The 68,982-nt window shown below is 64.1% G+C and overlaps 1 protein-coding gene across 1 annotated transcript; it reads right to left on the reverse strand.

Moving 5' to 3' along the window:
* Positions 1-3,171: 3,171 nt before the first annotated feature.
* Positions 3,172-32,331, reverse strand: ADGRA1 (adhesion G protein-coupled receptor A1). Its single transcript, XM_032882051.1, has 6 exons — positions 32,143-32,331; positions 24,975-25,102; positions 24,385-24,508; positions 20,005-20,150; positions 4,939-5,037; positions 3,172-4,393 (listed from the first exon to the last, which is right to left on the reverse strand). The coding sequence occupies exons 1-6, from the start codon at positions 32,143-32,145 to the stop codon at positions 3,172-3,174; spliced, it is 1,722 nt and encodes a 573-aa protein (XP_032737942.1). The 5' UTR covers positions 32,146-32,331.
* Between the last annotated feature and the right edge of the window lie 36,651 nt (positions 32,332-68,982).

Raw genomic sequence — 68,982 nt, forward strand, 5'->3', positions numbered from 1 at the left:
CATGTGGGGGAGGAGGTGGTGGGCCAGCAGGTCCACATGGGCAACAAGTGGGGACGGATGTGGCCTGGCTGCAGCCCCGTGTGTCCCTAACCCTAGCCCCATTCCTGCCGGCTCCATACCTGTGTAGGGCCCTGAGTGCTGTGGGCAGAGCTGGGCACCATGTGGGGCCTCCAGGACAGCTGCCTTTGCAGACGGGATCTGTGCCATGAGCCCGCCCCCAGCAGCTGCTCCTGGGTGCTAGCCCCCGACAGCTGGCACTCACACCCTCTGAGCTGACCATTGTCCCAAGGCGGGGCTCCTGGGGGCTCAGGGCTACCCCCGACCACCGTGTAGAGCCCAGGCAGGCAGGCAGGACAAGGGGTGAGGGGCAAGACTGTTCACCCTGAGCCCCGATCCAGTGCGTTCCCCACAGACCCAGCCGTGCCCGTGTCGGCAGGGCCCACAGGGGCCCCCCTGTAGTCCCTCATTCAGAGGGGGCCCTGGGGGATTTTGGAGGGGTCCGGGGGCAGTGGGGTGCCCTTCAGCTAATTGGCGAGTGCCAGCACTCTCCAGCGGTCGGAGGAGGGCAGAGCCCCAAGGTGAACTCTGGGGGCGGGTTGGTGGCCGGCTGGGCAGGCGTGAGTGGCTGCAGCAGACCGCGCCATGAGCAGTGGTGGCCGCTGTGGCAGCTGTGTGCTTGCACCGCTCGAGGGATGCTGCTCAGACCAGTCGGGCATCCGGAGGCCTCGGGCTGCCTGGGGTCAGCATGGTGACCCTCTGCCCCGGGGAGCTAGACAGGCCCACGCGGCATCGCCCATGCTCTCTGCAGAGGGCGGGCACATGCCACACACGCAGACACCACACGTATGCACACATGAAGACCACACACCACACCAGTGTGCGTACACCACACACGCACGTACCACACACATGCACATGCGCACGCAGATAACATACCACACACGCGCACAACAGCACGCACAGAAACACACGTGTACACAGGCACACAGATAACACGCCACACATGCGTACACACACACACCGCAGTGCACACACATGAAAACCACGCACACGCACACAACAGACGTGTACACACGCACACAGATACACACCATTCACGTGCGCACACAAGACAACACACGTATACATACAAGATAACACACACCGTACATGTGTACACACACACGCACCACACAAACACGTGCACACAGAAGACAACACACGTGTGCACACACAGACAGCACACACGTGCACATGCACACACTTGTGCCGGGGAGGGGCTGACACACTGCAAGGCCAGAGATACTGGGATGGCTCCGACCTCCAGCCACATCCTTCTGGAAGTCTGTCTGAGTGGCCCTGTGCTGCTGCTGAATGGGGGACCCCATGCTCTGAAACATGACACGACAGCAATGGGATCACCACACTGTCCTGAGTGGACTCCGGAGGCCGAATCAATATTGAAACACGCGAGGTTTAACACTGAACTTCTTTGGTTTGATAATGAGGCGGCTCTGCCGGGCCTGCCGGGGTGGAAGGGCCACGGGGGACACCTGCCTGGGGTCGGGGTGTCCGGGGCAGCGGCCTCTCTGGGCTCCTTGGCCCCAGCCTGGGCCTTGTGGGCAGAAGCAGGAGCCACATGCCGAGGTAGGTCCGCCCCATCGAGGACGAGAGACGCCATTAACCAGCCTCACAAGCAGCAAACAGTGCAAAATACTGTATTTTGTCTGACGGCTCTGCAGGTGCACATGGCACGGCATCGGGTCTCTGGCTCCTACTGGCTGTGGAAGCCGGCGGACAGGCTGCACAGAGACGGATACTGCCTGGCAGTCGTCTGGTTGACCTGTGAGGACACGCAGGGCTGGTGGGGGCTTGGGACATCGTCAGGTTTACAAGAATCCCGGGAAGTGAGGCTCCTTGTGCTCAGATACTGAGCGTTGGCCCTGGGACACCAGACACCCGACTCCCCCCGAGGCATGTCCTGGTGGGGCCTCCCCCAGACAGCAGAGCGCGCCGAGGTCTCACAGCGACGACAGCGGTGCAGAGCAGTGAGACGGGCACTCGAGTGTCTGGAAAACACCGACTGTGTGTGTGCACGGTGCATCGGGTGTGTGCACGTGTGGCGCACGTGCGGTGGGCATGGAGTGCGTGCGACGCACGCACACGTACAAGCATGGAGACGTATGCACACGTATATACGTGTGGCGCACATGTGTTGTGTGTGCGTGTGTGTGCGTGTGTGCCACGGGTCTGGGAGGAGGGAGGGAGGAATGGCTGGGCCGTCCTACACACGTGTTCTCAGGGGTCCGGGCTTTGCCTCTGTGGGGACCCCGGGCCCTGCCTCTGCAAAGGGCCCCTAGCTCCATACACAGCTACTCTGATGGACAACTGTCGTCTGAGTTGGGCCTTCAAGCCCAGATGCTCCTGGAAATGCCAGCCCCCCTCTTCTCAGGGCTGGGAATGTTAGAGCCCCAAATGACCTTGTTGGGGCAGGGTACGGTCCTGACAGTGGCTGGCTTTGACACTCGAGTCTGCTGACGGACATTTGGGCGTTTCTGAAGGCTCAGAGCCCCTCAAAGACGCCGGCTGGTCCCCTGGAGGACTGTCACAGGCTGCCCCTTCTTCTCACATGCACCTGGGTTGGGTCACAAGCCCAAGCGTCCATGAGGCTCTCAGGCCTGTGGGGGCTGCACCCAGGGCGGCCGTTGAAGGTGACGGTAGTGACATGGACCGGCAGAGGGGCCTGGGGTGACGGTCCCGGTCCAGACAGGCAGGCTGCCTGTGCCTTGGAGTAAAACTTAATGAGACACACACTAGACACTAGAAAAACTGGGGGTACCTCCTGCTGTGGCCAGGCTGGTGGGGCAGGTGGGACTCACCCCAGAGTTCCCTATGGCCCACGCCGGGCACGGAGGGTATTTTCCTGATAGAACACCTGCTCCGTTCCTGGGCTGCCCTGGGGACTGTGTACTATGGGATCAGAAAGCTGGAGCCTGGGACATGGACGGCCCGTCTGACCTTAGGATTAGCAGAAGCAGATGTGGCCCAGAGCATCTTCCCACTTGGGTCCTCCGCAACGAAGGGTCTGTGGGGGTGCCGGCCACGTCTTAGAAGCGAGCCCCCGCTGGCCTCCCGTGCAGGACCCTGCCCTGCGCTGCGTTTGTCCGCCAGGGTTCGGTGGCGTCAGGCCGGCTACACGGTGGTCTCGTTCTTCCACGGCCCTGTCCTGATATTGCCGATGCCATTGGCACTGAAGGAAAGGACTTCACACAGGTCTCCCTTGAGCTGCCCGTTCTGTCCGGGGCCAGCGAAGGGCAGGGACTGCGTCCTCCGGAGCATCTCGAAGTGCACGGGCCCGGAGGCCGACTCCCTGCCTGGCCTCAGGGGGCAGCCGTAGAGCACTGGGCTGCTGTCGCTGCCCTCGGGCTGGCTGACCAGGGGGAAAGGGTCGCCCTGGGTGCAGCAGGCCAACGTGTGTACCCCCAGCGGGCCCTCGAGCGAGCTGGGGGGGCTGTCTGTGCGTGAGCTACGGGGGCTGCAGTCCAGGCTGGACGGGATGTGGTAGGCGTACTCTGGCTCCTCCATGGCCGCCCGGTGCCGGCTGAAGTAGGGGGGCTTAGTTCGGGCCTGGAGGCCCCTGTGCAGGTGTGGCTCGTGTCCAAAGGCGTCCTCCTCGTGCACGTGGACGTGGGCCGCGTCCTCCATCGGCTGCTCGCAGTGTGTCTTGGCACAGCACGGCGTGGCTGGTGACAGGCAGTTGACGTGGCTCTGGGCGGCCTGCAGGTTGGTCAACTTGCAGTGGCTGGTGGGTGGGCGGCCGAAGCCCCGTGGCTGGCCTGGACACGGCGAGTCCGGCAGGCAGGCCACGTGGCCCATCGCGTCCCCGTTGGTGTCGAGTGCGGGGCGGGCGGCGAGCTGCGTGGCATGTGCGTCCCCGCGGTGGGGGCAGCAAGACCACCAGCAGTGCCACACGTCGTCCCGCTTGGCACAGTGGTGGATGAGGACGAAGAGCCCCAGGGTCACACAGAAGGCGCCGTACAGGCAGCTGAAGACCATGTCCAGGAAGTGGCCCTGAGACACGGCCAGTGCCCCGAACGCCCAGGTGGCCGCGAACAGGAAGAGCGTGAAGGCCGCGGCCCGCAGCTGGGCCTTGAGCGAGTGCTCATTCTGCAGCAGGGAGGCGGCCAGGCCGTCGCAGGCGCGTAGCGGGCCGGGCCGGGCCCCGGGGTGGTGGCCGGCCTCGGGCCCTGCCAGCCGCTGCTGCTCCTCCGTCCGCAGCCTGAGCTCGTACCTGCGCTCCGGGTGCCGCCGCAGCTGGACGTAGGTGCCCAGGAAGTAGACACAGGTGACCAGGGTGATGAAGGCCGCCGGCCCATAGAACGCACCCAGGCTGGGCTCCCAGGCCATCCAGCAGCTGCGGGAAGACAGGGGTCAGTGAGGGGTCGCCCGAGGGGGCGAGTGCCTGGCCGTCCTCGGGCCGTGGGAGGACTTCCTCTGCGGTGCGTGAGCTTGACCGTGGTGAGGAGACGCGGACCGTCCCACCTGGCCGGCCCCTGCCGGGACAGTGTGGCCCGGAGTCTGGGCGGGGGGGGCCGGCCTCTCGGCCTTCCGTCCCCGCCTCAGTGTCCCTAGTGCTGGAGCCCCCGAGGGAGCAGAGCCAGTGTGTCCTGCAGGCTTGGCCTTTTGGGGACCACCAAGGAGGAGGAGCGTGATCGGGGGTGCGGGGCGCGGTGGGGCCGCGTGCAGTCTGACCTGGTCCCAAGTGCAGCCCACAGCGCCCAGGGAGGGGGACTCGGTGAGAAGGGGGACTGCTGGGGGGGAACACATACGGGGGTGCTGGGGGGGAACACATATGGGAACACATACGCAGTCCCAGGGGCGCCCCCACAGGTGGTCCGGGCATGGGGAGATACAGGGGGCCGGGAAGGAGCCTCCACCCACTCGGTGCCCGGGACTCACTAGGGCACGTCCTCGTTGTCCACGCCGTAATTCCTGATGTTCGTGGTGGCTGTGACCCCGCAGATGATGAAGGGAACCCCTCCGCCGATGAGGTAGGACCTGTGAGGAGAGAAGGTCCCCCAGGGGCAGCCTCCAGCGCTTGGGCAGAGGTGGAACCCCATGTCCTGACAGCACCAACCCCCCAGTTGGGCTCCTGCCAGAGCCAGGCCGCCCCCCTCCACCTACCACCCTCCATTCCTCTCCTTCCCGGCTCCCATCTCCTCCCCCACCCTTCCCTCCTTTCCTGTCCTTAACCCATTCTCCTCCCTCTCCTCATCTATCCCCCTCCCTTATCCCTTCCCACCTCCCCCATCTCCTTTCTGAGTCCCACCCCTCCTTACCCTCCCCTCCCCGTCCATCCCCGCCCCCATCCCCTCCCCCACCCTCCTCTCCTGTCCTCCAACCCATCCCCCTCCCTCCCTCACACCCTCACACCTTTGAGCCGCCAGCAGCCTGGCTTCTCAGCTGCTTGGGACGCATCTGGCCTCTGACACCACCCCCAGGACAGGCCAGTCTGGATGGAGTTGGCCCCCACCCCGGGCCGGGCCTGGCCTGACCTTCTTGCCAGCAGGGTCTCGGCCGGCAGCTCCATCTGAGGGCCCTCTACCGTCTAACGTCCGACCCGCTGAGGCTGGATCTCGAGCATGTGAGGATCTCGCCGGTCTGACCGCGTGAGGGTCACGGTGACCAAGGGGCCGTCTTGCAGATGATCACAGGGAGGAGGTGCCCCCTCCTGGATGCCACAAACACCCCAATGGGCCGATGGCTCTTTGTCCCTGACAAGGGGAATGCCACTGGCCCCAGGTCCATGGGTGGGAGCAGGGTGACCCTGGGGCTCTGTGCCTCCCAGAATTCTATATACAGAGAGCATGTCCTTCAGAACAGGACAAATACAGACATTTTTCTGACAAAAATAAAACTGAGCGAATTTGTCACCAGCCAACCTTCCAGAAATGCTCAGTTTTGTCCTTTAGGCTGAAGGGCTACTGCACCAGATAGAAACCCCAAGGAAGGGAGGATGCCAGAAATGCTATTACGGCAAACATAGAAATTTTGTTTTCTCTTAATTTAAAAAAAAATATGATTGTTTGAAGGAAGAGTTGTAACACTGCCTAGGGAGTTACTGACACATGCGGACTGACGGACGCTGCAACTGTGCCACCGAGACGGTGGGGGGACGGCCCCACAGGGGCGGCTGCTGCGCACACTCTCCGTGAACTAGCGTGGCTGTCACGCCCAAGATACGGGGAAGAGTTCGTGGGCTGCTCTCCCTAAGGCAACACAAGACATCAATAGGCAAAGGGCGAATGGATAGTAAAATGAAATGTGGAAAAATGCTAACATAATCCCAAAGGACAAAATAGGACAGGAAAGGAGGAGCGGAAGGAGAAGAAGTAACACCGGAAGACAGGCGGACGGTGGTTAAAACAAAGACCTAGACCGTCTGACGCCCTGGGCCGGCAGAACAGGCGGGGCAGGGGGCACCGTCCACCGGGGAGACGCAGGGAGGCTGTGGCGGCCACACCGAGGCCAGAGGACGGACTTCAGGAGGAGGAAAGACGTCAGTGTCAGCACCGCCCACGGCGGGACACGGCGGCCAGGCCCTGCGCAGACGAGGCCAGAGTCGTGGCCTGCGATCCAGTCACCTGCGCTCAGCCTTTGTTAGGACAACCAGGCAAGAGATTAGTAAAGAAACCGAAGATTTGGGGGCATCTGGGGGCTCCGTCGTTATCTGCCTTCGGCTCAGGTCATGATCTCAGGGTCCTGGGATCGAGCCCCGCATCGGGCTCCCTGCTCAGCGGGGGGCCTGCTTCCCCCCCCCCCGTGTGTTCCCTCTTGCTGTGTCTCTCTCTGTCAGATAGACAAATAAAATCTTAAAAAAAAAAAAAAAAAGAGAGACCAAAGACCCGAGCGACGACATGACTCACTTTGCCCCGTGCCCTTCCTGGAGCGTCAGGCTCAGTAACAGACGCACTCACTCCGCCCCCGCTCGGGCTCCGCTCGCCGCGCCAGACGACGTGAGAGCCGCGGAGCGGGCCCGGCTCGCCTCCCCGGGGCTGCGATCACACCGAGTGTCAGGTCTGACTGCCACGGTGTCCGGCCGATGAGTGACAACACAGTGACTCGGAGAACCACATACACTCGGAAGCGAGATGACGCACTTCTGAATCATTCGTGGGTCGAAGACGTGGTACGGGGGTCTAGAGAACACTTCAAAGAAGATGAGAAAGGAAAACAGCACGTTTCTGGGAGGCAGCGGAAGCAGCCCTTGGGGGGACATTCATGGCCCTGATGTCTGTGGGAAGAGGGGGAGGCTGGATGGTCACGGCCGGGGCTCCACGCGCCGAGGCAGAGAGAGCCAAGTAAACATGGAGTCCGCAGACGGAAGGAGCCGGAGAGCCAGCGGGCAGGGCTGAGGATGACCAGCCCAGAGTGAAGTCCACGGCAAACGGATGGCCCTGCCCTCACGCCCCGCGGGGCTGGCGAGAAGAGGGAGACGACCGAGGGCGAGCCCGTGTAAACAACCGTGGCCAGCGCTGGAGCGGCTCAGAGGACGTGGGCAAATTCCCCGAGAAAATACAAATTAGCAACAGCGAGACGAGCATCGGAAAGCTGAAAACTCTCTCGATGTTGGTTCCAAGATCCACAAACACCCAACAGAGAAACTCCCAGGCCCCCCGAGTGCAACCGGGGAAACCGGACCCCGTCTGAGGGAGAGATGACGCAAATCCCTGCCCAGCACGCTCTTCCAGACAGCGAAGGAGGCGCCCTGGTCAGAAAACCCGTGGAGGAAACACCAGGGCCGGTGAGAGTTAGCGCAGACACGCAGTGTCTTTCATGAAATCAAAGTTGCTCATCGTGGAAGCACAAGGAGATTCTGTGAGATCATTTCACAGACGTAGTAAAGCACTTGACAGAATTTAACACACGTCTGTCATGAGAGATCTCAGCAAACCAGGACAGACAGGCCGTCCTCCATCAGCTGGGCGGCATCGAGGGCAAGGGCTCGTGGTCCGTCCCGGGGCGCTGGCTCCGAGCAGGGCTCGCGTCCACGCAGTGGGCGCACAGCGGGTGTAAGAGGGACAGGGTCTGCTGGCGGGGGGGCGAGCCTGGCCCCACGACCTGAACCAGAGCATTGTTCCCACGGATGCGCACGGGGGGAGAGGGAAGGAGCCCTTTGGGTCCAGCCTTGCACGCAAAGCGGGGTGGTGAGCCAAGCCAGAAAAGGCTGTAGGGAAAACATCCCTGATTGCTTGTAATGGCCGCAGGAGAAGACCACAGGTGAGCGTGTGCTGGCGGACCCGGCCCGGCGGGGGCCCGGCCCGGCGGGGGCCCGGCCCACGACCATCTGTGGCCCTGTTCCCAGCGCTGACTGGGCTCGAAAGCCCCTCAGAACCGGCAGAAAGCCACTTTCCCCGAGCCATGCCTCCACCCTCCAGGGAGAAGAGGACCCTGGGGTTCCCGTCACTCCTCCTGTAATGCAGGGGAGGCACAGAAGGGGGAGCGGGGGAGCCTGTGACAGGAATAGCGTGAGGCTGGCTCTGCTCCAGCAGGTCGTGCTGCTGGAGCTGGTCCCTCCGGTGTCCCCAGGGGGACAAAGAGGCCACATTGCTAAGCTGTCAACACCTGGGGGCAGCTGGCCCTGGAGACACCCTGTTGGTGCCCCCAGGCGACATAGCCCCCTCGACTCCTGGCCAGTCCAGGAGCGGGACACCATTCCCAGCAGACTGACCGGCAGCCAGGGCCCTAGCCCCTGGCTCCTGGGGACCGTGCCCTGCAAACCTTCGCGGCCATGCTTCCTGGAGGGTGAGGGGGCCACAGCCGCATTGCCTCCGGCCAGGCCTCTCAAGCCAGGGGGTGCCTCTTCCTTGGCTGGGGCTCCCCTGCCTCTGCCTGAGTTGTGTCAGCCCCAAGTAGCCAAGCCCGCTGGACGGCGGCCGAGCTCAGCTCCCGGTGCCCCCGGGCTCTGTCTGCAGAGGGCGCTGCAGGCCGCGGCAGGGCCCCACCCCGGACGCTGTCTTGTGGCTGCTGGGCATTCGGCGTGGTGGACAAGCAGGACATCCGTGGGCCTGGCCCGGCCCCGATGCAGACCACTCTGCACTAGCCTCAGCGTGCACAGTGCCTGGGGCCACCGGTCGACGCCAGCCACACCCTCTCCCCTGGGGGCTCCTGTCCTTCCCTCCTGGGCACCCTGCCCTGCTGTGCTCACTGACCCGCCATCTCTCGTGACACTGAAGTCCTGTCCGCTGGATCGGCGGGCCTGCACGGCCCCAGAGGACATTGGCCCATTTAGGACCACGCACATGTCTGCGTTCCCGGGTCCCCACACAGACTGCCCAGGGCAGGTCTGCCGGATGTCTGGGAGCTCACCTGGCTCCTGGGGGCAGACCAGCCTCTTCCTTTAGGGCAGGGTTCCTAGATAGAAGGAGGAGCCAGGACCCCAAGGCAACCCCAGCTGCTGCCCTGTGACGCCACACAGGACCCTAAGATGTGCACAGGGCAGGACCACAGGCCCCTGGGGAGGAGAGTGTGGGTGGGGGACAGGCCTAGGCTCCCGAGAGCATGGGGACAGTGGCAGGGGGGAGATGGGACAGCCAGTGATGGGCGGAGCATGGAGCAGAGCCACATCCAGGTTTGGGTGGTCTGATGAGTCAACGGAGCGTGTACAGGATGTGCACGTTCGGGAACATGAGGTCCACCCCTGGCGCGGGCTGGTGACGGCCCCAGAGCTGGGGTGTGCTGACCCCGTGCTGCGGATGTGGCTGAGCGGCGGAGGAGGGATGGGGGTGGTCCAGGCGACCTGCTGTCATCGCAGGTCCTTGCAAGGGGACGCGGAGGTCAGATGGGAGGGAGGTCGCTGCATGGCTGGCTGGGAGCCAGAGGGGGGCCGTGAGGAGCGTAGACGCCTCCAGAAGAGGCAAGAAACCGTCTCTCCCCGGCCACACCTGGAAGCAGCCCAAGAGACGGACTCTGGGTTTCTGCCTGCCAGGGCTGTAAGGAAGCAAATGCGCTGTTTTAAGTCAGTACGTCTGTGTTTGTTTGTTTGTTACGTCAGGAGCAGGAAAGAACATGGTCCCGAGCCGCACACTGCTCCTGACGTCCCCCACGGTGGCATGTGGGTCTGAGCTGGATGTGGGTGTGGGCTGGAGAGGGTCACCCTCAAAGAAGTGCAAACACGCCTCTAGCTGCCGTGAGTAGGAAAACTATCTGTGACCCACGTGACCACATGCTCCCGTGAGGTGCTCACGAGGGCCTTTAACAAATCAGCAAGACAGACAGAAGGACGGTGGGGAAGAGGCTTGAGCGGGTGCGCCACCGAGAGAAAGCCCGACGCCCTCAGCGTGGCCCAGCCAGGGAGCACGGCGGCCGTGGGGCGCTGCTGGCAGCCGGGGAGCCTGTGCGGGTGAGCACTCGGGAGGAGCTGGGCGTCCGGGCCGCAGCGTCCCGTCCACAGGAGCAGGTGAACTGGGCCCCCGGCCTGCGTCAGCTGAGCTGCCCAGATGCAACCCATGCGTGTGTCTGAGAAAAGCCACGGGCAGTGAAGGAACCAGATGTAAACGGTAAGGCCCGTGGGCCCATGTGTACTCAGAGCTTGTGACCGGTGCCAACAGAACCAGTGTCTGGGGACACATACTTGGGTGGACAAACTGTGAAAAGAGGCAGAGAAAGTCCCAAGAGAGAGGGCTGTGGGCTGGGTGTGAGCATGACCCCGGTGTTTCTGGCCAGGGAGGCTCCGTTTCTCCCCCGAAGGGCACAGGACAAGTTCTGGAAGCATGCAGTGATGTTTCAGGCTTTTTTTTTTTTTTTTTTCGTGTAAGTGTTCTATTTAAAAAACAAAAAAACAAAAAAACAAAAACCCCAAACAATCCAGAAGGAAAACGGAGCAGACCCCCTGAAACCCTGGTGCAGGTTGGTCAAGGCCACACCTGACCGGCGGCGGCGCCGGCCTTGGGGCAGTGTCACACCCGGGCCCGGCGCGGCACACATGCCCGTGGCCGACTGGAACCAGGGGTGCAGCAGGGACAGGCCAGCTCCTGGGACCCGGTGGAGCTCCAGGCAATGGGCACCGGGCCCTCCAGCAGGTCCTGACACCGGGAGCCCAGGCCACGCTTCAGCTGCCACACACTTGCCAAATCCCCGCACACGGGGCACGGCTCCGCCTTAGCCCCCGGAAGGTCGGTGCCGTCTATACCACATGCCCTGTTCCCACGCGCTCAGCTGGAGGAGCATGTGGTGTGGGCCTGTGCATGCGCACACACACCCAGAGGGCCCGCCCAGGCCGGGAGCTGACTGTGACAGGTCAGTGCCAGCTGCTGCACCGGGGACGGGCGAGGGTGGGCCCTGTGTCCAAGTGGGAGGCCTCCTGGTAGCCTGCCCCTTAGCTCCGGAGGTGGAGACCAGAGAACCATTGGAAGCCCATGTCAGGGCTGGCCCAGTCAGCAGCGCATGGCGGCGGTGCCCTCCACGCCCTGTCGAGATCTCTGCCTGGTTATTCCCACGCGGCCACTTGCTTCCTCTCCGCCACCAGCCAAGCAGGTGTCAGCCGCGGGGGAGTGGGGGGTTGGCGCCGGTGCTGGCTGCTGTGGGCCTGTGTCTCAGAGGACGGGCCGTCACGGATGCTGCCCGTCAGAAAGAGGAATGGGCCCAGGACACGGCCGTTCACGCCCCAGCACTGCGTGGCAGCGATGGTTTCCCTGATGTGAACTTTCCAGCCACTGGGCTCTTCTGAGCCGGCTTTGACAGCACGAACGGGCCATGCTCTGCCCGCGGGCAGCTGGCAACTGGCCAGGCCTCCAGGGCCACTGGAAACCCCGAGCTTAAAGTCCCAGCGCCAGCCTCCCACCATGTGTTGGCCACGCCTCTCCTCGCATGTGGTCACTGGGAGCCATGCTGGGCGTGCGTCTGAGGGGCCTCAGTGTTAGGGGTTCATTGGACACAGAGGAGGTCAGGGCCAGGGTCCCAGCAGGAGAATGGGGACCCGGGAGAGCTGAGACGACACTGCACTGGCAACCCGTTCTCCTGCCCAGACAAGACCACGGCAGCGTCCTGTCTACCTGCCTCTGCGGGGGGACGGCTGCGACAGGAGCTGAAAGAAAGCCTCTAACCGTGAGACGTCGGTCCCTGTCACGAGCTGAGCCGGTCAGTCTCCAGACGCCTGCCCACGAGCCCCACAGACACGCGGACGGGGCCAGATCCCAGCCCTGACAGACAACCCAAGCAGCGAACCCACAGCAGGCCGCGCTCGAGGTCCTGGAAAGAGCTTGTAAGTCCCCTATGCTGCGAACACGGCAGCCCCCGGTGGGCCTTGCGCTCTGCTGCCCGGTGGGCCTTGCGCTCTGCTGCCCGGTGGGCTTGTGCTCTGCTGCCCGGCCCTCTGTCTGGTCTGCTTCTTCCTTCCTCGAAGCAGCGCGACCAAGAACCCGGGCTCTAAGGGAACAAAACTCCTGCAACAGAGAGAAGGGAGGCGGGCACAGCAGACTGGTCCCCCCGCGGTTGGCCCCAGGTTTCAGAGCCAGCAGGGGGACCCGTGATGGGGTCTGGCCACCAGCTGGGGCAGTGAGCCCACCTCGCCTTCCTGGAGGGCTCCGTCCTCTGGCCGGCCGCACCTGAGACACGCCCCGTTCCCCCCAACACAGACGCAGGAGCTGCGGTCAGGTGAGACGGTCACAGAGCGAGTGTCTGCAGGAGAGATGCAGGGACGGGGACAAGCCAGGGTGTGGGGTTCTCAGCAGGGTCCCGCCCCATGTCCCTAGGGAGGAGACGGACGGTGGCGCTGGGGGAGGGGCGGCCAGCGGCAGGGAGATGGGCTGGGGGTGGTCATAGCCTTTGGGAGCGGCCCTGGCAGCGTAGCCCCAGAGGCCCTGAGACAGCTCTCTCCTCCCCGTCCATCTGCCGGCACCGCCCCCGTTGACGCACGAGGAGCCTCTTGTGCTCGGCGTGGCAGCTGCTGTGCCTCCGTGGCCTGTCTCCGGGGCGTCCGCAAAGCACACGCCCTGTGCCTTTGTAGGGGCTTGTAGTGCTTCTCCCCCGGACCTGGTGTCCGTGGAGGTGTCCATGGAGGAGGCCGCCCGCCACGTGCAGCCTCAGGCCGGTGGGCCACCACGACTGGGCTCCGATTGTCCCCCAGGGGCCCAGGGGCCCCGCTGAGTCCGGCTTTGGGCCCGGCTTCCGCAGACTGCGTCTCTCTCCTCTGGAGCCTGTGCCCTCGCCTGCTGCTGACCATCCAGGTGGACCCCGGCCCGGGAGGCGAGGGGGTGGGGGGGACTCGGGAACTCAGGCCGGTGCTAGCAAGAGGCGGAGGAGCCCCTCCAGAGACTGACCTCTTGGGCCTTCTGGACCCCGACTGGCCCTCCCGGCAGAAGACACTTCCTGTCTTGAAGATCGTCCCCTAGGACTGCTCTGCTTGGGGCTGTCCTGCTGGCGCCCCCACTCACGGAGTCAGTGCCCGCCCCGTCGGTCGCCGGGGAGCCGTCCAGGCTGGGTGTGCATGAGGCAATGCAGCCCAGGTGAACTCGAGCAGCACAAATGTCCCGGGGGCCGCTGTGGGGCCGTGGGAACCCACCCCAGGCACTGCCCCCACACGGGGTCCGTCTCCGGGTCCAGTGAGCACCCTCTGCGCCGGTCGAGACTTCGGAGCTCCAAGCGATCGGACTGACGGTTTTCGCTGAGACCAGGAGGCCCTTCCGCACGGTCTGAGTGTCCGGGCCGCCCACCCGCAGTTGCCACATGGGTTTGGAGAAGCTGCTTTTGGAGAAGGGGCCTGGGGTCATGCAGACAACGTGAGCCACACCTGTGCTGAGCCCCGGGCACGAGACGGGTGCCCAGACCGCGAGACGCGCTGACACACGGCAGTAGCGGGACTCACGCCAGCAGGGGACAGCCTGTGGCGCAGCAGAGCCCTTCTGCCTGAAAAGAGCTTCAGCGTTCCGAAACCAGGGCCAGGACCTCTGCCCCCAGGGGTGGGCTCACGGGGTCACAGGAGGTCATGGACATCGGCCTGGGTGGCTCATGCTCTGCTCAGCGATGGCCCTGGAACGCCCACCCCTGTGCGGGGCAGCCTCCCGCTGGGTGCTGCACAGGCTCCTGGGGGCTCCTGCGGCCGCGTTGGCCGGGGGCACCGTATGAAGAAGCCGAGGGCGGGGGCCACCCTGTGCTTCCCAGCACATGCCCGGCTGTCCCAGAGGGGCTCCTACAGATGGAGCCCGGGGCACTGTCCCTCCGTGGCAGGGCCCAGCCTGGCACCAGCTGTGCATTGGGGAGTGGGTGGGCAAGTGCCCTCCACCACGGAGCTCACAGTGTGCACATGAAGCACTGGGTCTCGGGGCAGCTGCGTGTTCCAGGAGGGAGCGCCAGACCCTGACGAACCAGGAAGGACTTAGGAGCCCGTTATCAGGAAGGCGGGAGGAGCTGGTGACGTTGAGGTCAGGCATGATGGCAGGCGGCTGACTCGGGGACTGGCCCTGAGCATCCAGAGAGCCACAGCAGGGAGGCCCGTTTGTGGGAGGCGGCGTCCCTCGGCCAGCGGCTCCAGTCTGAGTGTGTGTCCCCAGACTCAACGGCAACCCCACCCCAAGGGGAGTGTGCAGGAGGCGGAGGCCGTACGCATTTGTGAACAGGGACTGTGCTCTTGTGACAGGGACCCCGGAGAGCCCCCTGCCTCCTCCACCCGTGAGGACACGGCAAGAAGTTTGCTCGGGCCGGAACCGAGCCGCTGGCCCTCCGCAGGTGTCTGGCCTCCAGACTCTGCGCCTCCGCGGTCATAAGCCCCAGCTGGCGGCAGTCGCGGCACGGACGGAGACACTCGCGGAGAGACGGGAAGCCTGGGAAGGCGCCTTTACCGAAGGGGGCTGGGCAGCGGCGCTGGGGGTGCCAGCACCGTGCTGCTCTCCCTGGCGCTCAGGGCCAGAGCGCGCGGAGCTGCCGTGCCGGAAGTCCCTGCGGCGTGCTGCGGGCTGTGGTCCTTAAATTGCCCAAAACGTGGCCCACGGAGGTGAGAGGGGAAGACGTGTGAGTAGCCATTAGAGCGAGCCAAGGAAACCCCCGATCAGGCGCCCGCCGCAGAATGTGACCTCTCGGAGACGGGGGCCGGCGATGCCCCTTGTTCTGTGCACACGGCGGATGCAGAGGCCACACAAGCAGCCTCGTTCTTTCTCCTCCCGCGTCTCCAAGCCGACCGACCCCTCAACTCGCCTTTCTTCTCCAGCCGCGTGCTTGGAACCAGCGGGGAGGCGGCGGCTTGCAGGGGGACACGGGCTGCCCTGGGAGGCCTGGCCCGCTCTCCGTGGGTTTCCTCCGCGCCTGCTGCGTAGGCCGCCCTCGGTGCTGAGCACAGCCACGGGCCTGTGCTCCACCCAGGAGCGTCCACCTCCTCCAGGACCTGCAGGGTCAGCATCCGGGGCGGCTGAGCGGCCCGTCCCGAGCAAACCCGGACGGAGTGGCAAGCCGGCTTCCGGGGCAGAGACCCCGTGTGTGTTCTGCTGCTGGGGAGGATCTGTGTGGATCCCCCACCCGGAGCTCACCTCCGCTGCTTCATTGACATCCTCACCGTCCTGAGGACACATCACACCCAAAGGAGCTGAGACCCTGGGTGGCAAACTCAGACCTCGGACCTGAGCCTCGTCCATGCCGGTGTGGCCGGCCTGCTTTCTGGCCATGCCATGAAAGTGCCAGGGCTGATGCTGGACCCCAGCTGGGCCCGCAAGAGGGCATCTGTCCCCGCCTCGCCCCGCCGGGGAGAGCCGCCCGGTTGTGCCATCGTGGGCCTGCAGAGCACACAGCCGCCCCCTCTCTGTGAGTAAAGTGAACTTGCCCCTGGAAGCCTCGTTCTCGGCTCCCCCCACGGAACGCAGCTTCCGACCAACCCCAAAGCTGTGCTCCTGGGACCTGCCCTCCGGCCGGAAGGGAGAGCTTACCCACCCGAGGCTGGGTTCTTCCAGACTCAGTCCTGTGACTAAAATGGAGTATTTAAGGCCAATTTAAAAAATATTTATTGAATCCCTGCAGGTGCTGTGTTTTGGAATCTGAGGACACAGCCCTTCCTTTGGGCCCGGGGAAGAGGGCAGGGGGGTCTGGGCATCTGGCCGTGGGCCCTCCGGCTGGCATGCTGGGGAAACCAGCTGAAGGCCGGGGCCAGGCCGGGCAGCAGTGGGCAGCCCTGCGTGCTTTGGGAAGGGGAACACACAGCCGGGCTTCCCCCTCTGGAGAAACGGAAATTCTGCAGGGTGGTGGCAGGACCCACGGCCACCAAGAACGAGGCCTGTGGAGGATGGGGAGGTGCAGGGTTGGGGGCAGAGTCGGGGCCTGTGGGCTCCCTGATTCAGTCTAGGGGACGAGAATAATCTGGAGCCGTGCTGGCTTTCCGACACGGGTGATGGGATGCTGAAATGGGGACGTGGGTTTGGGGTTTGTTCCTGGTGGACACGTGGGGAATGCGGAGTTGGGATTCCTTCCATGTGGACGCACTGGTGGGCACTGTCAGGACCCCCAGGGGGAGGCATCAGCCACCACGGGATGTGAAAGTCTGGATCCGGGAGCACAAGGACATTGTGGGATACGGCGGCTTCTGGCAGCAGAGACCCTTGGGGTGTCTTTAAAGAGAGCCCGCGTGATGGGCAAGGTGCAGTGTCCTTGCATCAGAGAGGCCCTGGTGGCGGGGGAGCTGGGGCTGGCAGTCCTCCTGTGTCTGTCACCCGGTCCTGCCCCCACAGAGCAGCTCCTCTCTTGGGCTGACCCCTCTCATGCCCTCCACCCGAGGTCATCGCCTTCCAAAATGCATCCTGCACTTCCCAGCACTGGCCTTGCCTGAGGACCACGCCCTCCTGCTTGAGAAAGGCAGAGCACCCGGGCCGATATCCGCACCCCAGCTGAGTCTGTCCCCGAGCCCCACCCCCCAAGGCCGTGGATCGTGCTACACGTCCCTAGAACAGGGACGTCCCCTCCAAGCCACGGGCCTCTTTGGTGGAGCTGGAGTTTCCTCTCCTCAGCTTGACACTGAAGCTGGCACAGGTCTCGAGAGCCCCCCCCCACGCCGCCCTGAAACCTAATTGTCCAGGGAAATTGAAGAGCCAGTGGGCCAAAGACAACAATCACAGGAAAATCAGAAAATATTAAAATGAATGATAAAACATGGCTGAATCACGCCCCGAGAGAAATGGTAGCTGTGACTGTGTACAATGAAGACGGAAAGACCCCGAACTAGTCTAGCTTCACACCGGGGGGAACTAGAGAGAAGACGCGCAGAACGGACTCCAGCTACAGGCGGACGGGAGCGGCAGGGACTGCGGCAGGAGTCGTGGACACGGAAGAGCAAAGCCACACAGGGAATGGACGAACCCCACGCGGGCTCTCTAAAACTGCGCACAAAACTGGTTGCCACTGCCAGCCAGACTGACTTAGAGAGAGAAGGGGAGAGAGAGGGAGAGACAGGGAAAGGGGGGAGGGAGGGAGAGCGGGAGGGAGAGCGGGAGGGAGAGAGAGGGTCCTGTTGTGCTGGAGGTCCCAGCCAGAGTGATTAGGCAGGAAGAGTTAAACCTAAAAGCTGTCTGGACAGGACATGTGTCCCGTGTGCTGATGACGGGGCCACATGCGCGCGCACACACGATCCTAAGGCACCCACAGGAAAGCTCCCAGCTCTGGGAACAAATCCCGCCAGTCTTCGGGACACAAGACCAACACACAAAGTTCAGCGGTGCCTCTGCACGTAAGCGATGACCGACCCGAAGACGGAGAAGACGTGCCGGTAGCGATCCTGAGGAAAGAGGTCTAACCCAGGCGGTGTGGGACGTGCGTGCTGACAGCTGTCAGTGTCCCCAGCAGAGGTCACGTGGACCCGAGGACACAGACAGCCGTGCCGTGTTTAAGGATCAGAAGCTGTAAAGTCCTCATGTCAACCTCTCCGCTCCCAGGGCTCTGTCGGGTCCGGGTGGGTTCCACCGACACCGCAGTGACCAGTTTTACAAAAATGGAGAAACGGATCCTAATGTCCAAACGGAATCGCCAGGGACCCTGGATAGAGGAAACAGTCCTGAAGCTGAAAGCCTCTGCCCCTCTGCTCCCTGAGCCAGCCTGACTCGAAGGCAACACGTCTGACCCCAGACCAGGGGTCCCGGCCTGGCAGCGCCCACCCCCACCCCACGCTGCCGCCGCCGCTGAGCCAAGATTGCCCCCAGGGCTCAGGCCGGGGGTGGGGGCCAGTCAGGCCCGAAATGCTCTTCCAATCCAGAATCTCGCAAAGTGTTACGTGAATGGGAACGGGCATCTCTGAATGGGCTTGGCTTCCCCCAAAGCAGCACAGAGGGGGCCTGTGTAGTGAGCACGCTGACCCTGGTGCGGGAGCCCCTCCCGCGGCAGCCCCCAGCATATCTCTGCCCAGCATATCGAGAGGCCGGGACAGCACGAGTCCTGGGGTCACTGCCCTCCCCGGGGGACTCAGGAGCTACAGGCCTGCAGAGGTTGCGCTCAGGCTGCCTGCCACGGTGGGAATGGGATCAGGGACGCAGATAAAAGGATGGTCCTTGGGGGCCAGTCGGAAGAGCCATCACAGGTAAGGGTGCCTCTGGCTGGGGAGGTGTCTGGGAAGAAAGACTCTGGCCCCCAACCTTTGGGGTCCCCATGACCACCCCCAGGCCAGGCCTGACCACAGAAGGCCGTGGAGGAGTACAGGCCTTCTGCAGAGCCCAGAGCCAGCGTCCAGCCCTTCCGAGTCTCATCCTGCAAGAGGGGTCATCACCTAGGGAGCTGCCGGAATCCCATCACATGCCCCCCGCACCCCTGCCCCCACCGTCGAGCATTTGTACCAAAGAAGGGGACATGGAGGGAGAGGTGACAGTGGTTTCCAGATAGCACAGCAGGAACAGCAAGTGTCCCAGAGTGACCCGCAGGTGTGACACGCCAGCTTAGAGCACAGCCACCGAGCCCATGCCCCTCTTGTCCTAGGCCCCCTGAACCCACAGCCCACGGGGCACATGCCCACGGAGCCCGCAGCCCACGGGGCACATGCCCACTGATGCCCCGGGCCCACTGCTCCTGGAAGCACCTGGGAGTCTGGTTCACTATGTGCACCATCAGAGAGAAAGGCTCCAGAATATTCCGAGGCTGCCATGTTTTTCTTCAAAAAGCCAGGCAGCTTTTCAATCGATGACAGACCAGGACGTTCATTCTGAGAGTGATTCTTAGACCCCAAGGATCAGGGGCCTCCCTGGAAGGAGGAACAAGGTACGGAAACCCTGTCTCCCCGGCCGGTGTTGGCGGCAGAGTGCCACGGGCCCCGCTAGCTGTGTGGCAACGGGTGTGCGAGCTCCGGAAACTCCGTGTCAGAAAACCTAACGAGGTCACCGTATTTATTAAACAGCATAGGGTGTTGTTTTATCTGCCTCAAGATGAGTCCCTTGGATGCGTTTTGGGCACTGAGGTATTTCCTGGAGGCCCTCCCAGTTTAGACCCGGACAGAGTTCAGTCCAAGGGGCTGAGTGTCCGTGCCCCTGGGCGCAGGCCACAGCCTAGCAGCAGAGGCATCAACTGTCCCCTCACGGGGACCACCTGCCCGTCCCGAACCCTCCCGGCCCAACCGAGTCTAGGCTTCCGAGCCACCTGCCACCCAGCCTTGACAGGCCCAGGCCACTGGCCACCTCGGGATTGGTAACCAAGCCTCAGTTTCTCCCAGCTAAGGAGCCAGTGCCTCAGCCCATGGAAGCCCGGGACGGGCTGGAGCTAAGACCGGAGCACGGACCCACCCCCCAGAGCTCTCCACCACAGCCCCTCGTGGCGTGGAGCTCAGTAGCACAGAGACACACTCGCGGTCCCCAGACCCACCGACTCTGGCTCCAGCCCCCAGCACCCCGACATCCCCTCCCAGACACCCCACCCAGCCCCCAGTGCCCCGCCCCTGGCCACCTGTGCAGACTGGCTTGTCCTTGGAACCCAAGCTTCCCTGTGAGCCCGTCTGCTGGGACCCCCGGGAGGGAGCCCAGAGCTGGGGCCCTTGGTGGCCGGTGGTGGAGGCGGCAGGGCACGCGTGCGCTCGGGTACCTGAGCAGGGGCTGCTTGGGGTACGGCGGCTGGTCTGCGGCCGGGCACGGGGGCGCTTTCCTGGTCACCTGCTCGTAGATGCTCCCAGCGGCCACCCCGATCCACAGCATGCTGGCCAGCGTGGCGTAGTGCAGCAGGACGCCCGCCTGCCGGGAGGGGCTGCTCAGCTGCGCCGCCCGGGCCGCAAGCCCGGCGCGCTGCCCTAGGGGACCGTGTGCTCCCCAAGCTCTGGGTCTGCGCCCTCCCGCTCCCTGGGCTTTCTCAGGGGCCAACTCAGTAGTGACAGGGGGTGACCAGCAGGAGGGCACGTGGGGTCCCCAGTGAAGGCAGATGTCCCTCTTCACGGGGAGGTACGTGGGCTGCTGAGGCTCTGGCACGGGTTGGCTCTGCTGTCCTGAGGAGGGACGGGGCTGGGAGCACACGGGCCTGTGTACACGCATCCAGGGTCAACGTGGCCAGGATGTGGGACCCTGGGGGCTCCAGGAGGGCAGGTGCCCCCAAGTGGAGGGCGGGGTGGTCCTGCAGCAAGGGTCTCCCCAGCAGGATGGCCTTGTGGGGTGAGTATGACAATTCAGGGTCAGATGCTGAAATCCACTCCCCACAAGGCCAAGTTGCTCGTGGCTCTCAGCAGCTGCTCCGGCTGGTCCCCTGGCCACACGTACTGCCCTAGTGGATTATGCATTCCCCTGCTCAGTCTCTGCCTGCTTACCTGGGAAGCAGTAAGCTGACATTTCACAATGACAAGTAAATTATGGCTGTCATTGGAAAGGGCACAGATGTGTAAGGAATACGGAGACTCTGACTAAAGCTAACACTGTTTCGCAATGATTTATCAAATCCAGATTCCATTTTCACTTCGTGGAAAGCTCTAGAAGGGTCGATGAGAATGGGATGGGTGGGGTGGGACCCCAGAGTTGTCTGTGGTTTTGGGTGGGCTCCCTGCATGCACGTGGCAAGTCCAACCTTCTCCTCAGCCTGGCCGGGGTCCTGGGGGGTGAGCGCTCTCTGCCCGCGAACCAGAGGGAGAAAGGGGCCACGTCTGCCTGGCCCTTGACTGAAGTACAGTGAGTGTCTCTGTTCAGGGGACAACAGCGTGGCTGTCGTCACAGATGAACCTCAATGAGTCCCCGGAAGAGGCTGGGGGTCAGGAGGAGAGCAGGAGGGGCTGGCTGCCAGCCTCGCCAGGACCCAGACTGCGCGTGCCCACGTGGGGGCTGCGGGAAGGAGGAAGCTGCAGGATCCCGCCTCCCAGCGCCTGCTTCAGGCTGGACACAAGGGGAGGTCCTAGGGACCCCGCCCTGGCTTCCGGACAGGGCTGCCGCCACTCTGGGAAGGAGGCAGCCACGGGCCATCACACCGCCAAGCCCGGGCCTGCGTGGACGCTGACGCATGTTGTCGTGTGGGACCACCGGAGGCCAGCTGTCTGTGCTCGTGATGTCACTTAGGACTGCAATCAGACTCCCGGTCATCTTGTTGCCATAGCAACCGGCTGTCCTCCCGCCGACCAGCGCTTCCGGCCGCGTGCCGGGCGTCCTCTTAGCCTGGGTCTGAGCCACACCGGGACAGGGGAGGTGGTCCAGGGTGCCCCGTGTTCAGGCGCAAAGGCGGAGGCGAGCTGTCCCTTGTCAGGGTGGGGCAGGCCTGGCTGCGCACGGGGGGAAAAGCACGTTTGCTCGGGTGAATTGGCTCCGGACACGTGGAGGCTGAGACGTCCTACACCCGAGGGGGGCAAGTTGGAGCCAGGATTGCTGAGTCCAGGGGCTGGGCACCGATGTCGCAGCCTGGGTAGGCGCACAGAGAATCCCTCCCTCCTCTGCCCTTGTCCCTAGGCCCCCAGGGGAATGGATGAGCCCCAGAATGGGGAGGGCACCTGCACGCATGCCCGAGAGTGACGTCTGACCCAATGTGGGCCCTGCAGAGTCCTGTCGACACATTGAAGCAAACTATCCCATCTTCGGACACCCCGTGTCTCAGCTGTGTCTCCTTGGGCCTGCCCCAGGCCAGCACGTAGTGGGCATATCCGGGCCTGCTGGGTGAGCCAGGCGTGGCTTCCGTAATAGTGACTGACACTCCACTGGCGTCTGCTGATCACACGCCTGTGCTACAGAATCGTCGGGGGAGAGCAGGGAGAGAGTCACCCTGAGGGCTGGCCGGCCCCCCATTCCCTCACCTGGGCCCCAGCTCTGTTCTCTAGAATGCACAAGGCGCTCTGTCCCTCCTCACCTGCCAGAGAGCTGGGCAGCCCAGCCAGGCCTCACGTGGCTTCATTCCCAAACGTGGGCCGGGTCCCGATGCATGTTTGCAAATGAATCAGCGAACGACTCACGGTCCTGCTCAGGGGTGGGAACGTGGTCAGGAGGTCTGGGGGCATCCACTGCAGAGCTCATCGGCGGGCTCCCTCCGACGGGGGGGGCCTGAGGCCTGTCACCACAAGGCAATCAACAGTTTCTCACACACGTCCTCTCTGCAGACAGTGGTTCTCCGGACCAGACCAGGCCTGTGCCGTCCCGAGGCTGTCCGCACGGCTAACCGGCCAGGCCTCAGATGCTGCGGGGACACCAGCATCCGGGAATCCTCATTGGGGCTGGTGCATAGACACAGGTCCCAGGTTTTTGGGAGGGAATGGGCTGCCCAGTGGGGCCGAGGAGCCTGGGGGGCTGGCTGCGGGGCCCGGGAGCGGCGGGCTGCTCATCGCCAGGGTCTCGGCACAGGGCGTGCTTGAGTGGCCCAGTGAGGCACGAAGACGGAGTCCATTTCATGGCTCGCCGCCGGCATCGCTCCTCCACAGGCGCTCAGAGGTGGAATGTGGTTGGATTTTCCTGAGCCCCCACTGTCTCCATGCCTCTCCACAGGCTTAAGGAAGCGGCTCTGCCCCTTGGCGTGGTCTCCACGCGTGTGTCAGCAGCTTTTCTGCAGGGGCCCCTGTGCAGGTGTCTGAATCCGACCTCTGATGGGGTGGACAGCCTGGGTGGGGGTTCCCAGACCAGCGTGCCGACCTGCAGGTGCCAGGGCTCCAGAGCGGGAGCTCAGCACCCCATCCTTCCCCAGGGCCCCCCTGCGGGAGCAGACGCTCACCGCCTCTGTGCAGGGGACAGACCACCTCGTGTGCACAGACCACCATCATGGTTGGCACTGTGGCCCCTGGGTGTCAGGTAAGCAGGCCCCAGCGGCTCCCACGACCATCAGGAAGTGCTGAATTCACAGAAAAAGGCTGTAAGGGCAGCAGCATGACAGCCTGTGGACGCCAGGCCGAGAACTTCCCTCCATGTGGCCTAGGCGGATGACAGAAACCCACGAGGGGAGTCCTTGGTAAGACTCTCTTCAGTCCATGGGTCAGCCCCCATCTGACTCCTGCCTGGGCACTGGAGGGGACCATCCATCTGGAGGTCACTGTCTACCTGGAGGTCACTCTCCATCTGGAGGGGACTGTCCACATGGAGGTCACTGTCCACTTGGAAGTCACTGTCCATCTGGAGGGAACTGTCTACCTAGAGGTCACTGTCCATCTGCAGGAGACGGCCCACCATGGAGGCCACTGTCTGCATCGGAGGAAACTCTACCTGGAGTTCACCGTCCACACAGAGGTCACTGTTCAGCTGGGCTGAGCTGGGGCTATGAGCAGGGGGTTTGGGCAAGGAGCTGGAGAGAGGAGTGCATGGAGAAACTTGGGTTTGGGGCCGCCTCTCCTGGGCCTGGGGAACCAGGCTGACTGCTGGGGGAAAGGTCTCTTCTGAGCTCTGACCAACGGGTATTTCCCCCCTTTCTAAAGATAAGCCAGGTGAGGCCACAGGGAGGGAAGAAGACCGTTGGGTGACTTGTTCTCAAGGCTGTGACGCTCTGAAGCCCTTTCACCTGAGAGGGGAGCAGAACTTTCCAGAGTGAGGTTGGGGGGTCTGCCACAGGTCCACGTGGGGCCTGTGCCTCTGTGGCCTGCACTCCCTGGCCAGTGGCTGGTGCCAGAGTTCCTCCTCCCTGACCAGAGCTGTGGCATCGGCATCTGTGGACTCTCATCTGGCCGGGGGCAGGAGAGCGGGGGACCCCTTCCCCGTGCTCCTGCCCCACCAGGCTGTGGGAGGGCAGCTCCCGTCTCTAACCCTGCGACCAGCATCCGGGGCTGGACCGTGAACGTCCAGTTCGCTGATCACGTGGAAAACAAATTCTCTGACGTGATCTGATGCTGAGCGAAACAACGGGCCTCGCTGGGGGAGAGGCCGTGATACGGGCCCACAGGGCGTCCGACGGTTCCCTCCGGGACACGCATCTGGGCAAACCCTCAAGCGCTCGTTCATAAACAAGACCACGGTCACAGCTTTCCCCATTGGTAGCAGGGTGGACACACACTTTCCATCCCGTCACACACGAGGACGAGGAAACACTCACCGCCTGGCACAGGACTGGGTACTTGCTGCGGTTGATGCCGCCTGCAAACACCGTGAAGGTCAGAGCCGCGTGGAAGCAGAAGTTCAGGAGCGTGTGCCGGCCTTTCCGGCTGATCCGGATGGCGCTACGGGCAACGGAGAGGTCCCGTCAGGACCCAGCATGAGGGCGAAGCGTGCAGGCCAGCCTCCCCCCGCCCCCCACCCCGCAAACACGTAGCTGCCCCTCCCCCACCAGATTGAAGGGCACAAGGCAAAGGTGTGCGAGGGTCCTGGCGGCCGCTGTAACTTCCCCAGGACGTGGGCTCTGGGGCATGTGACCTGACCCCGGGCCATTGGAGGAAGAACCTATTTATCTGATTGATAAGAACACAGAGGCCCCGGGGGGAAGACCTTGATGGAGGCCTAGAGTGGGAGGGCATGGCGGTCCCTGAGCCCTTGGCCACCCTCGGCTGCTGTCAGGGCCACCCCCGGTGCTAGGCCGGTGATCTAGGAGGTGCCTTCCAGGGACGTCTTGCTCCGTGAGGAGGGGATCACTGCAGGGTTTGCATGTGATGGTGACAGCATGCGACCTGGAGGCAGGGCGGGCCTTACTTCTGGTGCACGACATAGGTGATGATGCAGGCTAGGAGGCAGAGCAGCATGACGGCGGTGCAGGCGTACACCACGGGGTGCAGGAACTCCCCTGGGTACTGGGGCAGGGAGAGGACAGTCTTCAGATCCTGGGAAGAACACAGAGCAGACCGTGTGAGCAGGAACCAGGCAGCTGGTGGAGCGGCCTGGACCCCCCAGCCGGCCTGTCCCCTGCAAACCATCAAGGATGTCTGCGTTGGGGACAGGGGCCGTGCTTCCTGGGAGTGGGCCTGTCTGAGGGCCCCAGACCCGCAGGCCACGAGCATCCGGACGGAGCCCCCAGAGAGGCAGCGACTCAGGGCAGGTGGCCGAGCCCCACTTCCCAGCCTCAGGCACCCGGACATCCTGCTCTATAGAGTGTCCCAGGAGAATTCCAGGTCACGTCCCGGGAGTCGACTCCAGTCCCGGAGAAAGAGCAGTTGCTGGGACGGGATGGTGTGACGGGATGGAGCGGCCCTGAGGCCCTCTGGACAGCATCGCAGCCCCGGGTCGAAGGCTGGAGGGCAAGGGGCACATGAGGCTGAGGGGCGAGGGCCCTGGCCAGACATGGAGGCTGAGGGGCTCCGCCTTTTTGTCCATCAGACTGGTGTGGTGAGCTCTCGCGATGTCGGCATAGGCAGCCCCGAGATTTACCGGCCCCGGGACCAGGTTCCCAAGCCACCAAGAGAAAACGTGGCAGCCAAGCAGAGCGTCATGTGGGCAGGCCTCGCACACCCCGCAGGGCACGCAGCAACCAAGCCCTGTGATCGTGCGAGGGAGGAGAGGGCCCCGGGGCACAGACCCTCCTCTGTAGTGCAGGCCCTAGAGGTGCCGGTGGGGACCCTGGCCTTGTGCGCCTCTGACCTCTGACATGCACTGAGCAATGTTCCAGACCCTTCATGTGCTGTAACTCGCCAAGTCACGAGGACACCTGGCTGTGGACAGAAACCTATCCCTACAACTCAGGGGTTGGAGTCCTCGTGCCCCATGTGCCTGCAGAGGAGGTGGTGAGCCTTTATGGGGGTGACCAAGGTCACGAGAGGTCACAGGATGAGGCCTGGTTCAATAGGACCCGTGTCCTTATGAGACGGAGACGAGGACACAACCTGCCCAGAAGGAAGACCGTTGGAGGCCACAGTGAGAAGGTGGTGGTCTAAGTGTCTAGGAGGGCGGCCTCCGGAGAAACCGCCCCGTGACACCTTGACTGTGGGCTTCCAGGCTCCAGGACTGAGGGACAGTGTACACATTAACTGGCTCTGCCTGGGGTGCTGGTTAGGCCTGCCCCCCGCCCCGGGCTGCTGGTCGCGGCCCCCAGAGTAGACGGACACAGCCCCCGGGTGCTTGCTCCTGTGCCCACTGTTGGGGCCAGAGGGTGAGATGCTTTCTTCACCTCTCAGCTTGTGCTCTGAGCCGCATGCTTCCACAGCCCCGGGACCGGATCAGCGTGGGGGGGCGGGGGGGCTGGTGCCCACGGGGGCTGCCTGGGGGTCGTCTGTGAGACCACATGGAGCTGCCCAGGCGTGACAGCAGGCTGGTGGTCGGGGGTGGGGGTGGCGGTGGCTGCGTGCGGCTTTGCTAGCAGTGCCCGTGGCAGACGCGCCCCCAGGCTGACACAGGCTCTGGGTGGGCGCTGGGCCCCTCCCTGCTCGGTCAGGTGGCGGGAAGCAGCCGGTGCTCCTCCGGGATGGCACCCAGCCCGAGTCGCGCAGGAAAAGATGGAAATGCCCTTGAAGGATGCTTGGCCTCGCCCGGTCTGGGAAGACAGCGTGTCCAAGAGCTAAGACAAGGCCCATCAGGAAATGTCAGACTCCTCGGATGGATGTCCAGGGGCAGCCAAGGACCACCCCGGAATCCAGCTGTGGCCTCTGCATCCTCATCGTGCTCTGCCCAGGGACCTCTCGGAGACCTCTCTGCTGTCATGGCAACAGCAGACGGAACCCTGTCACCGTGGAAAAGGTGTCGAGCGACCTGGACACCAAGGGGACTCCTCCCAGTTTGACAGCAAAGGACCTAGCTGACAACCGAAGCCTGAATTATGGCCCCTGACCCAGCAGCTGGCCAAAGGAGGAGTGTGTGTCGCGTGGCAGACCGTGGGCTGGATGCGATGGTGGCCCTCCCACTGTCCTGACTATCCACAGGCCAGAAAGCCTAAAGGGCACATGCGGACACGCACAGAACACTCAGGACTCCCCTCCAGATGACTGGGGTTTCAGCAGGACCCACACTGCAGCCGTGGCCCCAATTCCCATGAAGTCATAGGCTCAAGACCAAGGACAGTGGAAGGATGCCAGCCACAAGGTGACAGGGATGCCACGGCTGCGGGGCCCCCTGGGGACAAGGGCTGTGGCTGACCGTGGCCTGCAGCCCCGCCGGCACGGCCCGTCCTGGTCCCCACGCCCACGGCCAACAGAGGTTTCTCCAGAAGGCACCCAGGTCGCCAGAGGCCTCGATGGCCCCCGCTGGGCGCTCCATCCTGCAACGTGGAACTTGCGTCTGCAAGGACAGGTTTCTGAGATCGTCGCTGAGGTGCCGGGAAGTCACGGCCCAGCTCGTCTGTCTCCGGGGCTCGCGCGGCTCCCCAGGACGTGCTGGCTGCAGGAAGCGCTCACGTCTCCTCACCCGCCGCCCCGGCTTCGGGGGCGCTCCCTGTGGTGCTGCAGAGGTCTGAGGTTTTTGGCACCTGCTACCGTCAGCCAGCGCCAGCCTCCTGACGATTGTAAACCACCGTGAAAGTCGAGGAAAGTGAGTTTTCCTGGTCACATCCTGGTTTGTGATCATCTTCTCACCGCCGTTTCTTCTGAGACTGTCTGCTGACGGGCAGACAGCGGCCCAGCCGGCAGTCAGAAGTCAGCACCCCGGAGGTCACCCAGGCCCCCATTGTGTGCGTCATTAGCTCTTTTCAGAGACGAGGGCTTTAACCTGGGGTCTAAGTACCCTGACAGTTGTGACCTGAAGGCCCGGGCTGCAGGGACGGTGTTCCCGTGCACAGAGCCCAGCTGAGTTGAGGCCTGGGGTGGGCCTACCCCTCTGGGGACTTCCTGTCCCTTCTTGGCCTTTCTTGGGGTGCTGTCACCTTCCTGCTGGGGGCGGGGGCAGGGGTGGCAGGTGGAGAACGGCTGAGGAGTGACAGACGCCCATTCTGGAGCAGACTGTGCTGTGATGCCCGGAGCCCGTGTCCAGGCGTAGCACGCAGGGCTGGAGCCCAGGACCCGCGTCAGAGAACTCCTGCGCAAGGGCATCCCACCTGGCAAATTTTGGCCCCACACCCCACCCCCCTTCTGCTAAGCCAGTGGGAAATCCAACCTCCTTCCCGTCATAGGCCAAGGCTTGAGTGTGTCAGCTCAAGACTCCGTGTGTCTGAGCACACGCCCCAGCCAGCACACAGCCAAGGTCACCCTGCTGCGGGGGCGCTTTCTTGTCCGAGGACCCAGTTTTGAGGCCGCAGGGGTGTGGGGGGCTCCTGAGCCCAGAGCAGCCGCACCAACAATGTGTGTTTTCTTCAGTTCTGTTCGGGCTCCTATTTTTTCCTCCAAGTTAGTTATCAACTGTGCCTTTCTACATTTTTAGAGGTGACATTTAAAATTCAAAGTAGGTAATGCAGAAAGGAGATATTATTCTATATTTTAAAGTTCATACGTATATGAGTTCCTCCTGGAGGAATTGCTTTCCAAGTGTCCCACAGAGAAGATCCTTGAGACGTGTGGGGCTGAAGCCGGGACGGTCCCTGCAGCGCCCTCGGGACCCACATGCACTTCCCACCGGAGAGTCTGGGCTCAGTCAAGAACCCGTCCCGCCGCTGCGGCCCCCGCCTGCGGTCTCCGCTCACGGCTCTGCCTTTAGAAGCCTCGCGAAGACGCCTCTGCTCCCGGGACATGCAGCCTCCGTCTTCCCACGGCTGCCCACGTTCTCTGCGGGGCCTGGAGGCGGGGCGCTCCTGCCCGTGGTTTGCGAGTATCTTCCCCTTTCCCGAGGCTCACCTTCCTTCCATGTCTCTGTGTCATTTTAGGTGGATGTGTCCTTTTTGGAATGTTCTGCAAATAAATCAGCTTGCGTGTTAAGAGGCAAGAAAGAGGAAGGAGGTATTACGTGGGTGTCCGCCGTCCGATCACCACGGGCCATTTTGCCAGGAGGGGGAGGAAAGGGGCCTCCTGTACCCGGAGGTGCGGACGGTCTCGGCGTCCCCCCGCCTGGGCTCCGCACTGAGCGAGCCAGTGTCCGTCGTCTGTGCTGCTAACGGCCGCTGCGTCTCGTCGGTCGTCCGTGGAAGTGTCCCGGCGGAAAGGCAGAGGCAGAAGGTGAGTGATTTATTCACAAATCACCCTCACCGGACCTCAGTTTGTCCCGCTTGTCCCGTGTTTGCCTTGGCGGGACTTGCGAGACAGCACAGGGACTCCCACCGGCCGGGGTCACAGCCGCAGGGCTTGCACTCGGGGCGACGTTGGGGGTGACACAGTCTCCGTTTCTGGGATGAGGGAAGCTCACAAGTTTTCAGAAATTTAAACGTGACGCTGGATGAGGAGCGGCTCAGGGAGAACTGGCAGGATTCTGGGTGTGTGCGGGCACGTGCGGGCGCGTGCGGGTGCCACAGAAGCCTGTGGGGCTGGCTGGAGGTGGTCAGGTGCAGCCTAGCCAAGTGGCAGCGTGGACACAGGGCAGGCTGGGTCCTGCCCAGGCCGGTGCGGCCGCCCTGACCCCGCCTGCTCAGCCGTGTGGCAGGCACGAACCAGACTTCCACCTCTGCATCCTGCATCTGCCCCTGGTCTTTTCAGGGTTTTACTTCCACTGCTGCCTTTTCAAATGTGGGATCCTTACGTGCAGAAAAGGGATGTCCTGAGCATGCTGTGTCTTTGGGGTTCTGTGCTCCGAGCACAGCCAGGGTGGGCCTTGCCTTTCTCCCTGTCCCAGCTTCCAGCCCCTGCTGGACCTGCCAAAGGATGGTCTGGCGACACAGGTTAGCCCCGAGCTCAGAGCGAGTCGGGGCTCTGTGGGGTTCTCGACGGCTGCTGGCGGCTGCTGGCACCTGCTGGGCCTGGGCCACATCACAGAGAAGCCGCCACAGTGGGGTCTCTTCCTCTCGGCTCAACATCACTGAGCGGCCGTCTTGTCCTCTCAGATCTGCTTCATGTCCCAATGATCCGAGGAGTCCCGCCACGCCTCGCCTGCCACAGGAGGTGTGGCTGGGAAGATGGGCTTGTGCAGAATGAACGTGGCCTCCCTCACAGTGACCACCCTGCTCCTCAGGGGATCTACCAGACCCACGCTCTGAAAGGAAGCGGGGAGAATGTCCGCAACTTAGGACGACTTCTTACTCCCTTCCCACGCCTGTCACTGCGTTCCCCGGGGGACGTTAGCGTGAAAATCACAGAAGATCACGGAGTGCGAAGGATGCACGCTGTGGTCGCTGCTTGAATTTGAACAGGAACGGGGCCAGTGCACACACGTCCTCTTTTGTTTGCTAACAGCTATGATGGCGGCCTGGGTCCCGCAGGTCCTGCCGGGGAGGGTTCTGCCCGAGCATCGAGGGCAGGTGGGCGCACGTCCTGAAGGGAGGACAGGGGCCTCCGTGCAACACGGACTCCAGCGTGGCCCCAAGGTGCCTCCAGGAGACCGTGTGTCATCACGCTCAGGAGCCACAAGGCTGACTGCCGACCTCAGGTGTCAGGGAAGCTGGCGGCCAGCCCAGGGCTAGTGCCTTGCAGGTGGCGTGAGTGTGGCAGTGTGGGGTGGCCAGGGTCGGGCCACCCTGCTGGCCACAGCCCTGGTCTTCATCCTCGTATCTCCTGGGCCCCTGGGGTGAGGTCTCCCAGCGTCCACACCACAGACTCAGAGACATGTGCGGAGCCGTTCTGGCTGCTGCCCTGCAGGGCTGGGTCTGTGTTTCTTTGGGGATCTCCAGGGAACATGTTATTTTTTAGGAATAAAAACCCAACAAACTGCTAAGGCTCTAAACCCTCCTGGAAGTGTGACCCATCGGCTTCACAGTCCTGGACTAGGCAAGTGTCCGGGGCTGGCCTGGGGGCAGCTCTGCACGTGGGTGTGGCCGCGGGAGGTGGGATGTAGGATAGACCTGCTTGGAAGGGCCAGGGTCAGACAGGACGAGGCCCAGGGCTGCTGGCTTAGGCCGAGGCGTCCCGCCCTGCCCCCAGGCTTCTGCCCCGGCTCCTGGCTCGCCCTCTGCTGACAACAGGTTCCGTTTTGCAAGTAAGGCTCTAACCTGAGGATGAAAACCTGAGAACAGGCCGACCTGGAGGCCCCAGCCATGCTGGCAAGGTGCTGCGCGGCCACAGGCAGTCCCTTAGGGAGACGGGCGTCTGGCCAGGCCGGCCTCCCGAGGAGCAGGGGAGTCTGGACGCCCTCCCGGCCGGCGGGGCTCGGAGCAGCCGTGCAGACCACGCGGAGTCTTGGCAACGAGCACCGACCTTACTTGGGCGTCTCAAATGAACAGGAAGGAAACGGACAAGTGACTCAGACAGACGCCGCTCTGGAAGCAGACACTCGGGGGTGCATTTGACTCAGTGCTGGCACCCGAGCCGCGGCCACGTGTCCTCGGGCCATCGGCATTCCCCGCACGCGCCTGGGCCTCCGCTGCCCCCGACCCTCACGAACACACACAATGCGTTATTGACTCGCCGCCAGCCTTCCCGGAAGCTGAGCCGGCAGGGACCGCACGGAGGCTGCACGAGCCAGCACGCCGAGTCCCCGGACACTCGTGCTAGCGGCCGGGGTGCCCCCTGCTCTGGGGGGAGGAACAGTGTCCTCCCCGTGACTGCTGTACGTGCTGCTGAAGCCCGCCCACGCCTCCCACCGTCCAGCCAAGTTTCCGAGAGGGGGGGGAAGGCCCTGCGACAGCCTCGCCTCGGGCAGGAGGGGCGGGGAACCCCCGCCGGGGCAGAGGCAATCTCACCGGTCCCGGGCCGGATCCCTGGGGAGGGACGCGGGACCGCATCTCCTCTCCTCATTACACGGCTTCACACTGCGGCACCCCTGCCGCTAATTAGTATGATCGACAGCAGAGCGGCCGGCTGGCAGCCCTGGAGACCGGGGGCTGGGGGTCCCGAGGCCGCTAACGGGCCACGCGGTAACCCCATGGACAGGGGTGGCCGCCCTCAGCATGGCTGTGCCCTGCTGCCCGGTGGGGGCTCGTACTCACCATGAGCCCTGCCAAGCTCCTGCAGCGTGCGTGCCGGACGGAGCGGGGTTGCCGCTGAGCCGATTATGTGGCACCTTCTTCCCCGCCGGCCTCCATGGCCGTCCCGAAGGTCAAGGTCCCACACAGTGGCTGTGGGGTCGAGCCCCGGGCCAGGTGTCTCAGGGCGTAGGCAGGGCAGGTGAGGGTCAAGAGGCTGTCTGTGAAGAAGGCCACAGTCAAGGCAGGGCAGAGGGTCCCTTGGCCTCAGCGCAGGGCTGGACCCACACGGCCATCCCACCTGGCCAGTCTGATGGAGCATCTGGCTTGGGGCTTGGTGGCCCAGGGCACACAGGGTCTGCTTGCCGGCCTGGGACCTCGGGCGGGATGTGCAGAGCCAGACACTGCCCCTGGGAGTGCTGCCATGTCCCCCCTGGAGCCAGCGTCTGCTGGCCACCCTGCCTGGCAAGCTGCTCAGCCTGCAACACGTCTATCAGGTTCTGGGGGGAGCCCTGGGCCAACCCTGGGTCCCCCTCCTAAGGAGCAGCCCACCCCGGGGTCCGGCGTGGCCCCCCAGATGCTCCCCTCAGCCGTGGAACCCAAAGTTATTCAGCTTTTGCCTGGGGAACAGCACCAGGGATGGCAGGAACCGCCCCAGTGGGGTCGGCCCTGGGGCGAGCAGCGGCTGGGGGTGGGGGGGTTCCCCCTCCCTCCTCTACCTGCCACGACCTGCAGGCCCCCAGCTCCCCCAACCCCCCGCTCCCATCACCACCCTGCGGGGGGGCCCCCCCAACCCCCGCCCAGAGCCGCAGCTCAACTTCTCACCTATTTTTGCAAAAGCTGCCGCGGGGGCCCCGCCGCGCTCCTCCGAGCCGACCCGCTGCGGCGCGAGCTCTGTGCCCAGAGATGGGTTTCCATGCCGAGGGGCCGCGGGCGGGAGCCGGCGAGTGGACTTATCAACAGATTGCAGGACCGCAGCGGAGCCCACGCCGCGGGCTCCGCACCGGGGATGAGTCAGAGCCAGAGCCGGGACCGCAGACGTCCGCGCTTCTCGGCAGGCGGCTTCCAGAACTCAGCCTGGGGACTGCCGGCCGCCTCTGTGCCTGCTTGGAGGGCGGGCGACAGCCGGGGACGAGGACCGGCCGGGAAGCAGGAGCCGTAACCATGGGGATGGGGGAGCGCGGATGGCGGCGGCGGCGGCGGCGGGCCGGCTCCCTGCGGCAGGCGGGAATGGTTCTTCCCAGCCGGCCTGCCGCCCAGCACACTGCAGAGCTGATTTAAAGAGACAACCGGCCAGGCTTTGCCTTCGCTTCCACCAGACTCAGACAACTCGCATTAAACATCTCCCTGAAAGGAGGCAGGAGGAGGACCGGATGGTGTTAGTTCATTCATTTTTAAAGGGAATCCGTGTCTGTTGAGGGCTCCAGGCACAGAAATGGGAGCAAGAAAATTGATTTCAGAGGAATTTTCATGGGCCTTATATTAAAATACTCTCAAATCCTCATTGCCCACCCCAAGCTGAGCTCACACGTGTTGGTCCCGTGAGCCAGCAGGGTGACCCCGGGGGTGGGGATGGGCTGCGGCCCTGCCCCAACCCAGGGTCCTGGCCCCAGCAGGTGACAGCCAGGTGCTCAGAGGAGCGGTGAGGGGCGGAGGACAGGCAGCGAGACCCAGCACGGGGGTGGGCTGCCCGCCCAGCAGGACCCCTACCAGGCAGGACTTCCAGCTCCGTGCTCCCAGGCAGGTGTGGCTGGAGGCCTGGGGACCACGCTGGGCACACACGAGCCCCGGGAGCCCAGTGCTCTTCCCTCCAGGCTGAAAGGTCACGATACTGGTGCCTGCTTGGGAGAGTCGCCAGGTTCTGGGGGGCCTGGGCCCGGACTCGGGGGGGCATCGTCAAGAACGAAGCTCTAAGGGGTTCCTGCAGGCCTGGCTTTGTCAGCCCGTGGCACCTCGCCTCTGAGGGGGTGTTCCCAGCTCTCTTCCGGGGGCCGCCGTGCGGAGCCCTGGGCTTTAGACAGCAGCTGTGAAACCGGAGGGGCGGAGTGACTCTGTGGTGGAGTGGGTGTTCGTGCACGTCCTCCCTTGGGCCCCAACCCACCCCGGCTTCCTGGGGTCGCTCCCCGGGGAGAGGGCCCCGGCTGCTGGTTCTGGATGTGCACGGCAAGGAGGAAGGCGGGAAGGCTCACGGCGAACTCGGGGTTCTGCCCAGACTCCTCCAAGCTGGGGCTCGTCCACCTGCAGCTCCCTCCACAGACTGTCCTCACGAACACAGGCCTCTGCACTGCGGTCTCACACTGCGGGCGCGGGTCTGCCCTCCGTCCACGACGGAGCCACGCTGGCCTGTGGACGTTCAGCCCTGACCACCTGTCAGACGCCTGAGCTGTTCTTTCGGCAGAGGGTGGTCCCTTCCCTCTGGGGAGAGTTGCTTCTGACGCAGAGGTGGGCGGCTGGCGCTTTCTGCGCGGGGCGGCTGGACGGCCTGCCAGGCTCCGCGTGGGGCAGGCAGTGTGGGCTCTGCCTCGTCAGGGAGGGAGGACTGCGGGGGCCGAGCCCACCCTGCTGCTCCTGCCGTGCCGAGGGGCCAGTGTCCTGGGACCCCTCGCCCAGGGCTCCGGTTGGGGGCCGGGGTTTCTCTGTACCGGCTGGGAACCCACAGGCCTTCGTGGGAGAAGAGGAAACGTTCTGGGGGAGGATGGTGGGATGGCCTCCAGATCGGCCTCAGAGTGGCTGGAATCAGAGGCCTGACTGGTGGTCTGGGGAGGTCAGCGAGGACAGAGCCGGCACGGTGGGGCGTAGGGAACACAGGGGCCGGCTTCCCTCTCTCCGAAGTAAGCGTCTAGCCCCCACCCTGACACTTACTAAAAATACGAGGTTGCTGGGATGAGAAAGGTTCTGGGGGCTGACGTCTCAGGCCAGACTCGCCTCTCCTCAGAGCAGGCGCCTGTTTCCAGCCCCCGCAAGGGCCCCGGGAACGCACGGGCAGAGGCCCTGGGACACTGGGGACGGCGTCTCTGGGCACGAGCGCAGCCCGGCCCTGGAGGCTGCGGGACACGCTGGCAGCCCCGTGTCTCTGCACTCAGCACCCGAGGCTCGCAGAGCGGAATGGAAACGGGCTCTCCCGTTGCCGTGGCAACCAGCCCCCACCCCCAGGCGTCCGTCAGAATCTGTGCAGACCGTTTCTAACCGAGATTGGCCTCAACAGATTCATTCTGCCCTGAAGTGGAGCCTCATCTCAGACCAAACAATGAAATGAGCAAACTTGTTGGGCCCCAGGAGGACCCAGGCCGCCATCCAAGGCCACGGGGAGGCCACGGGGCATGTGTCATTGGCAGGCCCCAGAGGAGGGAGGGCCTAGGCAGGTTCCAGCTCTGTGTCTGGGCCTGAGAAGGTTGGGTGGCGCTGTGAGCGGGCCTTGGGCCATGGGCAAGTGGAGCCCTTGGTGTCCAAGTGTCGGTGGGCAGAGGGCCCTCCCCTGGGTGCGTCCTGACGGCCCCTCTGCAGACACTGGGGGTGGCGGGGGATGGGCGTGCGGTGCTGGTGCCCCAGTTGCTCTTGCGCAATTAGTCTTTTCTCCCTCAAATCATATTCTTCTCTTCCTTCTTAGACGTCAGACCCCCAGGAGTGTCCTTCAGGGTGCGTCCTGGAACTGACACACTGGGGCAGGGGTCTATGGGGCACAGGGCTCCTGGAGGGCCAGGCTCAGGAGAGGGACGCGGGGGGATGCTCTGGCCCTGTTGGGGGCACGCGGGACTGAGGAGGTTCACATCAGGAGGAACGGCTGCAATGCTATTTGGAGCCAGGTGGGGAGGGCAGGTGCGCGAGGAATCCTTGCTGGTTCTGGAGGCCTGGGGAGCCATGGTGGGTGTTGGGGGGAGAGCAGCCCTCAGTCTCATGGGAATGTTGGATGTGCCGGGACTTTGCTCCAACTCCTGGGGCAGGGATGCTGCCTCTCAGCTCCTCACCCATTCTCCTCTGAGGCCCTCTTGTCTGTCTCTGCTGACCTGTGTGCACTGCGATGGCCGTCCCCGTCCCTGCCTGCCCACATGGTCCACCGACTAGCCCATCGGAGAAGGACCGAGCTTCCCTCGGGAGCCGGGGGCAGTCTCAAGGCATACACCAGCACGCAATGTGCTCGCCGTGAGCTCGCTGTGACCAGTGGCCCCAGCCACCCTCTCTCACCCCGAGGACCAGCACCACACAGATGGGTGTGCGGTCAGTCCTGCCAGCACAGTGAGGTCAGACGCTCCACACGGAGCAGGGTTCAACAAACCGCAGGGACCCGTTGGTGCCCGAGGCAGAGCACGTGGCATGGGCCGCTCGCAGGTCCTGTTAGTGACGGGGCCATGAGGAGGTCAAGGTGACTCCAAAGCACGTCCCGTCCACACGTCCTGGGGCGGGAAGGGAGCCTGGAGCCCCACAGGCCCGGGGTGAGGCAGCATCTCCCACGCTCTGCCGGAGGACGTCTTCGTGGCGGGGATGCGGCTCCTCTCGTGGCTGTGTCCACCGGCAGAGCACGCAGCCCCGGTGCCGGCTCTGTGGAGAGGAGAGGGGCGTGTGTCCTGCAGACCCAGAAGCTAAGGCGAGTCTGGGGAGGAGGGGCAGCACGCAGCCCTCGTAACCAGGCCTTCTGCCTGACTTCTCCTTGGCTGGCTCCCTGCTTCTCACCCAGCCGGCGGCCGCGCTGTGCTCGGGTCGAGACTGAAGTGTAGACACCCAGCGGTTGGATGGTTTTATAGTCGGGCTAGTCCGGTTTCCAGACCTGAACCACTAACCGGTAGTTGATGGTTCCTGAAAGGTTCCATCCCTGCTGGGGTGGGAGCCTGTGTCCTAGGGCCCGGTTCCCAGGTGGGGCCCCCGCAGCTGGGGTGGCTCCAGGCAGTCCCTTCTATAGGGGCCATTCTCTGCCCATCCCTGTTGGTAAGGGCCGGACACCGGCCCTGCAGCCCCGTCCAGGGTGGTGGATACAGGCAGAGCTTGTTCCAGCCCACGTCATGTCATGGGGTCCTCTTGGTGGGGGAGCCCGGGAGCCCGGGAACTCTGCCCTTACACACACCACCCTCCAGCACCCTCCTCTGGCTCTGGTGACCCTGACCACTCCCTGACACTCGCTCAGCACCTGCCCTGACCTTGTCTGCAAGGCTCCAGCCCAGAGCAGTCCGTGATCTCAGGACACCACTGGCTGTGGCCCCTTCCTGGCAGCCGGCCCAGGAGACCAGCCGCTCTGGAGCCCTCTGGCCCAGCTCGAGCCTCTTGGTCCCCCATGCGGCCCACTTGGCCTGTCCGCGTCCCTGGGCACGTGCCCTGGCCAGGGCCACCCATTCAACTGGGCTGTGGCCGGGAGGCTTCCTGCCAGGGCTCTGGGTACTTGAGCCAAAGCAATTTCACCAGATTCGATGTGCTCAGATCTACGTCTCTCCTCCTGGCAATTCTGTTAGGATCGTGGTTTGTGTGAAGATTAATATCCCGAGTCACTGGTGTCCTGGTGCTGGCAGCGCAGGAGGCCCCGAGGCTCTCCCAGGGCTTCGCATCCCGAAACAGCTCCTCCTCGCGTTTTAAGACATCCGTAAGCATAAAAATCATCTTTAATTTCTAACCGTTTGTCAGCTGTTCCTCCTTGAGCTGCTGGAATGGCCGTGGTTCGGAACCGACGAGTGTGCGAGCCCGTGGGTGTGAGCGCCGGGGGCTGGCCTGACGGGAGCTCGGGCGGCAGGGCTGGTGCCCAGAGCCGGGCCGGAGGGCGAGTGTGGGAGCGCATGTCTTTGCATCCCTGTTTCAGATGTTACTTTCTTGAGTATATAAGGTTTCTTTTGTTTTGTTTTTGTAAAAAAAAAAAAAAAAGAACAATAAAATCAGCTTAAACGGTAAGAACGTGACATTTTCACTGTGGGGATGGTCGGGTGTTTTCACGAGCTCCTCCGTGGGGCCAGTTTCGTTGGCTCCGCTGTCTGCCTGGATCACAAAGCAGGAGGGGAAAGATAACGAAAACGAACTACAAACTAAACCAAAATCGAGCAGCAGGGAAAAGGCAAACACTGTGCGGCCTCAGAGGTAGGAAAACCGTTGAATCCCGAGGAAGAGCTCGTGAGTACAAGGGCGCGTTTGCCCCAATACGGTCCCACGAGAAGCCGGGTGGTGCCCTTGGGTCCCCCACCGCCCAGGTCTCCTGTGACACGAGCACCAGGCAGGCCGTGTGCAGGACCGCGGTGAGGACGGAAACTTGAGGCTTCGTGGGAACCACGTCTGCAGGGAGAAGATGCCGCAGAGCCGACGCCCAGCCCCGGGTCCTACCCCTCGTGGCCAGACGCCCACCGCACAGACCTGCCTCTCCCCAGGCTTCAACTCCGCTCCCGAGCTGGCCACGGATCCAGCCGGCAAGTCTACGAAAGCCACGGTCCTCCCTCATTTCAAAACACAGCTCACAGACTCCAAATACTTGACCAGGACGCCCAGATGTTCTGCAGCGTCTTCCCGCTGGCGTGGCAGGTGGAGGACAAACTAAGGAAAGTGTAGGTGAGTGGGAGGTGGACGGAAGGGCTGGGGAAGTGTCGGGAACCCACGGCCGTCCGTGGCGGGAGGGTGTGTCAACGCCTCACACGGGCCGCCAGCGCTGCCACCAGCCATGCCCAGCCGTGGCCACCCCCCGCTGCCCTGAACTTGCCTTTTTGTTCGTGGGACCCAGGTGCCACCTGGCCCGTGGTCTTCCCTGCCCTCCCCGACCTTCCCAGGCCGAGCTCACAGGCCCGAGCTGGCCTTTGCCCTCCTCACCCCTCATGCTGCCCCTGCCCATCAGCCTGGACCTGCCCAAGTCCCAGCCTCACGGCACCCCAAGGGGCTGGGACCTCTGCCCCTGCCCGGCCTCCTCAGAGCTGCCCCAAGACCCTGAGGACAGCCCAGTGGGCATCCTTGCTGGCCAGGCTATCGGCCTTCTCCTGGGAGGGCAGAACCGGTCTGTGGGGCGGCCTGCACACGTTGCCCCTGCTCAGGTGGTCCAGCCCCACGGCAAAGAGCAGGGTGCCTGGGTCTATTTACCTGGGATGTGGGGAAGCAGGTGTGTGCAGCGTCTCACGGGCATGACACCCCTCGGCCCAGCCTCCGGGTGGGACACCCCTGCTCCCTGGGCTTGTGGGGAGCTTCCCGCAGGGACAGCGTGTGAGGGAGGAGGGCCTGGGCCTCCCAGCAGTCTGGGGCCATGTCCCGTCTTGTCCTGACCACGTGGTGCCCGTCTGCAGCGGGTGGTACAGGGAAACGATGGTCAAGAACGTGTGCGGACACGTACTGGGCGGGGAAAGGGCTGCACGGGCCCTGAGGCCAGGCCTGACCGTCTCCCTGGGCAGATCGCCCCCCTGGGGGTCTGGCTGAGACCCCCAAGCCTCGGGACCCCGGTGCCCCCGGAGGTGAGGGTGCGGCTTTGCAGAGAGCTCCTGTCCGCCTTGGAATCGCTCTGTGGGGCGTCTTTAATCCCGTCGCTCCAGCAACGATAAAACAAGCCTTCTTAATCCTGGGTTTAATAAAAGATTTTCGATCAAGCAATTTTCTCCAAATGCAGTTTGGACGCAGCCGGATCCATCAAGCTGGCCTTTCCGGACGACTTTCAGAGTCCCCGCTCTGCGTCCAGCCCTCCTCCCGGTCCTGGAGTCCGCGGCATGGACGCCCCTGCTCGCACACTTCCCCGCAGCCTGGAGCGCCCGGGGGCGGGGAAGGACGGGCCTGGGAACGTGGCAGCCCCACAGGCGGGTCCTGGACCCAAACCCTGCCCGCCACAGGTCACCGCTGCAAGGACACGGTGCTCGGTGCCTGGGTGAGGCCAGCCCACGTCCGCTGCTGGCGTCTCCTCACGGGGGGCTCTGGTGGGACCGCAGGGTGCGGTTGTGAACAGCGACCACGTCCTCCGACCCCACCGGGGCAGCCACAGAGCCCCCGCTCCCTGCCGCTCCCACAGACGTGCGTGGCGGCTCCCTGACCTGGCCGTGCCAGCAGCGGGGAGGAGAGGGATCTGGATGGAGGAAAATAATCACCGTCCCCCAGTGGCCGGCCCCTGGCTGTTCCTTGTTTTCTGAGCATCTGCTCTTCCATCCGCGCAACTCTGGGCCGCCATCCGGGGGGTCCGCACACCCCCGTGCTGGGACGCCGTGGGCGGCCGGACGAGTGTCCTTGGCAGACGGGAGAGGAGGACTCTGCAGAGACGGTGTAAAATTGGATCTGACGCTCGATCCTGATGTTTGAATCCTGCGAACGGAAAACGGTGCCTCTTAAGTTCTCGAGGCCTGAGCAGTGCGTGTGAGCCTGACGCTGCGGGGAAGCCCGCGAGGGGCCCTCGAGTGCACGGTGCCCAGGGCCCCGGCGTCCCTGGCAGGCGGGGTACAGCCCCCGGGCCTCCTGCTGGGGCCCCAGCAACTTGCCAGGCTGCTCTGCCATGGGAGGGGGTGCCGGCTCCTGGGCCGGCTGCTCGCAGCCCCTCGGGTGCTGCTGCCCGGAGCTCGGCGGCCGCTCTCGGTGGTGCTCGCCGTCCCTGCGGTGACGGCCCAGCTGCGTCGGCCGCTGTCCCCCAGACTGACTCGCCGAGACCAGCTGCCCTCAGGGAGGAGGCTCCCGTGTGCTCTCGTCTCTGGGTTGCTGGGATCCCCGGAGCCCACCCGCAAGCTCCTCCTCCCCTCGCTGAGCGCTCTCGCCACTGGCCTCCTCTGGAAGGGTCTCCTCCGCCGGTCCCAAACCCGTCCTGCCTGACACCTGCCCTGCCGCACCTGGATGTCCCAGCTTGGGGGGCGTCCTCGGGGGGAGGCCGGCCCCGATGCCTCTGAGGCCAGCACTGGCCCGGGAGAGGCAGAGGGAGCCTGCTTCCAGGAGCACGTCACTTCTCAGGGTGGTGGCCAGGGGCTGTCCCTTCACTGCTCCCACCTATCCTTGAGCAGCTGCTCAGGGTCCTGCCTTTCCTCCCACGTGGCCTCGTCAGAGGCACAGAGCTCCCAGGTCAGACCTGCAGACGCCTGGTCGGGCGGCTGATTATTTCTCTCACAGGTCACGTTCCCTCTGGCCACCTCTCCTGGCTCCCCTGACCTGGGCTCCACCCTCCAGCGGCCCCGCTTCACCAGCCATTCTGCTCCTGACGGTGCCCACTCCCTCCTCTTGGGCCTCTGAGAGAAACTTGGGGGCCAGGACCAGAGCTGTCGTCCTCCCTGCTGGGATTCTTGATGCCAGGCCCAGGCCAGACCCTGCCAGACTCACAGGCAAAGGCCTCAGTGGTCATGAGAGAGAGAGAGGGACAGAGAGATGGGGGACAGAGAGACAGGGGACACAGAGAGAGAGACAGAGGGACAGAAAGACGGAGAGAGGGAGACAGAGGGACAGAGGGACAAAGGGGGAGGCAGAGGGACAGAGGGGGAGAAAATGGAGAGAAGGACCCACCTCCTGGGTCTCTCGGGGGAAGCTCCATGGGGAGGAAACCTCTTGGGGAGGTTGTGCCCTGGAGAGGCTTGGGGGGCAGTTGGATGGAGGGTCAGAGAAGCCACTTATGTGCTGGCCCCCTCCTTCCTCCTTTGGTGACTAGCTGGTGTCAGAGCTGCGTTCGGGGGCCTTGGGCTCTGGTCTCTCAGAAGCATGGGCCCTGGACGAGCTGACATCGCTGTGCTTGTCTGGGTAGCTCCCGGGAGGCACCGGCCGTCTGCCCCTGGGTGTCCCCACAGTGTGCGCTGGCCTGTGTCCCTGCTGCCCAGGCAACTGTCAAGTCACGTGCCCTCAGTGACAGGAACTCATGTGCCATGTGTTTGGTTCACAGCACAGCAAGCATCTGGTCCAGGGCAAGTGGTTTCCGGGGTGATGCTTCCCTCTGGCAGGGGGTCCCCCCTCGGAGAGGGCAGGCTGCCCTGAGAGATGGGGTGGGGGGGTCCTCGGCTTGGGTCTGGAGCGCTTGGAGCCAATGGAGGAAATGACTGCCATTTATGGCATGAGGGACAGCATTGAGCCTGTGTCAAAGGGCCTGCCAATCTGACTACCCAGGAGGAGAAAGCAGGGATGGCTTCCTGGAGGAGGCAGCCTCCGAGCTGCACCTTGAGGGATGTTAGGAGCCCAGCCAGTGGGGAGAGACTGCTTCAGCAGGCGGGAGCAGGCCTGGCTGGAGGAACGTCCTCAGAGGCAGGGGGAAGCGGCCGGCATCTCAGGCAGAGGAGCCCTTCCTCCAGGGTGGGCCCCAGCGGGCCGGGGCCTGGGTCGCGAGCTGCACAGCCAGGATCCGGCAGGAAGGGCCCAGAACACGTGTTTTCGGCCTCTGCTCCCAGACTGCCCCCCTCCGCAGCTCGTCCTGTGGAGGCCGGATCTGCTCCGGGGTGACTATAGAGTGTTCTCAGGCAGACGCAGAACCATTGAGCGCTCTCTAAGCAAACCCCAGCTCCTTTCCCATTTCTTCATTCGGGGTTCAGCAGACGTCTGTGGAGGGCTCTGGCGGCCGCTGGCGGGCTAGACCCCGGGTCAGGGGGGCTCTATGGGAGTCGCTGCCCCAGACGTTCCAGGACAGCCTGCTGGCCGCCTCACCGCCCTGCTCCCCGGCTTTGGGGCCAAAGGAGCCAGGGATGGGGCGAGCAGGGGCGGGGAGGCGGCCAGCCCGGGGCCCGGGGCCCGGGGCCACCACGCCTTCTCTCCGCAGGAACTTAGCCCTGACAGGGCTGGGCCTGTGAGGGATGAGGCTGCACCTTCCTGCTTCAGGACCGCTTGGAGCCCTGCGGCCGAGCCCCCACGCGGCGCGGGCCTTGCTCACTGCTTTCCGTCCGCATAGATGAGAGGTCGCTGGAGGGTTCGCCGCAATCAAACACCAGTCATGCGGGCCAGAGCGGACATTCGAGAGGTCGCTCCCGCGGTGAGAACTTCCCCCGTCTCCCCCTGGAGCCCCAACACGAGCTTCAGGGAAGGGCAAGCGTTACTGGAAACCGGCACATCTGGAGACACAGAAATGGCCCCGTTGAGGGATCACGTGAGAGGGTCTGCATGGTCCGCCTGTGTGGAGGGACTTTTGGATGTGTGTTCATGGAGGGGTCTGTGTGTTGGCACTGTGGGGAGGGGTCTTTCTGGAGGGGTCTGTGGGGGAGTTTCTGTGGGGAGGGTCCGTGTGGAGGGTCTGTGTCAGGGTCTGTGGGGCGGGGTCAGTGCGGGGAGGCATCGGGCGTGGGGCCGTGGGCACAGGCGTATGGGGATACGCAAGCATTGCCCCCACATGCCAGGAGGAGCCCCCTCTGAGGCTCTGACTGTGCAGGAGTCTCCTTTTTCAGTGGCCTGAGTGTCAGGAGGTCACCACTGCCAGGACAGTGAGGTCCAGGGTGCTCCCAGCCTCTAGACAGTGTCCCTCTGCCTGAGGTCACCCGCATATCGCAGGGTGGGGGTGGGCTGGGCCTGTGGGGAGCTCTGCAGCCCAAGTTAACCCTTGACAGTAGCCCCAGGGGATGTGGGACAAAATCCCACCAGGCTGTTCCCAGGGGACAGTGAAAGTTGACAGCCTCAGCCTGGGATGGGGGTCGGGGGCCTGGAGACCCCTGGAGCCCCGGTATCTGCTCCTGTTGCGCAGAGGGAGGGAGACAAGACCTCCTGGGCTCTCGGTGGACCCCCGACAGAAGGCAGACTCGCGCTGGTTTGGAGTCAGGAGCCCCCACCCCAGGGCAACCCTGTGCCCAGCTCTCTCACATGATGCTCTGGACCCACCCCCCACCGGCTCAAGCCCCCGCCCCACCGCCACATCGCACCCGCCCAGTGGCCCCCACAGCCGCCAGGGAGAAGACATTCCTCCAGCCTGTCCTGTCCAAGGCCTGCTGGGCAGCCCTCGCCACGACACAAGTGACTCCTTCCACTAAGCCTCTTGCTATCTCCTACTGCTCACGCATTGGCCGAATCCTGACGTTTCAGGAAAAGGCTCACCTGGGCATCCCTGACACCTGGGGAGACACTGGGGCCCAAGGCCCTGCCCTGGCCACAAGTCCAGGCTGGAGCATGGGTGAGTCCGAGCCCTCCCGCCCCACGCTGGGTGCCAGCTGTGCCCCGCACGCACTGGAATTCTCCAGAAGCCCACGGTGCACCCCTTCCGCCCGGGCCCACGCGTCAACCCTCCGCGCGAGGACTCCAACCTCCGGCAGACGGCACCGGTCACGTGGCTGCTTCACCTGAAGAAGACGTCCAGTGACCTCCAGCCCCTCCTGGGGGACAGAACACCCCCCAGCAGACCTGCGAGGCCTCGGGGGTCGGACAGCCCCTCCCCCCACAGGGAATGGCCGTCCCCGGCCGGGCGGTGTGCGCACGCCAGACACTCAGGTCCCAGATCTGCGGTCCGCTCCTCTGCTCTGGGATCCAGGCATCACCAGGAACCCCTTCGCCAGTCCCAGCCGTGGGCAGCGTCCCCACACCCCCTTGTCTTCAGGCGCTCGGGCTGCCAGGACCCCGGAACGAATCAGTGCTCAGGAGAGCCTGACAGAAGCGTCCCCTTCTGCCCTGTGCCCGTACCTCCCGGCGCCAGGGCCCTGCAGCAGCCTCCCACCTCCCGCCTCCTGCCCGAGTCACCGCCTTGTCCCGTGGGCCAGCAGAGTGTGAGGCAGGGCAGACAGCTGGCGGCCGGGTCATGCTCTCCGTGACCCAACCCGCTGCTCTTGGCAATGACCCAGAGAAACGAGGGCTACGTCTTAAAGCCAGGCTGGGTGTGCTCCCCGTGCTGTGGCTCCTGAAACCTGAACTGGGAGGGACCTAAACGCCCGCTGGGGGGGTGGGTGCTCTGTGGGGTCTTCACAGGAGGAGCCACACGAGAAGGGGGTGTGGGTGGCTCCCCGGGGCATCTCACTGCACACAGGAAGTGAGCCAGACAATTCCATCTGCGGGTTCAAGGGCATCCCCAAGACAGGCCCGACGGGGCTGTGTCCACAGGCCAGGTTTATGCCCCTGCGTGCCCTGGGTCACGCCCCGGAGTAGGAACGCCTTCCTGGGCAGGTTATCCCCCAACTCAGGGCCGACTCACCCCTCCAGAAAGTTCCTGGAGGAGAGAGGGCCCCTCCCACGAGACAGAGGAGAGGTGCCACGAGGCAGAGAGGCGGTCGGCTTTCCGGTGCAGTTCGGCCACCGGCTGTGCTGGGCCAGCGGGTGACGGGGAAGCCGGGTCCCTGCCCGGCACCTTGAGGCTGGAGGTGACGCAGAGCGTCTGACTCCCTGTGGAGGGAGACGTGACCCGCCTGGAGCCTTCTCCGGCTGAGCTCTTCTCCGTTCCTGCATTTACACCGCAGACCCGCCTCAGACTGCTGTCATACTTCACCTTTAGAAGCCGCCGGCTGCTGGGGGCATATCTGCATGGGACGTAGGGCCATGTGGTGACTTTCGAAGGCTGTCTGCTCCTCCCTGCGTGTGACGTGCAGCCTCGGCAGAGCGGGGGTGTCCTTCCGGCCGGGGGACGTCCCCCGACTCTGGGTGTCCAGGTAGCTCCCTGCTCGCTGTGCTGGGATGTCCCCGCAGAGGCTGCAGGCGTGCAACACGGATCCCGGGGGCCGAGGGAAGGCGCTAGGGGACGTGCGGAGGCCACAGGTGGCCCCTGTGGAGGCCCCGGGCTCAGGCGGCCAGCGGACGGGCAGCTGCGCGGTCAGCTGTGCTACCCGCTGGGCTGGGAGCCTCCGGGAGGCGGTCCTGCTCAGCCGCGGACTCCACAGGCAGCCCAAGTCGGCGGGCGGCTAAGGCCCGAGTCCGCCTCCATTCTGTCACCTGTTACTTCCATCGCTTGTCCTTGAGCCGTCCTTGGGGCCTGGGCCAGGGCAGGGGGAAGGCACAAGCCCACATGGGCCGAGGACGCCTGCCAGGCTCTCCTCGTCTGGCGGCCCAGTGCCCGAGGGCCAGGCCACCAGATGGCTGCTCGACCATCCCGTGAGGACACTCTTCCTGGAGAAAACGCTGCAGCTGGTGGCCCTGACCGTCTCTTCTGATGACGTGCGTCCTGGTCAGCCAGGACCACTGAGGACAGGCAGCTGGTGTGACGCTCCAGACTTAGTCCCAGTGGCCGGTGGTCCAGCCCCTCCTCGGACCCCAGCCTGGGACTGTCCTCTGGGCAGCTCGGGACGTGCACGTGTGGGTGGGGCACCACACAAGGGGCAAACCCCAAGAGACTGGCGTCTGCAGCAAACGGGAGGAAACGTACATCTCCGAGGGCATGGGGGTGCGGTCCAGGGAAACCCGCTCGGCACCACAGGGCGGCGGAGGTCAGGCCTGCCCCGGCCCTGCTCCCTGGGAGGTTCCTGCAGGACCTCACCTTCCTGCCAACACCTGCTGTCCACCACAAGCCTTCGTCCCCTCTTGGGGAGCCGCAGGGAGCCGTTTGGTGAACTGGACGGTTTAAATATCCCACCTGAAGTTCTTGGCACTGGGCACTTGGCTAACTTGGGGGCTGGAGCCAGGAAGCCTGGTCTGGAGGGGAAGGAGTCCCCACCCTGATGCTGCAGGTGAGAAGGGGCAGCTCAGCCCTGGCCACGTCTTGTGGCTTGCCACAGAAACCAGGGTCCCTGTGGTCCTCCTGAGTCAGGGTCCCGAGAACTCCTGGAAGGGGCCTGGCGTGGAGGGCCGGGCTTTGCCGTCTTATGTCCTTGGCCGCCATAGACCCCACAGTGCTGAGCCCACCCAGCCACGGGAACATCCACCCCGGTCCCCTCTCTCTTTCTCTCTAATGCGTTGGCAGAAAGCCGTGACTCCACACTCATGTCCCCTCTGCCCCCAGGTGGCCACGTCTGTGGCACTCAGCCCACGTCCCCAGCTGGTGTGTCTGTTGTTTGGGTGACGGGGTCGTCCCAGTGGAAAACCTGTCTGTGTGCGCAATGGCCTCGCTCTGCAAGAAGCGACACCCACAGAAGTCCTGCAGAGACGGACAGATGGCAAATGCAGACAGGAGCACCTGTCTTGGGGACACATTAGGGACAAGGAAGGGGACAAGACAAAGCCAGGGCCGGTGGAAAGCAGCCCTCCTGTTCTGAGCCCCGCTGTGCCAGCACCAGCTCTGAATCCAGAAGGGTCAGACTCAGGCTGTGGGCTGGGGACCGGGCTCCGAGGGTGGCCTCTCTCTGGTCTCGGTGAGGTGACCAGCACAAAACCCCACCCTCAGGTGCTCGGGCGCACAGCTGCTGCGGGGCTGGGGCCTTGGGCCTGCTCCCTGGGGAGTGTACGCCTGGCACCCCCACCAACCCTAGCGTCCACGCCAGGGTCATGTTCCCCATGGGCACGGTGGCCGGGTGCAGGTGTGGTCTCAGGGCATGAAATCCTTGCGGGGAACCCACTGAGCCGCACCCTGCAGACGGCTGCCTCCTGGGGTTCCTCCGGCCTCCTCTGCGGTGACTCCCTTCTGCCCAGATCCCGGCTCATCCCCAAGTAGGGGTGTTGCCAGTTTCCCATTTAGGAGGAGGAGAAGCGCTGCGAGGGCAAGCAGGGTGACTTCTGGGGGCTAGGCACTCCCAGCACACGGGTGGTCTGTGCTGGGAAGAGGCCGGCGGGGAGGTGGGGCGGCAGGCGTGCTGTGCCCAGGGACGGGTCTTGCTCTGTGTGGTCATGCCACTTGGGGTCCCTGGAAGAGCTTGGAGAGCCTGGGTGGGGGTCTCCTCTGTACAGCATCAGTGGGTCCATGCCCCAGCCCTTCCGGTGCCTCCAGCTACTCCAGCTAGACCCAGATGTGGTCGGGTCTCCTGTCCCCATGGTCACCAGCCCGTGAGGCGCAAGGGTCACTCAGGTGGCTTGTCTGTTGCCTCGTGCCTGGGGAGACCTCTGCCTTTGGCTGGTCCCTGGCGGTGCCGGGGTGGGACACCACTCAGACTGCGGTGCTGGCTGGCGCCGGGGACTGGGCAGCAGCTCCTAATTCCCACGGTCTTTCTGAAACAAAGCAGCATAATGTGTTGCAGGTGTCCCGTTAGGAAGGTGCGTCTGTAAACCGAAGCCCAAGCATAGAGCATGATGAGGGAGGAGCCGGCCACACCCCAGCTCCCACAGCTTTGGCGAAACCAGCCCTGCTCTGTCGGTGGACAGAGTGGGGCGGTTCCACCAAAGCTGCACCGCACATGGACCAGGTGACACACGTGGTTTTGTTTCCTGTGTCAGCCTGCTGTGTTGTGAGATCTTGGGGGGCAGGATGGGGCGGCAGCTGTGGTCGCTTCTGGAGAACCTGCGCGGTGGAGGAGGCCAGGCGGGCGGCCCGTGTCCTTCCTCAAGCTGCAGCCTCAACAGGCACGGGCCATCCCACATCACAAGGGCTGGCAGCCAAGCATCCCGTCCACGGCTCTGCTTCCTCAGCCATGATGGCCACAGGCAGTGTGGGGTCCCCGAGGAGGTCGTGGTGGACGCTCCTCACCAGGGCGATGGTGCCACTAGTTGCTGCCCACACGGGGATGGGGCCCGTTACCAGGCTGCTCAGGGAACATGGTCTAGGCTCAGCTCCCAGCAGGCAGAGGGCCCGATAGTCTGGCCCCCTCAGGCCCCAAGCCTCGTCCTCCTCACCCCGGTCGGGTCCTGCTCTGGCTCTGCTCGGCACAGCTGCTCCTCACAGGAGAGCTCCGGGCCGGTGGCCCTCCAGCGAGCAGGTGACGCAGGGCAGACATACCCAAGGCAAGCCAAGACCTGTCTGTCCTTCCCTGAGCTGCCTGTCCCATGGCAGGACACAGAGGCCACGTTGGGCCCCAGGGAGACTGAGCCTGCAGGATGGCATAGTGGGGGGTCCACCCCACACCCCAGGGCCTACTCCCAGGTTCCCAGGTGACTCGGAGCAGGGGTGGGCCTTGCTTGGACAAGGAGTAGGCCAGGGTCTGGCAGCAGATGTCGGGAGCCCAGGGAGCAAGGAGCATCTGGCTGAGTTGTCATTAGCCCAGGAGAGGAAAGGGCCCCCATGGGTCCAGGCTGGAGGGGGAAGGCTGGTCCCTGGGGTGGGCTCCCCAGAGATGGCTCCCGGGATCCCATCCCAGAAGGGACGTTAGAACTGCCACGGTCCTACCTTGGCCACGTGACGGCAGGCGCCGGACCTTACCTGGGGCCCAAGCCCTCCTGCCAGCTGGAACCAGGCTGTGAAGACCCGGCTCAGGTGGACCAACCACGGGTCATGGGTCAGACCCGCAGCCCGGGCTCCCTCTGCCCTCTTGGCTCTGGCCCGGCAAGCTCGTGGTGATCTCGGCCCGGCGTGGAGCATGACGTCCAGGGGCGGGCCGGCACGGGACCGCTTCTGTCTGCGGACGGTGGGGCCCACCATGGGCAGAGGATGCCCGCTGTGGGTTCAGCCCTCGGGGGTCCCAAGTGCTGGGTCAGGGGCAGGGGGGACAGGCATGGGGCCAGAATCCCGGCTCCCGCCAGGACCCAGAGCTCGTCCGGGCCCACCCGTGCCTGCGCCACTCACCTGGTGCCACTTGCCGGCCGCGGATCCTAACCAAGCCCCCACCACCCCCAGGCCCAGCATAGCCTCTAGGTGGTGCTCCCAGGCAGGTGGGCACGTGCGGGGGGGGCACAGCCCCCCTGCACGACACGCCTGAGACCCAGCCGCGGGCGAGCTGCTGCAGGGACGGCTGGACTTGCACAGCCCGCAGGGCCCCCGAGCGGCCTCCGCCGCGGAAGCCTTGCCAGGTTCAGCCGCGAGTCCTACAGCCCCGAACCCCCGTGAAGTCTGAGCCGGGCAGGTTCCCGCTTCCGCAGGGCCCCGCGCTGGAGGCTGGTTTCCCAGTCAGTTCGTCAGTCCCGCACAGTTCGGCACACGCTCTCACATGGGCACTTTCTTAAGAGGAAAGTGCTCTGGTTTTCTCTCCAAATCTGCGTTTCGGCAAAGACAGAATTCACCCTGACCTTGGCACCGGAGTCGGCCCTCCGGGCAGAGCAGGGGCTGAGAGGGGCCAGCCTCTGCCCTGCCCGGGACTCCTGCCCGGGACGTGCCTGCGCCTGGGGCTTACGCAGCGACCGGACGGCGGGGGGGGCCTCCCAGCGGGCTGTGAAAGCTGCTGCGCGGGCACCGTGGCAAGCGTGCTCTGGGAAGGACCTCCGCCGCTTTCTGCCACGGAAGCTACATGCCGGGCGAGGGCCATCTCAGGAATCCGGGGACATTGGCCTGTGTGACATGGACGGGTCGCCCAAGCCCTCCCCAGGTCTGGGCCCGTGTCTCCGCCAGCAGTGGGTGGGCTTCCAGACGGGCAGGTGATGGACCCTGTCCAGCGTGGGGCCAGGGGCGTAGGACTTCCCAGCAGGCCTGCCCCTGCCCCCACCTGCCTTCCCACAGGGAGCCCCACGGCCCTCCTGAGCCATCCCCCCGTGGCCTCCAGCGGTGCAGGTGTTCTCATGGGGGTGGGGGTGGGCTTGGCACCAAGGCCAGGGAATGTCGCCTTTTCCATGTGCTCCATGAAGCTCCTTCCTGGCTCCTTCTGGGGGCAGTGATGGGGAGGCAGCCCACCAGCTGCCCTCCGAGTGTCCAGGTGCGTGGTCCTTGGGGCTGGGAGGGGTCGGGCCTGAGCTCAGGAGGTCCATGGAGGTCTCATCCTGCTCCCTGCCCACCAGCCTTGGGGTGGAGGTGAGGGTAGGGTCTCCCCCAGGGTCCTCGCCTCCACCCGGGCTAGGAGAGGGGACCCATGGTCATCTTGGCCCTCTGGGTGGGGGACCGGTGGAGAGTTCTGGAAGGGCCGGCAAGGCCCAGGCAGGGTCTGCAGAGTGGGGCCGATGGAGAATGAGAGGCTGGCCGGCCCGCACGCCCTGGACTGGGACACACGATGGGAGAAAAGCTCTCCAGAGGCCTGAGATAAGAGGGAAGGCATTTCCTCAGCGGGACAGTGTCACCTTTGTTCAAGCCGGAAGCCAGGCCCGCGAGGTGAACCTGCTTGTGAATGAGTGACCCGCGGGAAACCCGTCCTGTCACCCCTCCCCGCGCTCCTTTCCTACGAACCCACGGTTGCTGCCCGCGCTCGTCTGTCACGTCTGACGTGACCACCCAGGGGCGCCCGCTCCCCGAGCACTGCGAGAACTCGGCCTCCCCCGCGGCTGCCCTCGCTGCGCGTGAGGAGACTCGGTCCCACTCTGGGAGACTCGAAAATGCTTGCTCATTCTCCACGCACGCGTGGGAGGACCCGGGAGTTCTGAGAGGGGGATCCCGGCCGCTGCGACCCCAGCTGGCCGACCCCAAGTGTCGCTCACAGGAGGAGGTGTCCGTCCGTCTGTCCCCTCACCAAGCCTTCTGGGTCCTGTCACAGCAGGTGTGAGTCACACCCCACCTTCCCCCCGAGACGTCCGCAGAGATGCACGTCCACTGTTTCTCCGTAAGCTCAGGAAACAGGACCAGGTGCTGGGGCCCGAGACGGCTGATAATCCGTTCGGGAAGTGACCTCTGACCTCACGTTTGCCCTGGCTCAGGCCCACAGAAGGGACCCAGAGCCCTGGGTGCCGGCTTGGTGTGGACGTGGTGGTACAGAGGCCCCCTGGCTGGCCACCCCTGCCCTCCTGCCCCAGGGGGCTGCCCCCGCCCCGGGGCCTGCGTCTCCTGCTGCCCACGCCTGTCCCAGATGGGAAGGATGAGCCACACCCAGCTCCACACCAGGGCCACAAATTCCAGTTCAGCAGATTTTGTTCTCTGGGGACAGAGACCAAACCCAGCAGATCGCAGGCCACTCTCCCCTGCATTCATCACTCATAGCCGCCCGCTGGGGGACACCTGAAGGCAGTGGGTAAGTTCGTGACTTCTGAGCCAATAGGTGGAGTGGGTTGGGCCTGACGGTCCCCAACGAGGGTCAGCGAGCTGGGGCACCCTCATGAGTGGGCCTGAAGCAGTCCCTGCTGTCCCCCAGGGCAGGGCACCTGCTCTCCACACTGCCCCACCAGCTGCCCCACCAGCCTGTGTGGCCAGTCTCCAGGCTGGAGGACACCGGCAGACATGGGGACATGGTCGGGTCTGCCATCGGCCCGAGTGCTCAGCCCCGTGGGCGGGATGTGGGGGCTTCTGATGCAGGAGCTCGGGGGCCTGGGTGTGGTGGAAGCCAGGCTGTGTGGAGGCTGGGTGCGGGCACGGCAGGGTCTGTGGGAGAGCCCAGTGCGTGTGCGTCTCTCCCAGGCCCCGTGTGGCCCCCTCGACCGCTGTCCCCAAACCGCATGGCTGTGGAAGCCCGGTGCCCCTCTGACTGGCTGTCCCCTGCTGTCCCCCGCCTCCCAGAGCCCTGCTGTCCCGGGCATGTGGGGTCAGGCCCCCAGATGGGGACAATGCACTGGGAGGTAGGACACCCCACGGAGTGGTCCCTCCTGGGATGCCAGACGGGAGAAGAGCACATTGGTGAACGGAAAACAGGCTAATAAGTATTTTTCAGAGAGTGAGCTGGTGTGCAGAAGGGAGTATTAGCAGCAGACCCATGTGTGTGCTTGGGTGACTCCCAACATGACCGGGGACAGAGTCAGAGAAAAAGTGCCAATGGATGCAGTTAGGGGCAACGCGAGGGGTTACCGAGGGAGCAGGACTGGCCCCCTCTCCCCGGCCCCCATCTTGCTGCGGGGTTCACACGCTGGGTGGCCGGGATGGGCTGTGAGTGGGGCCCTCGACTCAGATCCCAGGAATCTGGGGTCTTGGAGGCACTTCTGGGAGGCACAGGGAAGCAGGATGGGGGCCAGAGGGCATGGGTGCGGGCTATGGGGTCTGGGGTTCGGATGCTGGGTGTGAGGTGCGCTCCTGAGCCCCAGCCCGGAGCACCTGGGGGTCTGACGGGTGTTAGCAGGGAAGGGCCGGGCTCGGAGCCGTGCAAGGCCAGGTGCACCGCGCGTCGTGAGCAGCCCCGGGCTGCTCACTTGGGGTCACTTCCAGAGGTTGGGTGAGAAAATGCACAGCTCTGACCCAACAGACAGCACTTTGTCTCTCCCGTCAACACTCCCCCAGCAGCCTCTGCATTGTCTCCCGGAGAAGAAATCCCTGGACAGAGCCAGTGGCTCGGGTGACCTGGGCGAGCCCCGTGGAGCGGCGCAGGGAGGCAGGAGGAGCTGACCCCGGGGCCTCGAGACGCGCGGCCCGAGAATCACAGCTCAGTCAACGAGCACCGGCGCTCTCGTCCGCACACACGGGTGCGCGCACATCAGAGTGCACTCAGAGAGGCTGTGCACGGATCCCGAAGGAACCATCAGGTGTAAACGAGGCCGTGGCCCAGTGGGCAGGCTCCGCGTGTGTGGGAAGCTCGGTGGGGTGGCCTGCAGCAGCCCGGGCAGAGGCGAACCAGTGGGCGTCTGGCCACGGCTCAGACCACAGGAACGTAACCGGCAGAGTTGGGGTGGGGCACAGCCAGATGGAGTGTGGAGAAGCGTGCTCCCGGAGGGGGTCGCCAGGAGGGAGACACCTGGGGGTGGCCTGGGGGGCTCCTGCAGGGGGACTCCCAGGGCTCTACTGACTCTCCCCAAGGATGGCTCCGTGCTGCCCAGGGAGCTCTGCTCGGACCCCTGTGGACAGGCGTCCCCAGGAGGAAACCACCTTCGTGCTCTGACACATGAAATGGTCGACTGTCTGTCGTGACTGTGTCCTTGGACACCACATCCGCGCTTGTCCCCGAGCTGGGTCTCTCCGAGGCCGGCTGGCACAGCGCTCCTTCCTGCCGGCTCATTCACGGGCCGCAGGCATCTGTGACCCGACTGTATGGCTGCAAATTCCATCATTCTGGGTACCGAACAATGACACACAGAAGACTTTAAAAAATTAATTCCAAGTTTTTCCCCTTGATTTGTACTTAATTCACTAAAGCGGTTTTCATTTGAAGATGCTCTCTTCTCATCAAAAAAGCAAAACCAAAAAAAGAAAAAAGGCTAAATTTGTCTGTGTGATGCGAATAGTTTCATGGCGAGGCCGCACATCCCGTGGGAGAGCAGAAGGGGGGGCAGCCCTCTGGGGGATGCGGCCAGGCCCCCTGCGAGGGTCCCAGCAGAGTCCCGTCCCCGGGCGGACGGCAGGTGTAATAAGCGCACACGCTGCTGGCGGCTCCGCAGCAAAACCATTCCCAGGACTGGCAGCTCTGGGGTGTCTCCCCACGGGCCAGACCAGGTGCGGCAGCATCTCGGCACAGAGGGCCTCACCAGGGGCCACCGGCGTGTGCCAGGCCGTGGGGTCATAGACTGTCCCCAGGTGCACCTGTGGAAGGCCCGCGTGCAGCTTGGCCACTGCGAGCGCCCTCTGGCATTAGCGAGCCTGTCTGGACAGCCAGGGTGGCTGGGGCGACGTGTGCGCGGACAGGTTCAGCCGCGGCTGCAGCCCCGCGGCGGTGGTAGGGGTGGGATCCCGCCATGTGTTCACCGTCCTGCTCAGGCCGCTCTGAAAAACACCAGCCTCCGTGAGCACGTGCAGCCCTCCGGCCCTCGTGGCCCTTCCAGAGCTGGGCGGCTTGCGCGGGCGGCAGCGGTCACTGGAGCCGAGGACTCTGCCCCCGCCGGGTGCAGCCCCGGCCCCACAGGGAGGACACTGCACCTACCTGATTGGGTCCGATGTGCCCGGGAGCTATAGTCCCGGCGACCCAAGTCATGTGGCTGACGACCGCAGGCCCCCGATTTGAGGCCTCCCTGACGGTACCCTAGCCCAGAAGAGGGGTCTCGGCTCCTGGAAACACTCGGTTGGACTGCTGGGGCAGAGCGCGGACCACACCTGGAGTGAGCAGCTCCCGACAGCGGCGTGGCCGGAGTTTGGATAGTGGCAAGCTACATGGTTTGGGGCGCGGCCTGGTGCATTGGCCGGCAACGGGGGAGAGAGACGATCCAGCGAGCCACGGCCCAGCTGGACACACGTGCGTGGTGGGGATGAATCTTTGCAGGAAAATTCTCCCCACTTAAGAGCAGCTAACATGGGGCACCGGGGGGCTCAGTGGGTTGAGCCTCTGCCTTCGGCTCAGGTCATGATCTCAGGGTCCTGGGATCGAGCCCCGCGTCGGGCTCTCTGCTCTGCGGGGGGCCTGCTTCCCTCCTCTCTCTGCCTGCCTCTCTGCCTGCTTGTGATCTCTGCCTGTCAGATAAATAAATAAAAAATCTTAAAAAAAAAAAAAAGAGTGACTAATAGTCTTCTTTGTCTGGGGTTTTTCTTCCCCTTAGTTTCTACGGGGGATGCACTCCCTGGGGGGGAGGTCCCAGCGCCCGATCGTGGACGGCCCCCTGTGGACTCCAGCTGCTGTCAGGGTGGCTTCTGCTTGGTGTGTGAGTGGGTCTGGCACGCTGCTGGGAGGGTGAGGCCCCGGGCGGGTGACCTGGAGCCACGAGGAGGAGGAGGCGGCAATCGGGACACCAGGGACTGCCCCAAGGCCAGGATGGGCATCTGCTGTCTGCACCTGTGGTGTCTGGGTATCACCCCCATGTCACAGATGATGCTCACATTCCCCTCACCTTTTCGAGCCCTAAAGACGTTCGCTACCTCAGTATGGGGTCACTCAGTGGGCAGGGGCAGAGGACATTTGAGCGTGGATTTGACCCCAAAGTTGTGTGCTCGTCACTGCCCGTGTGAGAAGTTGGGGGCAGACGGCAGGAGAGGGTGGCGATCACCGGCAGGCCAGGCCCAGGCACATCCGGACAGCAGTGATCAGGCCGTAAGCTGGGCCCGTGGGTCAGAGAGAGCATCACGGAAGTGAGAGAAGCTCTAGAAACGGGCCCGCCTGGGACTTGCCCGTGACAAACGCCAATCTCAGGTCAGCTCCGAGCGGCGGGCTGAGCGGGCAGTCGGGCCCCAGCCTCGGGCACTGGGCAGGGTGATGGCGAGGACCCGGTGGCCTCTGCGATGTCCAGTGAGCGGGTCTGAGGTCATCCCAGGGCAAAGGGCCCAAGATTCGTGGGCGAGGAGCGTCATCCGTCCCCAGCCTTGGTGGGCTCAGGGGGCGTCTGTGCCCCAGACACAGAGCAGGAGGCTCGGCCACAGCCGGCTCTCCCTGGGGCCAAGACCACCTTGTCATGCCAAGGTCCGTGTGACCCGCTGCCCTGGGCTCGGGTGGGGGTGGTCCAGGGAGCGGGGGTCCATTGGAACAGTGTCCTGGGTGGTAGTGGGCGGGCTCATGGGCCCGCCGTGGCCTGCAGAGGCCACCTCTGAGTCTGCCCAGCTCGTGCCTAGCCCCACCCCACGTGGCTGGACGATGCCTGGGCTGGCAACTGGGGTCACTGAGACCATGGGGCGACTGAGGGGCCTTCAGTGGGTGGACACAGTGATGGGGTGATGGCCTGAGTCCTTCTGCCCCCGAGGCCCAGCGAGGGGAGGCTTGGGGCCCTCCCTACTCCCCCCACGTTCCCAAGGACATCCCGTCGCGGCCACCCCAGGCACGTCTGCAGTCCCAGTCCTCAGACCCCTTGGTTCTCCAGCAGAGCCCAGCCCTCCCTTAGCCACACGGGTCCCATCTTACGGTTCCCCGCCACTGAGGACCCTGCAGGCAGGCCGGGGGCCTCAGCTGCCCCCAGGACACACTCGGCAAATGTGTGCCCAGGAGACTGTTGTCCCCACCCGCTCCTGGGCTCAGGACCTCGGAGCTGGCTGCCGACGCCCAGGGGCCTCTTCAAAGCGTCCTCCTGGCTCAGGGCCAGAGCCCCTGGCACGGACAGTCAGAACCCCGCAGACACGCCCATGATGGATGCCCCGCGAGCATGAGCCATCCTCACACAGGCTGCGCGGCCGCCCAGCAGGGCAGGGCCTCCCTAGGGGTGTTGGGGCTCTGCATGCAGAGCAGTTGCGTTGGCCCCAGAGAAATCCCACTGAGCCACAGGCCCTTGCGAGCTCCTCTCGGTGCTAAAGGCCCTGCAGCCGTCCCCGGAACGTGCGGGGCCGGGCGTCTCCAGCCACCATCCCTTACACCAGGGTCTCCTGGGGTGTGACATGCCCTCCCTGCGAGGCTGCGGATTAGCGACATGCTCCGCGGAAGGGAAAATGAGCCTTGCAAGGAGTGTCACTGTGCGCTGCTTCGATAAATGTTTCCAAACGTGCCGGGATGTCTATTTGGGTGCCTCTACTGAGGGGCTATCGGGACCCTGTGGTGTGGTTTCACCCACAGCACGTGCCCCGGGGCCCAAGGAGAGCAGGGCAGGGGCGGGGCGGGGCTGCTGTGAAGGAGGCACCTTGCTGGTGGCCACGCTGTGCTAGAACTCTGACCCAGTCATGAAGGGGAGCTGGGTCCGGGGCCGAGGGCCTGGACAGCATGGCCTGGGCCCCCTTTCCCTAACACTTGTCCCACTTATGTCCCCCTTTCCCTAACACTCGTCCCAAACACCTGTCCCGAGCGTTTGGCCTCAGTTCACGTCTCGGGGACAGCTGTCCAGTGTCAGCCGCTTGAAGGTGAACGTGGTCTCCAGGCGGGGGTGGGGGGAGATGCCTGCTGAATGTAGCTGCCATCAGTGCAGCCACGCGGAGCCGCGTCCACCTTGGGGTCCTGTGTCCTCCCAGGGAGGTGCCTGGGGGCAGCCGGGCTCAGGTTCCAGAGGCCAGCGCCATCCTAGGGCTGGGAAGAGAGTGGAGTCTTTCTTCTAGGAGGTGCGGGGGCCGCGAGAGGCCTTGGAGGATGTCTGTCCCCACGGAAGGGATGTCCAGAGGGAGGAACGGTGGCACAGCGGGCCACCGTCCCGGCCGTGCCCCAGCTCTGCTCGTCCGTCCGCCCGGACCCTAGAGCCTCAGTCCAGCAGCTGCCCTGGGGGCGCGTTTGCTTCCTTGACCCCAGGGGTGAGCAGAGGACACGGAGCCTCTGACCTGAGTGGCCCCTCCTGCTCCAGCCCCAAGGGACGGTGTGATTAATCATAGGATGCAAATGGCCCATTTAAAACTCCGTCACACCGGGATGGTTTGAGTCATTATTCAGGACGGGGGGTTGAGCGCAGAATTCCTAATGATCCACCAAATCAAGGGCCTGGACAGTCGTTTTAGAAGAAAAGACCCACGGCTTCAGGGGACCACCCTGCGCCCCCAGGCCCTTGCTCCCACCCCTCACGGGCACGGTATTTGAGCTTTGCCCTGTCCCCCACAGATCCGTCAGGCTCCTGGGGCCCAGAGCCTGAGTTGGGCGGCTCGTCGGCGCGGCCAGGGCACATGCTGTCAGCTGGCCCATCCAGAAGGCACAGGGAGTTCTGGCATCTGTGCCACCCGAGCCCATGGCCTGCCCTGGGCCCCTGGCCGCTTCTGCCCGCACAGTCCCCGCCTGATCCCGCAATCCTGGCGGTGTGCCCGAGTCGCATGGGACGCGTGGCTTTGTGGAGCCCACGCACATTCCAGCAGGTTCCCCGTGGAAGGAGCCACCTCCAGGCCCCAGTGCTGTCCTGGCTTCACTCCTGGGGCCGGCCTGGGCCTCCTGATGGGCCAGAAGCGAGGGGTGGTTGCCCCAGGGTTGGAGGGGTACCGGGGGCAGGTGGGCAGAGGGGAGCAGGCTGCTCTGTCTTTCCCCTTCTCTGTGGACCCAATTCCAAGGCAGGAGGGCGGGAGGGAGAGCGAGCAACCCCATCCCTGCATCCCCTTCTTCCCATTGGACTCTGCAGGGCGTGGCTCGCTCAGGCCCACGGGGCCACGCCAGGGCTTCAGGGTGGCTCTTCTACACGGTCCTTGGCCACAGCTGGGTTGGAAGGAGAAAGAGAAGCCCAGGGACAAGTCACCCCTCGCTCAGGCCCCCCGCCCCCATTCTTCCTTCTTTCCAAGCACACCCTGTGTGGGGGACGTGTGGCTGGATCCCCAGGGCCGCCTTCCAACGGGGGAATGAGGGTGCTCGCAAGGCACATGCCGCCCTCCAGACTCCCCAGCCCACTGCCCAGTTGCCCCAGCCAGGCCTGGAGAATTGCGGCCTCTGGTCACGTTGACTGCAGCACAAAGCAGGACTGCCAGGTCCTGTCCACCCTCCCTCCACCCCATCCCCGGGGCCCAGCTGCCCCAGGAGCTTCTGTCGCTGCAGTTTGTTCATAACCAGATGCCCGTGTTCCCTGATTGGACAGGTGCCCTGTGACCCCTGTACCTGCCACCTGTTTGAGCAGGGCCCGGGCAACAGAGCTGCGTGGGAGCAGGACGTGGACAGGCATGATCGGGGCAGGGCAAGGCCAGCTGCTGAGACGCGCTGGGGCTCCCGTGTCTGTGCTGATGAGAGCCGTTCCACAGAGCTGAGGTGGTTTTCTGACACTTCTCTGCCACGGAGCCTCATCCCCATGGGCCAGTGGGACCTGGCCTCAGAGATTGCTGGGCTGGGCCGTGGGAGGTGAGGGGTGGCTACGGGGCACATGGGGTCAAGGGAAATTGTGTTGAAAGGGTCGGAGGCTACGGGTCTGACGACTGATGGAGGAACAAGGGTTGACAGAGGCCCCATCCCTAGAGATGATGGGCTCCTGGCGCCCTTGGCCTCCTTCGACCGTCCAGGCCCCAGTCCAGAGAAGCCCCATGCCCAGGGCTCTGGCGCAGGACCACCCTCGCCCGCTGTGGTGGGTTGTGTGTGGAAGCAGCCACGTCCTTGCCTGCTCGGTGTCTCCCTGCTCCTCCTCTCACCCTTGACTCTGCTCCTCTGTGGCCAGCTTTGGCCAAGGGGCTGCAGCGGTGCGATGTGTCACCCGTTCTGGCCGGGCCACGCAGCCCCTGCTCGCTGTCCGGAGCCTGGCACACTGCGAGTTCAGGTGAGCTGGTCCCCAGGGGACAGGAGCCAGCGTGGTGGGCACAAGCCATCCCGGCCGGGGCTGGATGCGGATGCCCGTGTGAGCCCAGTGGAGACAGGAGAGCCTCCAGCCGAGCCCCTCAGAACCACGGGCCGTGGACATGGTGGTCGCTTCAGTCTGGTGGGCGTGGGGACGCTCACGGCAGACGCCTTCACTCCCTGAGAAACCTCGTGCCAGACTGAGATGTGCCCCAGCCTGGCCCTGACTTCACACCGGCCTCTGTCCCGCGTCCGCTGCTCTTCCAGGGGTCTCGGCTGAGAGTCCTGATGGGGTCCCCCCAGGACTTCGTCGGCTCGGCCCGGCCTTCAGGCTGTGGGCTGTGGGTGGGCCATGGCGCGGGCGCCGCTGTCCGGGGGCGCCAGACTTGGTGTCAGCGCCTCCCCCCACCTGTCTGTGAGGCTCGGGGAACAGCAGTGCTTGGGACGCACCCCACCTCGCCCAGGGATTTGTGCAGGAGCCGGCAGGTGGCAGGGGACCAAACGAGGTTGGGGGTGACAACCCGTGCCTGGGCCTTCGCACGGTCAGAGCCCCCCGTGGGCACATTCTGCGTCTGCAGACCCTCATAGCTCAGAACGTGCTCCCACCTAATCATTAGTCACGGTCCACGCGCATTTCCCTCCAGGTGGGATGAGAGCCGGTCGCAGAGCCGAGACGTTCCGTGGCGCGTGGAGGGCAGAGTCAGGGTCAGGAGAACGGTCCCCTGAGAGGAGCTCAGAGCAGCACACGGCGACTCGGGCACAGCCTCTCTCAGGAGTCCCGCTTCCCTCCACTAAGGCAGCCAATGGCCGCCAGCACCAAAACCAGGACCAGAACCGGGACTGGTGCTGACACCGATACCAGCACCAAGATGAGAGCCAGCACCACCAACACCAGCACCAACACCAGCACCGACTCCAACACCGGCACCGACACCAGCACCACCGACACCAGCACCACCAACACCAGCACCGACACCAGCACCGACACCAACACCAGCACCGACACCAGCACCAGCGCCAGTTTCCAAACATCACTGGGGGGCCAGGGCTCACGGCCCAAGCAATGGCTGAGGGGACCAGCCACATTGACCTGTCCAGGGCTTGCCTCCCAGGGTCACTGGTGCTGTGAGCGGAGACCCACTGTTCTCAGCGGGACCATGTGGCTCCAGCATCTTTACAAAGTGCCCCCTTGCTGGGGGAGGCTCCGTGGAGGCTGAGCAGGCCTGCGAGGTGGTGGGTGTGGGGCGGACGCGGGACGGGCAAGAGCGGAAGTTTGTGGTGGGGACAGGCTCGCAGGCACAGGAGTGCGGCTTGGGGCCAGAGTTAGAGCTGGCTGAGGCCCGGGTGCTGAGGGCAGACACCGCCCCACCGGGCTTCCGGGGGAGAGGGACAGGTGTCCAGACGGGGCACCTGACGCATGCCCGGGGCTGAGGTGAGGTCTTGCCTCAGCTGAATGAAAGCAATCGCTCCCGCTCACTGCGCTCGTGTTTGGGAAGCGGCTCGATCGCCTGAGACAAGCGGGCACAGAAACAGCTGGGACCAGCCCCGGGTGAAGATTTTTGTATTAGTTGTCTAGGCTTTGCCCTAACCAATCACCATGAACGTGGGGGCTTAACACCACAGAAATGTCCTCTCTCACAACTTGGGAGGTCGGGAGGCCAAAGTCGAGGTGTTGGCAGGGCTGTGCCCCCTCATGGGGCTCTGGGGGGAGATTCTGGGTTTTGTCCGGCATTCGACAGCCCCACGCCTGTCAGCTTTCCCTGACTTGCTGGCTGCACGACCCCGCTTCTACCTCACTCAGGGTCCACCCAGACGAGCGAGGACCATCTCACATCGAGGTCCTCATCCTTTTCCGAAGGCGGCCGCACGCACGGGTGTCAGGAGACACGGCCATGACATTTGGGGGCCGCCACACTCCACCACACTCTTCAGTCCTGGGGACGCAAGGCCCAGGTCATTGGGGTGATGTGGACGAGTCGGCAGGCGAGGGCACGGCAGCAGCGGGGGCAGGACAGCCTCCGGGGATCCTGCCCGGTGGACAAGACAACGCAGGCCGCAGTTTGCATGGGCCCCGAAAACGGAGTGCACGGAACCCACAAAGTGTTATGACGCTCTTCTTGGGTTCCAGCCCGGGGAGAGCGGGCGAGACGCGGGCAGACCTGGAGCGGGTGAAGTCCGCTGAGCTTGAAACCCAAGATGCAGGCTTTCAGACCCAGTCCCACGACTCCCGAGTCTTGGTGCGCTCCCCCGTGGGCAGGTGCACGGTGCTGGGGCTCTGGCTCACCCGGTCCGGGCGGGATGCGTCTGTCCTTGCGGGCACCTGCTTCAGGGCATCCGTGACCCTGCACTGACAACCAGGGAAGGCTTCGCTTTGCTAACCTCGACAGGCGGTCTGCTGAGGGAGGGGATTCTGCTGGCCCACGACGCCGTGGGGTGCCTGGCACACAAGGTGCTCCAGACCTAGGAGCAGAGTCAACGCATGGCCCCAGCGGGGACACCCTGGGAGGACTTCAGGCAGAGAGCTGTGCTCCTGACCCCTGCTAACTCCTGACCCATGTCAATGGGGAATCTTGGTGGCGTCTACACGGACATGACGGACCCTGAGCCGGGCACACAGGCACTTGCTGGCTGTCCACGATGCACTGATGGCCCGATCTGGGACGTCCACTTCTCAGAGCGCTTCCTGTGGACCCCGGCGGAGCCCATGTGTGGAGACCCGGGCGGAACCCACCGTCCTGGGTCCTCATGACAATCGGAGATCCGGGTGAGGGTCCCTTGGCTCAGAAATACAGATGAACCCGAAACGAAGGACAGCAGCCCCACTTCCCCCGAAGGTTTGGGTTCAGTATTTCCGCCATAATTTTCTTGGTCACAACTTCACTATTTATTTGGAATTTATTTTGGACCTGAAAATTTGAGGTTTTTCTTGGGAAAAGAAAATGTTCCTTATTACTTCAAAATTTTTTTCTTACTTTCCCAATTTTGGAACGGGGCGTATGAATTAAATCTATAATGTGGCATCATCTTTTTATACTAAACATAATTTTAAATGTTATATGTTGGCAGAAGTGGAAAGTTGATCATAAAAGTTTTCCCTAAAATACTCCAAAACTGCGCTTCCTTGAGACTAGATTGATTAAAAATGTATTAACTTTTATTTGAGACACTCCAACATTTTAATGCTGTTACATCGGGTAAAAGGTTCTCTTCCCTCAACTCCACATATTTTAAACATTAATGTGCTTCTTAAAATGATGTTTTCTCTAAAAACAAAAATGTTTAGCCTTTTAAACATTTATATCCTAAATAATTCTTAAAACACCCTTCTCAGATGCTCACCCTGGCTGTCCTTCCGTGCGGACTTGAGGGTTTGTGGAAGGAACACATTCATTCCAATGCCCCGTGGCAGCTGCCGGGCCCCGTGAAGAAAGGAGCTATGATGGCCGCGTCTCTTTCCCAGAACCGTCATCTCATTTGAGCTGAAACACAACCGCTGGGAAGGGGAGGCCGTTGTCACTTCTGTCCATGGAGGAAACGGATCCTCAGCCCGCCACGGTCACTGGGCACCAAAGTGAGGAACCAGTCCTCCCCCTTGCCCGCTCCCTGGGTGGACACTGAGTGGACCCGGGGCAGGGCTCAGCCCGCCAGGAGCCCAGGTGTGTCAGCAGGACACGTGGTGTGCTTTTGTGGGATGTTCTCAGTCCACGGTATGTTTCCTTCAACAGTGAGGATTTATGATTTCTGCAAAATACGATACAAGCTCTTAATCAAACTACACAAAAAAACACCAAGAAAGTAAAAAACTTCCCCCAAATCCAACCTCTCACATATTCATAGCTAGAAAGACATCATTTTTAAAAATTGGGCTAATACATACCTAGTATTTTAATAAAACATACAACTAATTTTACTGGAAATTAACCAGAGAGGAACCAGTTGAAGCAAACCAGAAGCAGCGGGAACACCAGAGAAACGTTGCTTTCCGCTAAGAGGGGTTTTGAGGACCCGGCGGTCCCGGGTCTCACCTCCAGAGGCACACGGGTCCTCACGGCTTGTGCAACCACTGATCCTGGGGCCACACCCGCGGAGCCCTGACTGTGGCTGGGGTGCGGCTGGCGTTGGACGCTCCTCCGGCCGTCGGGACCCACAGCTGAGGCAGAGACCAGCACCTGCAGACTAACCTGTCAGGACCTGCCAAGCGGCTCCAATGCTGAGCCCTGGAAACCCTGTGCCATCCCCTGTGCCGGGGGTCAGTGCACCTGCCACGGCCTCCATCCCCATGGCCACATCCCCCACCTCACGTCATGATCTCTGTGCTCACAAAGGAGGGGCGCAGGGTGAGCTCCGGGTCCTGCCGCGGACACTCGCCCCCCGTTCGGGCCGGTTCGGGTGGAAGGGACTTGAGCGCGTGTGTCCCAGGCCCACGGCTTCTGCTCCTCTGGGGCCCTCACGTCGCTCCGCTCCGGGTACCCAGTCCCATCGCCGGAGACTCATCCGCACAAACTCTGAGGTCTCCGTGTGGGAGAAGGGCTGGCCGCACGCCCTGCGTCTGCAGACTCCAGGTCCTCCCCGCTGGCTGCGCTCGGTTGGCAGCCGGGGGGCTCCTCCGGGAGGCGCGCAGGTGGCCGGAAGCTTCCATGGATGTTGCACGATCGTGTCTTTGTTCTTGAGGCTTTGCCAGGACGGGTCTTGGCTGGCAATCCCATGTCCCCGAGAGCTCGAGGACACTGTCCACCGTCCAGCGCTCTGAGCTCTCTCAATCCCGCTTCTGCGCCCTCTTGCTCCGGAATGGCTCGGTGCAGGTCACCTCTGGATTCCAGACACTCAGCTACTGGAACTCGTCGTTTCCTTGTTTTCTGTGGTTTCTTCGAGCCCGTGGCCACGTCTCCGATGTTGTTTTGGCCCCACGGGGATTGTCCGTCTTTGCCGTGCGTCCCCCTGCTCTCAGCCCGGCCCCTTGCCAGGCTTCTCCTTGCGTTTCCACAGCAGCCCCGGCTCTGGGTCCTTGTTCTCCCTGAGACCTGTCTGCTCTGGAGGGCCACTTCCCCCTCGGGTCCTCTGACCTCCCTCAGGTGCACGTTCCCTGCCCGTCCCTGCTGTCTGTCTCCCCACTGGCCTCTCTTTCCCTAGCACTGTCCGTAGCTGGCTCTGGCTAGCTTCCGGAGGAAAAGGGGTTCAGTGAGATGCAGGCGGAGCCCTCACGGCCACTGGGTCTTCTTGGCAACATCCCCAGGACCCGTGGCTGCTGCTTCCCTCCCCAAGGCAGGCATGTACCGAGCTCACAGGGTCTCACCTCCGTCTGGACGGCCGACCCAGCGCCCACGGCTCCTTTGGCTCCTTCTCACGTGGTCCCGAGGACGCTCCTCCACCAGGGCCTGACTGGACTCTCAAGCCCAAATTCTGGTCAAAGAAGGGGTGTCATTGCCCTTTGGATATGTGGCCCACTGTGGACACAGCCACGTCCAGCTCAAGGCCTTTCGAATTTTGGCTCGTGGTGTGATTGCCGGCCGGAGGGCGGAGGGGTCCCCGCACTGGAAAGGCTTCTCTGGCTCTTGTTTGGCTGTTCCAGGGACGTGTGCACGGGGAGACCAGACGTGTGGCGGATACGCCCGCCCCGGAAGTCCCCAGCCATTCCACGTTTCATTCCGTGCCCCCTGCCCCCCGCCCCAGTCGCTCCTGGGGGGACTGGCTCCTGCTGGAGGGGACGGGACAGCACCAAGCGCTCGGCTTCCAAGGGACGGGGGATTCGATTTTACCCTAAATGGAGTCACGATTTCACAGGGAAAGGAAGCCCCACTCCAGGCACACGGCACCTGGGGAAGGTGCCGGCAGTTTCCTCCTGGTTCAGGTGTTCTCTAGGCGCTGCTCAGTGTAATTCGCAGAACGGAGTTGCCCTCAAGCCCCAGGGCCCGCTGGCCGGGGAGTCCTAGTGACAGGATGCGTGTGTACGCGCCAAACGTGTGCACGCCGCCTCCGGGCTTCCTCGGCCACGTGACCTCAGCCTGCGCTCACGGTCAGGGTGCGCTCCCAGTCTGGACGGGACCTGGTGCCGCGTTCCCCCGGGAGGAGACGGGCACGAGGGTGGGGCGGTGTGTGTTGCCACTGGCAAGTTCGGGCCCCCCAGGGGTACCCCCCCCGCCCCGGTGAGAGCAGGACAGACGGTCAAGGGTGGCCTGAATCAGTCCCAGGGCGGTGCTCGAAAAGCTCTCACCAGACGCCGTCCCTCCCAGGACGAGGCCTCGGCACCTTGCTCTGGTTCCCCTCTCTGGCCACTCAGCTGAATCCCCTGGAGATGTTCCCAACTGGACTTTTCTTCACTTAAAAAATGGGGGCTCAGACCTGGCTCGCCTGGGGGGCTGCTCTCCAGTCCCCAGTGGGCCACACACTTAGGGCCCAAGAAGCCTGAGCCCCTCCATTGGCCTCCCTGCTCCCCGCCCTCCTTCCTGGATGGCCTGTTCACCCTCCGAGGGCCGGTGGTGGACGGCTGCCCTGGGGGACGACGGTATTTTCCTGGGTCCCTCTGTTGCCTCTGAGTGGACATCCTGCCTGTACTGGTGGTCTCGGTCACCTGTGCCCGGGAAGACCAGTGTTCCGGGATGGAGCCTGCTAGCAGCTCACCAGGGCTGGTCTCTAGGTGTCCCTGTCCGCATTGCGGCTCCAGTGTGACTGATTGGTGACCCTTTGATTTGACAGGAGTTGGAGACCCGCCCTGCAGGTTGGGCAGGGTACTGGGGCCCCAAGGGCAATCCTGACCTGGGCTGAGCCACAGGGTCACTGGGGCGCAGGTGAGCAGGTGATAGAATGGGTCCCGTGTGCTTACCCACACCCGGAGCGCACACCGGCTGGACAGGGCCGACGCAGGCCCTCAGGCCTACACGGGGAGGGTCCAGCTCGCTCCTGGGGGTGATGCAGGGGCAGGGCCAGGATGGCGACCGGCAGGCAGGACCACTCTGGGGGCTGCAAGGAGCTGGTAGGGCCCCCAAGGGCAGGAGGCCACCGTGAAGACACGCTGGCACGTCCCACCGGCTAGTGACCCCGAGGCGGGGCTGCCGTGCCCGAAGGCTGGTGGGAAGGTGGTGATCGGCCAGGGTCTGCGAGCAGCGGGCACCTGGGGGCCGGGTCTCCTGGGGGGACGTGAGGGGCAGCAGCTCAAGCCGCACGAGGCGCCACACGCGGCGGCGACTCCCGTGGCCGCTGGAAGAATGCCCCCTCGTGCCTGCCCCGGTCGGCGCCCGGGCCTGTGGAGCGCGGGAGGCGGCTCCGAGGGAGGAAAGCTACTGAGAAGCTTAAACACGCCAAGGGCAGTGCGTCCTGCCTCTGTCCCGGGTCTGCTCCTGGGCAAGCGGCTCAGCTTCGTGGGGGTTGTGGGGACGCCGCTGCTCTTCTCCCACCGCTCAGGGACCGCCGCTGCCCGGGCCGCGCCCACCTCCCGCCAGGAGGCCGGGCCTGGCTCCCTCCCCACGTGACCTGCCCCCAGCTCTGAGCTCGGGGCCCCAGAGTCGGCCTCTGGCGAGAGCCCGCGCGGGCTCGTGCGTCTCTGCGGCTCTGAGTGCGCAGCCTTCCAAGGCCGGGAGCGTCCGTCGGTCTTGGTCCGCGTGTGAGGAGAGGAACCCCGGCTTCCTGCGGCAGGACGCTTGCTGTCAGAGAGAGAGACGGACGCGTCCCGGCACCGGGTCCCGGGCCCGGAGCTGCTGTGCTAGACCGTCGTGTGGCTCCCAGCCCTGCTCGGACGTTGCGTCTTTAAAGTTTTATTTTTAACCAGAACACCCAAGCCCGTGACTGGGGGCTGGGACGAGGACGCCGGATCCCACCCGAGGAGGGACATCTGGGTGTCGACGGGACACACACCGCCTGACCTGCCTGCAGCGGCTGCCTCCCCCGGCCGACAGGTGCCCCATGACGCGGCCGCGGGCCGGCGGGGCTGCTGACCTGGCAAGAACTGAGTGTTGGAAATCCTGGGTGCGAGGCGCACAGACGGGAGGTGAGGACGGCCCGGGGCCATGGGACGCAGGCTCAGTCCCCAGGGGGAATGACGGGCAACCCCTCCCCCGCGTGTCCCTCCCGTGGTGTCCGTTTTCTGGGTGGCTCTGGGCAAGCAGCAGGGATCCTGCCTGGGGTCGGAGGCAAGGGGGCCGCAGGGTCCCTCCCAGAGTGTCAGCCTCGGGAGCGGCCTCGGCCCTGGGTGCCCAGGGCTCTGCCAGCCTGGATCTGCGTTCTCACGCCCTTCTCACCGCCTCCGCTGGTTCCTCTGCACCGTCTGGGATTTTACTGAGGAAGGCCCTGAGGCTCCCACACGGGGCGGCGGGGGTCCCATTCTGCCTGCGGGGCTGCGAGGGGCCTCCCGCGGCGACCGACCTGCGTGGGGCAGGCTGGAGCCCGGCCGCGGCCGTCGGTCCCGTGGTTCTGAATCATGGACTCTCACCTCGGCCACTGACCCTTGCCCACCCGAGGCCCTGCTTGTCAAAGGTGGTCTCAGGGCTCGTCCTGCATGAAGTCGGGATTCAGTCTCACAAGGACGTCTGACAGCGGCGAGCTGTGAGGACGCCTTCCGCTGACTCGCCTTTGTGAGGGGGACACATGGTTTCCCAGCTGTGTGTCCATCATGGCTGTGGGGATGTCACCTGGACTCACCCTCGTTCATGTGGTGTTAGTGGGGTTTTGGTTTCGATTTTGGGATGAAGGCACCGCGGGGGCCTCGGCCAGACCCATGTTCCTCGTGTGGACAAACATTCCAAAGCCCTGGGAGGATCTGGCTGCGGGGGCAGTGCGGAAGGCTGGCCCCTGGCGTCCGGGTCCTTGAGGCCCAGGCCTTCTGGTCGGGGGCGGGCCCGGGGTGGCAAAGTTATGTCTGGGCAGGATTTGGGGCGTGGCTGCCCTGAGGTTCAGCAAATGCTCCCCAAAGGCAGCACAGTCCTGACGACGCAGGGAAGGCCGATCTTCTGACGACACCTGACTCCGGGCCAGGCGGCCGTGGGAACTGGAAGGAGGCCAGGAGCCCCCACACCCGTGCTCAGAGCCGGCATGGTGGTGGGCCCTGCAGCCCACATCATCTGTCGGGTTTATGTAGTTCAGTTACTTTCAGCTGCAGAAGCCCAAGGTCACCCCGGAGACAACTGAGTTTCTGGACTTACAGAGGATGGTTCCAGCCTATTCTGGGGGAGCAGACCACACACCACGGTGTGCTCTGAGTCTGACACCTGCCATCCTCCAGGGAGTTTAAAGGTCCGGCCACGCCGTGCTCAGCACGCAGGACCCAGAAGCTTCCAGACTCACGGAAGAGCTCCAGAGAACATGCCAGCTG

The sequence above is a fragment of the Lontra canadensis genome, unplaced genomic scaffold (genome assembly GCF_010015895.1).
Source record: "Lontra canadensis isolate GAN:19392208 unplaced genomic scaffold, GSC_riverotter_1.0 scaffold79, whole genome shotgun sequence".
In the NCBI taxonomy this organism is placed as follows: domain Eukaryota; kingdom Metazoa; phylum Chordata; class Mammalia; order Carnivora; family Mustelidae; genus Lontra; species Lontra canadensis.

Excerpts from the sequence above, each read along its gene's own strand:
- ADGRA1 (XM_032882051.1), bottom strand. Across the intron at positions 20,151-24,384 it reads ACCCAGTCCTGTGCCAGGCG|GCGGGCGTCCTGCTGCACTA; the intron begins GTGAGTGTTTCC and ends CCCTCCCGGCAG. Across the intron at positions 5,038-20,004 it reads CCCAAGCAGCCCCTGCTCAG|GTCCTACCTCATCGGCGGAG; the intron begins GTACCCGAGCGC and ends CTCTCCTCACAG.